This window comes from Girardinichthys multiradiatus, chromosome 20 (assembly GCF_021462225.1).
Source record: "Girardinichthys multiradiatus isolate DD_20200921_A chromosome 20, DD_fGirMul_XY1, whole genome shotgun sequence".
Classification (NCBI taxonomy): Eukaryota; Metazoa; Chordata; class Actinopteri; order Cyprinodontiformes; family Goodeidae; genus Girardinichthys; species Girardinichthys multiradiatus.
Window position 1 is genome coordinate 40,574,280 of NC_061812.1, and position 72,089 is coordinate 40,646,368.

Below are 72,089 nucleotides of genomic sequence, written 5' to 3' on the forward strand. Positions count from 1 at the left end.
ATGAACTGCTGGAGCCAATTAATGTTCTGACAGATGTGCAACACTGAGAGCTAAGCGTCACTGCAGGGTCAAGCAGTCGGAATCCAATCTCCTCAGTAAAATTACATTTCCGCCATCATGGCTTCATACCTGCTGACCTGCTCGCAGGTCAGAAAAAAGCTGAAGGCTTTAGCAAAGACACATGGCATGATTGCAGTGAAATTAATTCTACACGAGCTGAAAATAGAACTGTGTGAATTTTTGGAATATTGTCACTCCTTTAGACTAATGGCTTTGCAGCAGAGGCAAAACGTATGGTTGAACGCCTGCAGAGTTGCTGTAAAGGCAAGTGAGTTTACTTCATTTGACTCTAAGCGCGCAAATATTCTTCTTTGATGTGCTTTCTCACGTCTCCCTTCTCCACATTTTATTCTGATTACTGTTTATAGAGAATAGTGCGAGAGATACAAACACAGAAAAATGAAATACCTCAGGCAAAATGGGACTTTACACTTGAAAGTGGAAAACATTACTTATGCATTAAGTATGTCTTTGAAAACCTCAGAACATGCATATTTCCTTACTCCTGCTACTCTGAAATAATACAGATATAATCAATTATTCATTTGTAAATGTTTATTTCTTCTCAAAAACAAGCATGACACAGCCTTGATGTTGGAAAAACTGTTCCAGCTGCAACCCTCGCTCAAAACGCCCTAAATAGAGGTTTCCAGACTGATTCTTTAAGGTATAAAAGGCTATGAATATAATACATTATTTATTTTCATATTTTAACAGTCTTAGTGATGTTGAGGTCAAATTTGCTGTAGGAAAATGTAACGCCTGAGAAAAAACTTGCGAATTAAACAGCCAGGGAAGCCATCTCTAACTCATTTAGATTTAGGGCAGATTGTTTGTGAAAATTATGAACCTATTAACTCAAAAACATTTAATTAAGAACTCATGTGATAAACTGCCGTTGCAAAACTACTGCTGCATTTTGTTACTTAAAGCCAATTAAATTCCTAACCTTTTAATTGTTCATTTGCAAGGAAAAAAACTGTGTCATAAAATGAATTTCTGAAAATGATGGAAATGAAATCTGATTTATGCACTGACGGTGTTCAACTGCTGATGAGATCTTGATGTTTTGTACAAATAAGCTACAGATATCTGTGATGTAATACTGCTCTTGGTGCTGTTTTTTCAGTGGTCTCCACAGGTGAGATGAGAAGAACATTACAACTGTGCTAGATTCCCAACGTGTTTCATGTACCTCAGCTGAGGACTGCAGTTGGCTTCTTGTTCAGCACATACATTATTACTGCATGCAGTTTCAATTATGTTTTTGCAATTGAGAATACACTCTTACTTTTCAGTGCAACCAACTGATGTGACCTGATTAAAGGGACTAACTGTTATACTGTGAAAAGATTCAACGCCTAAGGTCAATTAACCTGACAACCTCTGCAGTCATGGTAAAAAGAAAAGACAAATAAAATTAAAAGTGCATTTATATAAATCTTGTACAAACACAGCCCAGATTCCTATGTGTCAGTGTTTATTCAACAAAGAACGATAAAATTAAAAAAAACTTACAGGAGTTGTACTTTCTCTTTCTGTCAGCTCTATGTTTTTGGATTCTAGAAGACATCTGAAGTGAAGAAATTCCAATCTGGAACAGCTTGCAATGCATATGAACTATTCATAAAAATCTCCTTTGTAGGTCGGTATCAAACCATGTGCTGAACCATATTGCAGAATGAAATCACAGTATTAATACCCCTTGTATTATTTTACATTTTGTCACATTAAAACCATAAAATGTAATTATATTTAATCAAGAGTTTATGTAACAGGCTGTATGTTTAGGCTTGTTGTCCTGCTGTATTGTAAAACACTACCCCAGCTTTTAACAGCTTCAGTATCGCTCTGTATTTAGCTCTATCCATCTTTCCACCATCTATCCATCTATCCACCAACTCTTACTGGCTCCCCCTATTAAAGAAAAAACATATCCACAGCAGGATGCTGTAGTGTCTCCATATGGGACTGGTGTGTTCAGGATATGGCAATTGTTAGCTTTCCAAAACACACATCCTTTTCCATGTCAGAATGGTGCATTGTTGTCTCATGTGACCTTCAGCATATTTGCTGTGTGCCCCTGCATGGGCTGTGAAAAACTGTAAACATGACTTTGTATAGCTTTATTCTTCCCAGTCTTTTACAGAGCCCAGAGTTGTGGAATGCACAACTAATAGTTATCCTGTGAATAGATTATTTCACCTGGGCTGTGGATCTCTACAGCTCCTTTGGAGTTACCTTGGTCTTCTTTGATTAACTGTCTCCTTACATGGCCTGTCGTGGCATGAGTCATCAAAGTGGCCGTTACACAGCGTGGAGGGGAGGCTTGTGAGCGACAGAGCGACGCTTGCCGAGCTGCGTGCAGTGTTCCTGTTAAGGCGAAATGAGAGCATCCACAGACTACAGTTAATCCGGAAAAGGAGACGGCGTCTCCGTGCAAGAACAATGGTATGTACAATGTTTTCAATTTCATATGTTCAGCATCCCCGAGTATAACAGAAACAAATAGTTATATAATGCATGTTTAGTGTGTTTTCACAAACATACAGGATGTTTATAAGGTATGTCTTTGCCGCAGTACTTGCTGCTTCTATTATGTGCGGCTTCAACCTGCCCACGGGTGACGTTACGGTTCACTCAAAAGAACCAAGTATTTTGCAGTGCCCTAGTTGAACCCGAGTTCGCGCTTTCAAACCTCATTTTGTGAGTGGAAACATGTGTCACCAGTTTGAAATCACGTTCGGGAACCGGAACAGGCGCCAAACTGAGTTGGTGGAAAAGGGGTATAAGAAAGGTTCAAAGTTTGGAAAAGGCCTTGTCTTCAAAAACTAAACCAGTAGGGACACCTGAAGAGAACTGTGGACAAGACATATTCTCACTATATGAGAGCTTTGGAGAACTTCTGCAAGTAGAATAAATACATTTACCAAATCAAGATGTCGAATGCTGACAGACTCCTCTAATTAAAACTGGTTCCTAAACAAAGGTACTACCATCAAAAGCATTTTGTATTCTGTAATTTAGATATTCCAGAAGGGCAAAACAAAGGGAAAGCTCTGCACTAATTGTGTTTATAAAGTAAGTGCAAACCTTAGGACCTAATTAGAAAGCCCCGCCTGTGTTTGCTCATCAGGACTAGGATTAATGTGAAGCTTCTCTCTACTGAAATGGTTGCATCATTACACTGTTTGGTTTCCAACACACCCAATCAGGAACTCCATTCTCTGTTATCTATTGCTATTAAATCCTAGCCACGGTGGAGGGAGGAGGAGCACTTAAATACCGGAGATTTAAGTTAGCAGATAAAGTGACACAGCAGGCCATGACAAGGCTATTTCAGTCAGTAAGATAGTTCATTTTCTCTGTGAATGTTTTATTTCCACAATTCATCTCTGACACATAAATTGTATTTGAGCTGGATCTTCCGAGGGCTAAAGTGAAGTCCCTCCTCTGCAATGTTAAATGACCTCTGGAACAATTCGATTATGATGTCTCTCTGACAGACAGATTTATCACAGCAGCGGAGCCGTGTAATGGATATGAGCACAGCTCTGGCGACAGGAGAGAGGACGGCAGGAGTGAGGAGGATGAGGTGAAGAGCAGAAAGAGGGCAGAGACCTCAGCTATGTAATCCACTTACATGTATATCCTAAGATAAATACATGAGAAATGGCTGGCCTTTCCATAGCTGTAGTAAATCGGAATTATGGTTTCAAAGTAGCAACGGCATGTTAAGTTCCCTCAGAGCAAATGGATCCTAGAGGAGCACTTTTACCACAAAACTATAATCACTGATTACATTTATGACCCCATTTAAATCAGGATCGCTACACATAGATCAGTCCAGGCGAGGGCCATACGCTTGTTATTAATCCAATTTCCCCAAGGTAAGTGTAATGAAGCTGGATGTATTTTAGTTAGCTTGTAAGCCTGACACATTGTTAGCAGCACTGATGTGTGCAGAAACAGCACCGGGTGTTTTTTTTTTTTTGGTTGTTATTTTTTAATGGTCGATGCGCCACAATTCAAGACAGCAGGCTAACAACAAAACAAGCACTTTCTAAATGTCACTGCTGAGGCTTAACTGCTCTATATTCAGAGCGACTTGCTGTCCCCACTGACTGTCAGCGCTGTTGACTGAACTCTGTAACAGAACCCATGGTGAAAGATACAAAGAAAAGTGACTAACCCCTTTGACATTTGTTTGGAGACCTGTGTGATGTCAGGAGTCTCTCCATGATAGATGGAGGATGCACGTTAACTATGCCACCAACAGAGACCTCAGCACGGCACCAAGTGCTAACATTGTTCTTCTGACTGGACCTTTTCATCAATCATGTTCCCAGAGAGACTAAGGTTGGAGGGCAGAGGTGAGTTGAGTAGGAGGAGTGTGTTAGGGCTTATCTGTCTGAAAGTACATCAGGACAGGAAAAAATAATTTAGCTGGGCCTGGCAGAGTCTCACCATGCTATTTTCTAACTTGGGCTGCTGTCAAGCTGACAGTGCATGTAGATTTCTTTCCTCCTATTGCTAGACCACAGAATATCGCTGACACACCAAGTGCACAAAAAAAAGAGAAGAAAAAAGTTAAAAGGTAACTTATTTCAACACAATGCTTTTGTGAACATCCTTATGAGCTCACTCTGTGTCCATCTTCACCATTGGTCTCATCAGGGATGTAGGTGCAGCAGGTCTCGTTCAGGAGAGCACAAACTCCCCCAACCGAGGCCGTCAGCAGGTCCAACACCATCCTGTTCTGCAACACCACGGTTCAAAGAGCCGTGACATCTGTGGACAGTCCTGTAAGAGCTTTTGTGGTTGCTTTAACGAACAGTCCCAGTCGATAATCTATAATTTCAAATCTAAGCATCTTTTTTCCTACTCCCAACCATGGGAATAAACTTAGTAAAAGCTTATTTCCTCTTGATCTATGCTTGAATTCCTCAGGAACATCTGATGCCCAAACACTGTCATATGGCTTCACATGGATGAGTTCCCTCTTACTCCTATTTAGGGAAGGTTGAACTGAAATGACATAAGTGTGATCAGTGACATAAACAGGTGCACAAACACCACTACAACTTGGAGGCAACTGCAAATAAATGGCAGTTCCATACATCCAGTGAAATCCATCTATTGCATAAGTGCCCTTTAGATCATGGACCTTTCCCCCTAGTTCAGCTTGGTTGAAAGAATAATAGTAAGTCGTGTTACACATGCGCATTGGAATAGTCCCCACTGGGATGGAACCGGTGCCTACGACACAATGAGAAAAATGGGAACCTGCAAGAAGCTCAATATAGTTGGACACAGGGGTTATAACATTAAACTGTTTAAACTCTGTAACATCACAGATGTAAAATGCTATATTACCCATTACCACGCAAAAACTGGTACTGACACCAGGAACGCTGTTTCTGATAAAACACTCATCTCTTGGCACTGGTACTGGTTTAGCTGTTAACCTGGGTTGGCTGGAGGAGATAGGAATTTCAGTGCATACATAACAACCAGAAATGTTCCTGGACTTGGTTACAATTTTCCCATATTGGTACCAGCTGTTAGTCTCACAGAAGTAATTTATATCTTGTATAAACATTCCATGGAAATCTTCATTCATCCAGCTCTTTAATTTCTGGAGATTATGAGATTGTGGAAATTTCTGGCATATTATTAACACAATTTGGGCACACATGATAAACAAAACTAAATGTTTCAACAACATCTTTCCTTTAGATTTACCTGTTAGTCTCTCTCTCACCCCTAAGGGCTAGGAAGGATCGTTGGTTTCTTCACTGACGTTGAGACAAAACCTCCACTATATGGCAACAACCCCTTTGTAGTCAGACTTTCACTTCCTAGCCTGTGGGTGGAAAGACTGACAGGCTCACCAGTGTGTTTTGGATTTTCACAGCAGTAGGAGTTGTCAATAATACTTGGGATGGACCCACCCAAGTAGACCACGTTTTCTTCTTAATGGTCTTAATCAGCACCCGATCACCTTCTTTCACGTCATCAGGAACCTGTACGGCTTCAGAAACATCATTTGGCAGATTATTAACATTTTGTATGTCTCTAGACTGTAATATCTTCTTCATGTAGTCTGCTAACGTCCCATCTTGTTGTGGATTTTTTAAGTCTTTTTGTAGATCAGGGATTTAATAAGATCTGCCATATATTAAAAGTTGTTAATCCACCCTGAGCTGCTGGGGTTATCCTCATATTAAGTTTTACTATATATAAACATTCAACCCAATTTATTTTTGTTTCTGCCATTGTCTTTCTAAGCTAACTTTTAACTGTCTTGTTCTCTCTGTCAACCCTGCACTCTGGGGGTGGTAGCTACGATGTGTTTTCAGGTCAATCTAAAAACATTTACCAAGTTCTTGTATGACTTTGTTGACAAAATGTGTTCCATTATTACTATGAATCCTTCTTGGAATTCCAAATGTACATAACCCCTTTTGCCACCGTTATAGCATCTGGTCCTTTGCAAGGAAAGATTTCCTTGAGAGTTATGTTTCAGACATATCAAACAAGATGCACAAATTTGTTTTTGTTTTTTTACTAAGTTTTTAGTAAATATTAAATCCATATGTGTTGAATTGTTTGTTCACTTGGCCAATCATCCCCCCTGTTGAGACATGGCTCTGCCCATGGCTCACATTTGCAACCCAGTGGAACATTGATTTAGGTAATATAGGCTTTCTTTCAGGGCATCTAGTAATCCCTTCACATTTACACTCAGCTTATTTAGCTGGTAACACCACAGCATATAATAATTTCAGCAATAACTCAATTAACACAATTATACCTGTCTTTTTTTTATTTCTTTCCATACATAATATGTGCCATCCAAGATGTTAATAAGACCTGTATAGTGTCATGATAGTTAGGGTTAAATAAAATTAAATTGGATCTTTCCTGCAAATGTTTCTGTTTGGCCATGATAAAGTTGCTCTCTTTTAATCATCTGGTTCCATACCAATTTTTTTTTTTGTATTCATCAGCAAGAATATAACAGCTCTAAATAATCTATTCTAATCTAGCTTTATTTAGATGCATCTATTCTAATCTAGCCTCTTTTTGTTTTCGCAGTAAGTCCTCATTATATTTAAGAATGAGGTCACTAATTTTATTAGTTGCTATTATTTTAATAATGCTTGGTTTACTTTAGCTTTCATTAGTTCTGGAAAAAAACTCACTCCTCTTCAGTTTAGAAAGCTTAATACAATTGATGAACACAAAAATGAAGAGCATGTTATGTCTTATAATCTTAGTTTGTCTTACCCTGTTTTATAAACACACTGTACAGTTTTAGTCAGCTATAGTTCTTCCCCTTTAATTACACTTTATATTTATTTCAAGTAACTAAAGTTTGTTTCAATTGACTCGAGATTTTTTCCATTTCAGTCCAGTCCAGTAATTCTGTTAAGTAGCATTTCATCTTGTGTTAAATTTGAGTCTGATTTGATCATTCTGAACCTGACTGGAAAAAGTCCAAACATCTGTTAAAATCTTTTTGTTTCACCATAAAGAACTGACCTAATATTATTATGGTACTGTTAAAGATCAGACTTGCTCTTTTAGTCTTTCGTGCACATATACCCTAATTTTTACATAACATGAAACAAACATTCATTTCACAAAAACAGACAGACAAAATGGACAGACATTGGCCACATAAAAGTTTGATTACCCTGTTTGTAAAAGAATTGTGAAAAATTGAGGACAGGTCTATGAGCTTTCTTATGTTTATCAGTATTTCAATACAGGTAGAACCGTTGCTCTCTTTATATGATTTTGGAAATATTCTGGAAACCTTATTGAGATAGACGTTTGGCAATAATCATCTGAACATCAGACCTTTGTTAGCGCTTTTAAGATCCCTCAAATATGCTCTATAATGAAATCAGTCATTCCCATTCACACACATTCACACACTGACAACTTTTCCCCCATGGCTGTCATGAATATCTGCTTGAGGGTTTTTAAGATTTTGTATTTTTATAATGTAAAGCAATTTGAATTGCCCTGCCTCTGAAATGTGCTATACAAATACATTTTACTTACTTACTTACTTCTCTGTCAGAGCAATTTCATTTGCAGAAATTCCAATATAATTTTCTTTTTATATTTTTAAAATGCACATTGTTTTCTTATAACCCTTTTTGTTTCCACTAAGTCTGTTTTGAATGCTTCAATTCTTTTTTTATCCACCAAGGATCAATAAGGTGGTGTTAGTGGGGTCCACCTTGAAGGTGTTGTCTTTTGGGTCCGTCCAGTCTGCAGAAGTGTCACGTTATCATTGTCAGGTCAGTGAGGTTCATAAGTCAGTCACAACCTTAGTCATTTGGTCTGTGCACATAATGTTTCATAGATCCAGCCTATGATTAGTCAACAAAACTTACACAGTGTGATGTTATTATTCCAGCTTCCACCTATCGGAGAAAAAGTTATTGTTAATAAATGAGCTGCATTTCCTAGGAACACTGTCTTCCTCCTGGATGAGCATCACCTGTTGAAAAACTTTCATCGTTGTATTAGTCAATTTGTTTCACATATTCACTCAGATCTTTTATGTTATATAGTAGGTGAAGTTGTTAGTATCTCATGTAGACTGACATATACTGTTGCACTTGGAGAGGATCTCAGCTTATCCATGTATGCTGCTGCAATGTCTATCATTTCTTCATCTAGTCATGGTTGACTGGGGTGCCCATTTGGACAGTTTCTAGCCCAATATCCACAGTGTCCACAGGACCAACATGTGTCATTATCACCTCCTTTTCCTCTGATTCTAGCTCTCCCCCTATTTACTGGTCCTGCATAAAATATGTCATCTTCAGCATAGAAGGTATCAGTAGGGGGTTGTTTTCTCTTTCCACTGACCACCTTTTCAGCATGCATTGCCCAGTTCTGCCAACTGCTAACCGAGCAGGTGGGTAAATCAATATTATGCCTTGTGACCCAGTTACAAATCTCAGGCAAAGCGTTTGCCTGGATGGTATTTTTTATTTGCTGTTGATAGGGACTGTCATCAACATTATCGTGTTGCAGTCCACTATTGCTTTTAAACACTTCTTCCTAGAGTAAGGATTTTTCTCTGGAGTCGGCTGCTTTTGAATCTCCTTAAGGGGATTTACGAGAACCGTTTAAACTCAAGACCCATATTTGCGAAACACTTCCTTCTTTTTTTCCCCTTGAAAAAGTGCAGTTATGTTAAACACCGAGCATACTGGCTCACATATTTATTTAGCGCTAACGCCAAGCTTACCGGCTTGCGTATTTCTTTTTATATACTTAGTTGGTTCTGTCTTACCTGTGCATTTGTTCACACTGTCTGTCGGAACGCATTGATCCACCCCATGGTGCCCCTCGGCCGATTCGGCAGTTACCAACGCAGAATTTATAGTGCAGGATTTTCGTTCTCCAGACGTTCTGAAGGCTGAGCAGACTGAAACCCCACACACACTGTAGGGCCCTGGGCAGCAGATTTCTAGCGATCCGGCTCGAAGGACCAAGGAAATGTTAAAGTTAGAAAGCTGATAAACACAGGTAAGTGTAAAATAAGACACACGGTGAACCAAGTAAGTTTGACTTGCAAGGGTGAGACAGTCCTCTGCCAGAACAGAGACTTCCTTCTCACAAGGGAAAATCCTTGTACCAGCCTTTTATTTACAACTCACATTCCTATAAACAAAAAGCGGGAATTGGATCAGCCAATTCTTACAGAGATTTCAACCTAAAAGTGTAGTCATTCCCATATATGGTATACGCTTGTCATGTCCAGGGAGTGATCCACTCCAGACTGCATTACTTGACCTTCCACAAACACTTTTCAAACTAAAAAAGCAATCATAGGAATTAGAAATCATCTTAACTATAGTAGAACTTCAGACATAAACATGATTTAAACTAAACAATGATAACTCATATACATTTTTCCAACAGTAATAATGTACATTGTTCAGGCATAACATCATGCAACATTCTAATTGTGGGCTAGCTCCCCCCTTTGCTGCCAAAACAGTCCTTATCTATGAAAACATGGACAGACCAGGCATAAAAGTGACCCATTAATGATGTTATGCCGACTTTGTAAATATTCAGATGAAGATTCAGTCACCTGGAATGCCAGAGACTTGAAGTGGACAACATGGGATTTTCTTATTAACTCAGGTATTAACTTTTCTGAACACTTAAGTGAGCACAAAGACTGCATAAAGGACATTGAACTTTTATAGATGGTCAGCTGATCATTTTAAAGAAAAAATAAACAAATAAGAAAGTCACACCACTGCAAAAAGTATCTTACTTTGCTTTGACCAAATTTTACACACTTATTCCCAATACAGTCAGTCAGTCAGTCATTTTCTACCGCTTATTCCATAGTGGGTCGCGGGGGAGCTGGTGCCTATCTCCAGCAGTCTATGGGCGAGAGGCGGGGTACACCCTGGACAGGTTGCCAGTCCATCACAAGGTAACACACAAACAACCATGCACACACTCATTCATACACCTAAGGGCAATTTAGAGTGACCAATTAACCTAACAGGCATGTCTTTGGACTGTGGGAGGAAGCCGGAGTACCCGGTGAGAACCCACGGGGTGGGTGGGTGGGTATTCCCAATACACTTGCAATATTTGTAACAGCACAGCATCATAAATGATACACATACGAAATTAATTCAATCTTTATCAAAATCCTAAAAAGAGCTAAAGAATTAGTAAGTAAAGCAAACTGAAAAAAACTGAAAGAAAAAAAAAAAGATTAACACTATTTTCAGATTTAAGGGGTTTTTTTACACTTCAAACTTCTGGCCTGGTTTCAGAGTGGGGGCGAGGCTTCAGATGACAGGGGTGTGGAATCATGACTGACAGCTCAACAGGGGGGTTGGACAAAACATTCCCAGCTATTGCATTCAGCAACCCTGGGAATTAGTAATGTGTTTGTTTTCTCTCTTTCTCTTTTATATTTATTACCTGGTCACTGGGACCCACAGGAGAATCAGAACAATAGGAGGCCATGTTTAATACAACTGCGTATCTGGAGACTTCCACTGCAGTCTAGCGGTTCTCCTGCTTTACTTTGAGAGCATGGAAAATCACAGAAACGTAGAATATCAATGATGTTTTAAATACATTTTCAGTTCCCACAGTTCCTGAATGCAACAACCGAGAATGTTTTTTTCCAGCCTCTTTATTGTGATCTCATTGATGATTCCACACCCCTGTCATCTGAGACCCCGCCTAAATGCCAAACCAGGCCAGAAGTCTAAAACTCAACAGAGTGGAACGTGTAAAAAAAAAAAAAACCTTGAATCTGAAAAACAGCTTTGAAATTTTTTTTACCTTGAATTTTGTTTGTGTAGTTTTTTTGTGTAGTTTGCAAGGAAGCCCCAAACATGGGATATTAAAAAATTGGGGAAAATTGATGTGAAAAAAATTATCTGGACAGTCCTGATGGTTTCCAACGTTAGTAACATGACAAAAACATCAGACTCATCTCCTCAGACTCCCTGGCTGGACTTAATATCTCTGAGGAAGATGTAAATAGGGTATTTCAGCACCAGAAGCCTCCACCTGTTGGTGAATTACCAGCTCCCTGACTGATCAGCAGTCGCAGGTGAAGCTTGGGAGCATCTTCTCCTGCACAAGAACCATCAACACCGACGCCCCGTAGTGTTGTGTTCTCTCACCACTCCTCTTCTATCTTTACACAAATGACTGCAGCTTAGCAGACCAGGCTGTGAAACTCCTGAATTAGCACATGACAACACTGTTAATGGTCTAAGTCAGGACAGTGATCTGTTTGCATACAGACAGGAGGTGAACTGGCTGGTCCACTGGTTCAATCAGAACCCTTCCTGGAGCTTAACATGCTCAAGACAGTGGGGATGATGGTGGACATCAGGAGGACACCCCACACACTGGCACCCCTCACCATTCCCAACAACACTGTGTGAAACTGTAGATCCCTTCTGGGTTCCTAGAAACCACACTTTCTCGGGACCTGAGATGATCCTCACACATAGGCACTGTTCGTAAGAAGGCCCAGCAGAGACTGTAGTTCCTGTAGTAATTCAAGAAGTAAAAACCTTCCATGGGAGCTGCTGGTCATCTTTCACGCTGCCATTATTCAGTCTTGCCTGTGCTCATCTATCACTGTGTGGTTTGGCTGATTCACAAAACAGGACTGATCCAGACTTCAATAACAATTAGGTCTGCAGAGAGGATCATCAGGACTGACTTTCATTCCATCCAAAATTTGTACAGGTCCATGGCCAGGAAATAGGCAGTTAACATCTAGACCCCACACATCCTGGACAAAAACTATTTAGACCTTTACCAGATCAGTGCTACAGAGTGCTATTTGCAAAAACCAGCTGCCACAGAGACAGTTTATTCCCCCAGGTTGTTTCTCTGATGAACAATTAACACTAAGAGTGCCCAGATTTAGATTATGCATATAGACACTAATTCAACCTTGTCTTCCTCTTTTGTAAAACACTGTACACTCTTAAAACAAATGAGATAAATAGCAACATAGTTGTTTTAAGAGTGTATGTAAACATTTATAGAAGAAAGAAAAAACAATTATTTTCCCTTCTTTATATTTTTACACTTTAGATGTCTTCATTGAGAGTAAGTAAAACTAAAGTCAAATTCCTTGTTTGAGTGTACAAACCTTGCAAATAAAGTTAATTCTGATTCACCAAATGTATTTTCTACAGAGCACAGCACAGGAGGCTCCATCATGAATCGTTTTCCTTAAAGGTATCCTTCAATGGGGCTTCAGGTTGCACACAGGGGTCAAACTACAGCTGGAGATGTAAAATTGTCGCAGCAGGAATCCCCATCGACAGAGAACTATTATTTGTGCCGGGATGACTGTGTCTTCAATAGGGCAAGACCAGTTCACAATCCTTGTCTGACAAAAGACAAAAATCCCTGTTCTGGACCATCCTGCATGTTGTCCTGTGATCAACAAGAACAGTGGGGTTGTTCACTAGTAAGCCCTTTTTGAACACTATTAGTTCCATTTCTGTTTTGTTTTTGGGTTATGGTGTTTCCATCAGCTGATGACAAAATATATTAAACTATATGTTTAAAGGTTGTTTTCAATAAATATCCAAGCATTTTTTTTTGTTTAACTTACAACCTGTTTAAGACCCAGCAGCGTAAAATATAAATTCTTGTAACATTTTCCCCAGTGTTCTTTGTCCTGAGGTTTTATATGTGTAGCAGTATACAGATCAGCCCCACAGATGTATATCATACAACCACCTCTAAAAAGAACAGTATCAATAAATAATTGCTATTTAATGTGACTGTTTAAATAAGTTAAATTCCCATTCAAATTCAGCTTTCATAATGGCAAATCCTTTCCGAAATACAAACCAAGTTAATAACAACAGTCTCTTCCATAAAGCCAATTAACAGCAGATTAGTTTTTATCATGGAGTTTGGAGGAATTATTTGTTTTTGTTGCTTTTTGTTATGTCATAAACAGCGTGAGGGTATTTACAAAGCAGTTGAAAGAGAAACATTAGAGCCCAGAAACACTATTTGTGACATCCATCGAGTTCTCTTTTTGAAAAAAAAAAATCTTTTTAACTTCCAAAAGTAACCTTGACCTGTTTGTGAAGGTTTAAAGCGAGTTCTTTATGCTATTATGAGTCGGATGTCTGTGGTCAAACGCAGCTCAAGGTAGTTGTCCTTATTTCACTTAGAGCCAGACTACTAACAGACTATATGCTGAAGTAAAATTAAATATCAGATTTTCAAACTATTTTAAAAAGTAAAGAAAAAGAATTTAGTTATTTGCAGTTATGTGGGTAAATGCATTTTGTTAGCTTCCACTGCTGATGAAAATGATTAAATGTCTCTCTCTTCTCTACTAATCCTGCTGACCTTGCTTGCTAATAGACAAAAACATATGAGAAAGTTGCCGGAGGTACAAACCACTGCTTTTCAGGGCAGCACTCTCCTTGGTAATTTTTTTTATCCCCACCTACATTTGACTCTTAACTTCTCCTCCACACCCTCACCTTTGAACTGTCAAGGGTATGATTTTATTGAATGTTATTACATTCAGAAACGGTTAGGTTTTAGATGGTGTCTGCTGAATGGATGTCTGTGTCCGTTATGTCATGATACCAATGAAATCGCCATGGTTCTCATTGAACTGGTTACCTGGGTAACAAGAACTGCAGCGGTTTGCTTCAAGTGAGTCATTCACATCAGAGCGTAATGTCTACGGACGAGGAGAACCTATAGACATAAAAACAGAAAATATTGGAAGGACACTTTTGCTTCACAGTGTCTCAGTCACAACATTTTCAAATAATTGGTAACAGAAGTTCCCAAGAAAACCCACTCCTGATACCTGTTGTTCATCTACTTTCTATTATGTTTGTACAGTAGCACCCTCAGTGTAATGTGCTAGGAATGCAGAAATCTTGCTAAACTAAAATTAGACTATGGTTTGTGCACATTACTTGCACATCACTTAAAACTGTGCACTTATATTTATATTATATTGTAGATATGTTTGTACTGTTTAATTTGTATTGTATTGCACCGACTACGCCAAAACAAATTCCTTGTATGTCCAAAAACGTACTTGGCAATAAAGCTTTTCTGATTCTGATTCTGATTCTGATTCTGATTAATTTATTCATTTAACAACTCTTAGTTTTCTACTTTCAAGCTAAGCCTTTTTGACTCTTTACAATGATATTAAAAATGAGAGAGGTTCCACTGTGCCTCAAATGTCCACACAAAGCTCCAGCTCAGTTAAAGGAGTAGTTGTTGATTTTCTTGCCTTGAAAGCAAAGCTTTAAGTTTGTAAAACAAAACACCTTTTTCTGTAGGACATGGCACCACATGATTTTCTAGAACCCCAATGAAATATGCTATGAGACAAATTATCCATAAGTCACATCAAAACAGACTAAACCTGTTAGCCTAGCACCTCAGCAACCTGAAAACAGCCGGACAGACATCAGTAGGAGCAGAGAGTGAGTTTATTTAAGACTGTTGCAGTATGTGATAAGTCAGATATATCTTTAGAGATAAATAATAAAACAATATGTGTTGTAGGTGAGGTGTTGTCAGAACATTATGTAACAGATGGTACCGGAGGGTGTTCCACTTTCCTTATGTCTTAGCTTCTGTAAAAGGGAAGCTGGCTGTTTTGCAGGGAAGTGCCAGTTTCCGGTGGGCACCCAGGTGCTTGCTGGGCCCACACGTCCATTGCTTGTGTAAATGTCTCCGTATTTGAGATAAATGGTGTTTTAATGTAATGATTGTTGAATGATGTGGTATATTGTAATGTGATAATATTTGCATAATAGGGCCACATGATTTTAGTGAAGATTAGTGACTGAAGTGGCATTGCCTGGGTGTGGGGAAATTCAGGTAGGCCTATTGATTTTTACACTGTTAATTAGTTTGTATTATGGGGTGTTGTTTATATTGTATTTTGTCAGGTAGGGCCACACTTTCCTTGATGACTCTGGATGGATTTGCCACAACAGATTTTTTTCTTTTATCTGATAAAGAACTAAAGGACTGTGGTTGATTGGGTTTAAAGGCAGAAAATAGATTACAAATTCCTTACCTTGGTTATATGGAGCTCGATGTTGCTGTGTTGGGGGTATTGCTTCCTTGCCAAGGTGTATTGGTAGTTGAGGACCCAAAAGACAGTTGTATAAAACAGAAGAAAGATTATGTACCTGGGAATGAATGTGTTCAACCCTCTTTACCTTGAGCTGCACAAGCAATAAGGCCCTGACCTCTGGGAAGCACCTGTACTCAAGTCAGCACCACAGGGGTGGAGGAGAATGCTGAGGTGCTGTCAAATGATAGAGGCGAAGGCCAACTCCCCAGACCGTAATCGGGTCGGTGTGCAGGGTAAGAAGTCTTTCTGTGTGCCAGCTGGCAGTCTCTGCTATGTGCCTGTTATATGCCCACAAATACACACATACACACACACACACCAGCCAATTGATTTGTTGGTTGAACCTCTTGGCCCTGAGGGGGATAGTCTCCTGGAGGGGTTGTTGGTTTCGCCTTCTTTGGGGAAGACAGAGAGCATTTGTTCTCATTACCAATGTGGGTAAAACTGGTGTGTGGTTGCACCTCGTAGAGTTGTGGCTACTGTTCAAGCTGCTGCTGTTGTGACAGAAGATTCTAAGATACACGTTTCTGTTGACTCACATGGTTGTACAGCGTTTATTTCTAGTCATGAAACTATTGAGGTGTTACTAAAGTAAAACAAAGTGTTTGCTAGGAGTGATCTAGATGTGGGTAGTACCAACTTAATAACACATGAAATCCCCATTAGAGGAAGCACGAGCGCGACAACCATACAGATGTATTCCCCCTTCCCAATACGACCTAGTCCGTAATCACATTCAACAGTTATTACAAAGTCACATAATCAGGGAAATCACCATATGCATCACCAATAGTTTTGGAATAAAGGAAGGATGGTACGTTACGCATGTGTGTGGATTACAGATGGCTAAATTCCAGGACGAGGAAGGATGAATTCCCCTTCCCTAGAATTTACAAATCTCTGGATGCTTTGGCGGGAGCACAGTGGTTTACGACATAGGATTTGGCTAGTGGTTACGGTCAGGTTGAGATGGCTAAGAAGGATAAGGAAAAAAACTGCTTTTTGTATATTATTTGGGTTATTTGAGTTTATTGCATGCCCTTTGGTTTGTGTAATGTGCCGATTACCGTTCAGCATTTCATGGAGCAGCTGTTTGGAGATTGTCGCTACCAGTCAGGGCTTTTGTATTTAGATTAAGTTATTATCTTCTCATCATTATGTTCTTGCGTATGGAGACTTCCAGACTTCCTTGACAAGGCCACAAGGGAGTTATTTCAGCAGTGGGGTCATCTTAGAGAACGAGAATCAGTTCTTTTTGTTGCCTTTACAGTTCTGATAGATAAACTGAGATTAAACAGTTGTGTTGCCACAGTGTTTGCAGGATGGTGTCCTCCGCTCACTTTATGATAATCATGGCTATCAAGGTGTGGAGCGGACTCTGCAGTTAATTGGCTTGCCGCACTATTGGCCCAATATGTATAAAGATGTAGTGTAAAAACTGTGAAAGGTGTGTTGTCAGAGGCTTTGCTGCAAAAAGTTAAAACCTATATGGGCACAATCAAAGCATCCAGACGTCATGAGATTTAGGCTATAGATTTTGCAGTTTAGAGCTATCTACAGATGGTAGAGAAAATGTTCTTGTAATGACTGATGTCTTCTCAAAGTTTACACAGACGATCCCCATGAACGATCAGCGTGCTAGTACTGTTGCAGAAGCACTAGTAAAGCATTGGTTTCAGCTTTTTATCTCCCCAAGCCAGATTCATTCTGATCAAGGACAACATTTTAAGAGTAATTTGGTCCATCAGCTCTGCAAGTTGTATAAAATCAAGAAAAGCCGCACTAACCCTTATCATCTTCAGGGGAATGGGCAGTGTTAGCGTTAGTGATGTTCAATACCACGGATTTTCTTTGCGATCCGGTACTTGGTAAAATTCAGGTATACCAATACTTTGTGCAAATACACCTAATGTGCCTGGTAAATCTAAGAAAAATGTTGCTGTTTTATAATATTGGGTGCCACAATTATTGCACAAGTTTGTCAATACCTACATTTTATAACACTGATTTAACATTTAAAGCAAATTAGACTGATAGTAACAATAAATATATTTTATAGATAAAATGTTTATTTGTTCGAGCATTAATTCATTTTGTTACGTATTTTATAACCATAGTTAATTTGAACAACAGCAACAGTGCTTAGTATGGAGGAGCAGGAGAGTCACTGAAAAAGAAATACAGCCATTTCAAATTTAACTTTTAAATGATACAATTAGAAATCCAATTTGAAAACAGTTTTGTAATTGCACATTTTAAATTGAATTAGTAAAGAGGAATTGTAAATTGCATTTATCAATCCATTATTAAATACTGCAATTTGAAAATGTATTTTCAAATCCTATTTCTAAATGGAGATTTAAAAAACACAATTCAAAAATTTATTCCTTTTTCCATTTCCATTTTTTTTTTTACTTGCATTTTCAAATCCTTTTTGCAATAGCATTTTTCCTTTACCCTCTCCATTTACCATTTCCATGACCCTTCTGGTCCCTGAGCACACTGAAAACCAAATCAAACCAATCACAGTTGCTTCTTGGATGTAACCGGCTCTCTCATTCCTTAGATATCCAACAGTGTTGTGATCCTAGTGTGGCTGTCTAACCATTGAGAGAGCCGGTTACATCCGAAGACCAACTGTGATTGGTTTAATTTGGTTTTCAGTGTGCTCAGGGACCAGAAGAAAATTGTACTCTATAGGTTCAGCCTGATATTACAAAAAAAAAATACAAAAAGACAAAAAACTACAGTTTTCCATTATTTGAAGCTCCCATTGTCATCATTTTACAGATAGTTCTGACACATGCAGTAAACGCTCAAAGGAAACCAGGAAGTATTTAACAAATTTATTGAAAGCACAGAAGTAAGTACGGTTTTGGCACAGTAAGCAAAGCAGTAACGAAGAAAGCATAGGTAAGGTAAGACGGTAACTAAGATGGGAAACTAATGGTGTTCTGTTTCTTACTAGTTGACAAACCGCAAGGAGGAGAGGGAGTTGGGCCGGAGGAAACAGCATGGGACTATGGAGGTGAGTTCTGCCAAGATACTTAGTCCCTTGGACGTAAACGGTGTTTGGAGGATTGTATGATGGGCACAAGTGGAGCGGTGGAGGGTGGACAGGTTCCGTGGAGGCAGGATCGGCGGTTAGCGAGACACCAGTTTGTAGATCCATCTGTGGGAAACTTGGAACGAGGTCTCATAAGCAAAATCCATTGGTGGCCAGCCTGGGTAACATCCAGGTAGTCACCAACATGGTATACTGAAAAGACAAAATAGGTTAACAAAGTTGAAGCAAGCAATACGAGAAGCGGCTCAAAGGTCACCTTGAATAGTACCACTGAAGGCTAACACTCGAGCGCTGACATGCTGAATGCCTCCTGCTTAAATACTCCAGGAGCCTCATTACCGGTGAATGGAGAACACCTGTCTCACTGCTCCTGCTCTCCAACGCCCTCTAGAAAACCAGACACAAACAATACAAAAAAAAACACAGAGATCTCCAACCCCGACACCCATAAAACATTCGATCTCTGGACAGGAGTTTGTGTATTGGTTAAAAGTATTATTCCTTAATAATATTTTGACAAATTAAATTTCAGAACATATTCTGACTTCATTTGAAGTGATATAGTTGATTTACCTAAAAGTTTATGTTCCCTGAGTGTTGGCATGTGTGGGTAATTGGCTGTGGTTCATGCTGCTTTCATAGAAATATGTTGCAGATCAGAATATCGACATGCAGCAACAAAGAATATACCACAGACATGTAACATGTAAAAATAACATGTTGCTACAAGTAAAATTCCCATTGGGTTGGTAACTAAGGTGACAAGAGTTGCTCCACTTCACTTCAGATGAGTCATTTATTAGGTGATGTAGAAAAGAGTGGGAGTCGCCATAGTTGTTTGTTTGTATTAGTAATTAAACATTTAGATGATATGCTTTTGCATTTGCAACAAATAAAAATTTTTATTAACTTGTTTGCTCATTTTAGATTTTTATGTGAAATGTTTGGTTTTTTTTTAACCATTATTTAACAAACTTATGCATTTCAACTGTTTTTTGTCACTCTGAGCACAGGAAGCATGTCTGCGAAATCACTGTGACAATTTCAGTACTACTGACTCTTTTTCTTGAAAATGAGGTCTTTTTCAAATAGCAATTTGTCATTTTGAAGATTTGAGTATCTCTTTAAATGGGTAGTAATCTGTTTTAAGGATACTAATGTATGTTTTTCTTTTCTATTCTTCTACAGCATCCTTTCTATTTCTTCCTCTACACTGATCCCATAACTACAGGTTCTGGATCAATGATTAGTTTTTTCTATCAGAGAAGGAGCTATCAGAAGACAGATTAGTTGTCCTGAAGGCTGCAACTAATGGCTAGCCTGAGAAGGACTAAGACCAAAGTGGACATCTTCCATCGTAAACTCTTGTAGACTTTTGTTGTGAATTCTTCCATCCAATGATTTGTGTGACATGCTTTTTGATTCTTGACATAGTTCTTAATTCCTCAGTTTGCTTCATGACCAGAAAAACTGTGAACACAATAATGGATTTCAATCCTGTAAAGACTCACAATAAAAACACAAAGATGCCGATTAGAGAAGTTAAATAGCAGATGTTTATTTCTTTGGCGCTCGGACCCCACATGAATGCTATGAATGACATGAGCTTTAATGAATGATTTAGGATTAGGATTAGAGATGTCTTCCCCCCGGGATCCGATACTGGTGATGGACTGGAGGCCCGATAATAAAGGAGTTGCAAGGAGCTAGGAAGTGTTGGAGTCATCAATTTTGGTCGCACAGTTTGACATGCACAGCTGAACAGACATCACAGCTGTGACGTCACTGGGATTATAAATCCACCGAAAATAATGATTTAATTGCCATTTCCAGCGGGTCTCACAGGACCACGCAATGAAAGCGCATATCTGGAGAGGCAAAAGCTCGCAGGTGAACTTTTGCTCCACAAGGCCATTCCCGGAAGAGCTTGAAAGCTGGAAATCTGTCTGATACAAGAAGGTCAGAAGATTCATATACCGATCAAAGACCATGCCAACACCAGGCGCAGGTGAAAAACCCACAGAGGTTTTATTTCCAAGGAGATGAGTTTCCTCCTTGTTGATTCAGTCGACTAAACGGTTCTTCATATTTTCCCCTCCTGGGAAGTTTACCATTTTTTTTCTTGAGGTGATCACGGACGAGTGATCCCCCCTCCCTTGTTTTTCTTCAGACCTGACCCATCCTCACCTGCTGGAGAGAATAAATCAACGTCAAAGTAATTTCGTTCTTTTCATAGTAAACCAGATAGCTACATTTAGAGGTCTGGGCAGGATGAGGCATAGTTAAGGTGATTTAGAATCACCAGTAGTTAATCCAAGGTATCAACTTGTTGCATGCAATACTGATTGAAGTGTTTTACAATGAGCTGTGTTTTGATTTGCTGCACAAGCACTAGTGAATCGTGCTGCACAAGCACTAGTGAATCGTGCGTGTTCATGTTTTTGTCTGGCTGATCCGAAATCAGCCAGGAGTTAGACTTTTGGACTTTTAAAAGTTTTCATTGAAAGCAACTGCGGTCTGGGCCTCGCCTGACCACTCCTTTGTTCCAGTTTTATTACTGGAATTTTTCCACTGAGTTCCCGCCTCAGAGTTTTATGACTCTTTGTTCGAGATTTGTGGCAATCAGCTCCTAGAGGCTAAAGGGGTTTGGCCCCACCGTTTTATCTGCTGATGGCTGCAATCGAGACATCAGCACACCAGGAGGATTTCTCTTGCCATTTAACCCAAATTTCACATTTTGTCCATAAAACTGCTAATTTGATCTTCATTGACAATAATGCATATATTTTTCTTTTATTATTATTGTTAAATAGTCATTTTTATCCCCTTTGTGTAGAATAGTGCTTGTTAGTTAGGTGATGGTTTTGGACCAGAATAATGGTATATAGAATTATTTAGCTTCAATAAATCTTCATATATATAATTAAGAGAAGCGTTTGTGTTTATTTCGTGCAAGAGTGATTTATCTGTCAAAACAAGGTCGAAGTTCCCCCACCTTTGGTGAAGCGGTTGAATAAACAGTGACATTTTGTGGTTTTGGTTAATAATTTATTAATTATTAATGATGAATAGCTAATTGTAATTATTAAAGAGCTTTGAGCCCATAATCACAACACCAGAGGACATCTCTGATTTCTGTTCGTAAGTCATGATTTTTGGTTAAGAAATTATATTTTTTCAAATTATGATTTTAAATTATAATTCTTGATAGATATTAATTAATCAATAATCATAATTCTAACAGAAGCCAGATGGTGGCGATGGGGTGGTGGAGAATCGAAGCTCAGCGGGAGAGCAGGGAGATCAATGGTTGGAGGTCCTTAAAAGCGAAGCCTTGAAGGGTGATTGGCTGAGGAGGAACGCAGACTTGACGCTTATTGGTTGGAGCAGAGACGCATAATGGAGTCATAGTACAGAGCCGGTGGTGGAGGTGAATCTGAGTCTTCCAGATTGAATTTTCGTCAAAACTCCATTTCAATCCTGTAAAGACTCACAATGAAAAACAAAGATGCCAATTAGAGAAGCTAAATAGCAGATGTTTATTTCTTTGGCGCTCCAACCCCAGAGGAAGACATGAATGCTATGAATGACATGAGCTTGAATGAATGATTTAGGATTAGGATTAGAGATGTCTTGGTGGACAGGGGATGAAGTTGAGCCGCGAAGGTACTGAGGAAAATGATACAGCAGAGGCATGAGAATGATAGGTCGAGCCATGAAGGCTTGAGGATGATGAATGGATGCTGGTGAGTGAGCCTGCGAATGCAAGAGAATGAAAGATTAATCTACAGAGGCAAGAGAATGATGACAGAGTCTGCGTAGGCGTGAAATGATAGATCATGCAGCAATGAAGAATGTACTGAGCCACGAAGGCATGAAAAGGATGAATGGATGCAGGTGAGTGAGCCTGCGTAGGCATGAGAATGGAGAATGAGCCATGCAGGCAATAATGCACCAGCGAGACTCTCGAGGCTGACGGAAAATTAAGAGTCAGTCTAACCCTAATAATTGTTTTTTGAATCTGGATCCCCTGCATGATGTTGTTTCGTATATAGGTTGCTTCTTTGTGCTGAGGTTTTTTTTTTGCAATCTCAAACTGTATCCTGCTAAGGATAAAGTGTGAAATATGATTTTTTTCCCTCTTCTTACCTAATGTGGTCTCTTTTCTCATCTACTTAAATGTGTGATTTCATTACTTTTCATAGATTTTCAGATTTCTCAGAAGGATTACCAGCGAAAGACAAATATTATTAGTATTAGAAAATTTGGACTAAAGTTGTTTTTACACCAATGACCAGAGAATTTTAGATTTCTTGAAAGGATTGTATTACAACTATATCATACCAGTGACAGGCAAACATTATTAGTATTTAAAGAAGAAACTTGGGCCATCAGAAACTGAATTTGAATTTTTCAGACTGAATCTGTATTTGTGTAATTTTAAATTAAATGCATTGATTTGAAACTGAATTTAATGGATTGACACTCAATATATTGGTTTGAAACAGAATTTATTGGTTTGAAAACTGGATTTAATGGTTTGAAACTGAATTAATTTGCATTGTATTTCGTTGTTTTGAAAATTCAGTTTGCCTACTTTCACTTTCAGTTCTAAAATTCAGTTCTTTGTGTCACACATCTGGGTCCTTGAGGATAGCCTCAGATTAATCAAACACAGATTCATCGATTTACGTTTCACATCAGGTTAAACTTCCTTTACGGCATTTTGAGCTGGAGCAGTGCAGCATACATGAGCTTAGCGGATGTCCATCACCAAATCAAATGACCATCTATAAGAAATCATGTAAACAAATGATGGTCAAACAGCAACACTTATGCTACCTGTAGCTATTAGCTAAACATGCCAGATCAGCATGGTGCGGCCGATGTTATGTCGGTCTGCGTTTCCCCTGCCTTTACCTCAGCATAACTTATGTTGGCTAGCAACAGTGATAGCATGAAGCACAGAGCTGTGAAGCCGAACAAATGGAGCCCTAATGGCTTATTTTCTTGTTTTATAATCTTGTTCATTATTCAGCCATTTAAATTGTTAAAGTTTTGTGTTCAAAGATTAAAAAAAATATAAAAATCTATTTGTAAATCTATTTGTAAAAATTTAACAATTTAAACACTAACATATTAAATTTAGGAACAACGTTTAAATCAGTTTATTTGTAGAGCATAAAAATAAAAGAACCAAACATCAACATTAGATATCATCTGACTGAATTATATCTGTCTTTAACTTCCATTGTGGAAGCATTTTGTGTGGTTAAAAATGTTTGTGTGTCTCAGGCAGACTATTTCTGGACCTTGATTCCTGTATGGCCAAAAACGGAAATAGCAAGGGTCCAGTTGAGCTCAGGAATGAGGAATGATAAGAGCTTGTTATTGTGTTCAGCTGGGAAAGTTGTGATACCTCTAAATGCTGCCAGGTCATCTCAACATTATTGTCCATTAAACAGATAACTGATGAGAATGTTATTGTAAACTGTCACGTACGCCAACTTGATGTTTTCCAGATGTCTGGTGTTGAAGTACCCCTTTAAAGGGGCCTTCTGCACGTTCGTTTATACATCGTAACCTGGAAGAATTCACAACACATTAGAATAAATCACACGGAGACAGCTGTACAGGTCCTTCTCAAAATATTAGCATATTGTCATAAAGTTCATTATTTTCCATAATGTCATGATGAAAATTTAACATTCATATATTTTAGATTCATTGCACACTAACTGAAATATTTCAGGTCTTTTATTGTCTTAATACGGATGATTGTGGCATACAGCTCATGAAAACCCAAAATTCCTATCTCACAAAATTAGCATATTTCATCCGACCAATAAAAGAAAAGTGTTTTTAATACAAAAAACGTCAACCTTCAAATAATCATGTACAGTTATGCACTCAATACTTGGTCGGGAATTCTTTTGCAGAAATGACTGCTTCAATGCGGCGTGGCATGGAGGCAATCAGCCTGTGGCACTGCTAAGATCTTATGGAGGCCCAGGATGCTTCGATAGCGGCCTTTAGCTCATCCAGAGTGTTGGGTCTTGAGTCTCTCAATGTTCTCTTCACAATATCCCACAGATTTTCTATGGGGTTCAGGTCAGGAGAGTTGGCAGGCCAATTGAGCACAGTGATACCATGGTCAGTAAACCATTTACCAGTGGTTTTGGCACTGTGAACAGGTGCCAGGTCTTGCTGAAAAATGAAATCTTCATCTTCATAAAGCTTTTCAGCAGATGGAAGCATGAAGTGCTCCAAAATCTCCTGATAGCTAGCTGCATTGACCCTGCCCTTGATAAAACACAGTGGACCAACACCAGCAGCTGACACGGCACCCTAGACCATCACTGATTGTGGGTACTTGACACTGGACTTCTGGCATTTTGGCATTTTCTTCTCCCCAGTCTTCCTCCAGACTCTGGCACTTTGATTTCCGAATGACATGCAGAATTTGCTTTCATCCGAAAAAAGTACTTTGGACCACTGAGCAACAGTCTAGTGCTGCTTCTCTGTAGCCCAGGTCAGGCGCTTCTGCTGCTGTTTCTGGTTCAAAAGTGGCTTGACCTGGGGAATGCGGCACCTGTAGCCCATTTCCTGCACACACCTGTGCACGGTGGCTCTGGATGTTTCTACTCCAGACTCAGTCCACTGCTTCCGCAGGTCCCCTAAGGTCTGGAATCGGCCCTTCTCCACAATCTTCCTCAGGGTCCGGTCACCTCTTCTCGTTGTGCAGCGTTTTCTGCCACACTTTTTCCTTCCCACAGACTTCCCACTGAGGTGCCTTGATACAGCACTCTGGGAACTGCCTATTCGTTCAGAAATTTCTTTCTGTGTCTTACCCTCTTGCTTGAGGGTGTCAATAGTGGCCTTCTGGACAGCAGTCAGGTCGGCAGTCTTACCCATGATTGGGGTTTTGAGTGATGAACCAGGCTGGGAGTTTTAAAGGCCTCAGGAATCTTTTGCAGGTGTTTAGAGTTAACTCGTTGATTCAGATGATTAGGTTCATAGCTCGTTTAGAGACCCTTTTAATGATATGCTAATTTTGTGAGATAGGAATTTTGGGTTTTCATGTGCTGTATGCCAAAATCATCCGTATTAAGACAATAAAAGACCTGAAATATTTCAGTTAGTGTGCAATGATTCTAAAATATATGAATGTTAAATTTTCATCATGACATTATGGAAAATAATGAACTTTATCACAATATGCTAATATTTTGAGAAGGACCTGTACCTGGGCCCAGGGGAAGAGCTCATGTAGGTAGGATACACCGAGACTTTTTCTGCTTCTCTCACTGGGCTCATGTCTTTTATTAAAACACACACGAAAATGGGCAGCGCCCTTGTTTACAATATTTTCTACACATAGTCACGTACACATTTTTCCGGCTGACCATATTTAGACAGGTATTGTATCTTATCCCGTATCTTTTGATATAAGCAGGGAGTACTTCAGTCAGTTGTACTATCTCTCATTTTCACACACTCCTGCAGTTCTCAGTAATTTTCCACTTCACCTCTCCTGTGAGAAATACTTCTGCAGGCCACACAATACACAATGTCTTATACTAACACATGTTACACATTTTATTTCCCACACTGGTTATGAACATAGTAATAATAATGATGCACACACATAATATTTATCCACACTGGCTGGAGTGTATTCCCGGAAAAGTAGAGACAAGCAATGTTTACGTAAATGAGTATGATGATTTCAATTGGTCAAGAAGACCTAAATACACACCAATCTGTATAAAACCGCCCTGTAAAGACTGAAGGGGTGGGAGTGGGAGACTTCTGGAATTTTTTATGAAGATGATTCTGTGCACTTTTTTGAAGAATAAAAGTTCCCCCCCCCCATGGGGACTGCTTGAGAGAGATATTTCTGAGTTCTGTTTTAATTATTTTAGCTCAGTGATAAGACCACCTGCTCCTACATATTGGTGACCCCGACGTGATTCAATCTACCGAGAGGTTTGCGGTCACCCCTTGTGGAGATATATTATGTGTGTACATTATTTTTATGTTCATAACCAGTGTGGGAAATAAAATGTGTAACATGTGTTAGTATAAGACATTGTGTGGCCTGCAGAAGTATTTCTCACAGGAGAGGAAAGTGGAAAATTACTGAGAACTACATGTGTGTGAAAATTGGTGATAAGTGTTACTCCCTGCTATCAGAAGATACGGGATGCAGCTGGTGGAAAATACCTGTCTAAATATGGTCAGCCGGAAAAGTGTGTACGTGACTATGCGTAAGAAAATATTGTAAACAAGGGCGCTGCCCATTTTCGTGTGTGTTTTAATAAAAGAAATGAGTCCAGTGAGGGGGAGCCAGAAAGAAGTCTCGGTGTATCCTACCTACATGAGCTCTTTTTCCCTGGGCCCAGGTAATTGAATGACATACAGCTGTCTCCATGTGATTTATTCTAATGTGTTGTGAATTCCTCTAGGTTACGGTGAATAAACAAACATGCAGAAGGCCCCGTTAAAGGGAACTTCAACAATTTGGTGACCCCCGACGCGGACAAAAACAGGGTGTGACAGACGGAACCTTCTAACACCAGGGCGCCCATAAATCTTCAAAAATGTGAGGCAGAGCCTATTTTATTAAACTCTCCGATTTAATTTATATATAGGCTAAATTAACCAAGTGTCAGTTGGTTCTTAATGTCATTTTACTCTGCAAAACTGTAAAAGAGTGTGCGTTAACTGGACGTGTTCAAATGGAGTCAGATAAGAATTAAGCTTGAAGGTTAGAGGCCTCATTTAAAGCTGAAAAAAGGTGATATTGCTGGGAGTGGCGTCTCAACTTATTGATTGACGGATCAATAAGATATAGCTGGGTTTAAGGCCCGTGACGTAGCAAACCACAAATGATTAAAAAGGATTAGAGATGCAGATTTAAAAAAAAAAAAAAAAGGGTTAAGAGGCCCATTCAGAAATGTTACGCAGGGTTAGAAGCTCATCTAGTGGACACACAGAGGAATTACACGTTAAATAATTGAACAATCATTCTGAATTAAAAATGCGGTTGGATTTTTGATTATTTGAGGGAAAATAAAAAAGCATTTATTGAATATAGGCATCTGCAGTGCGGATTGTGAATGTTAAGTGTTTGCTGATATTAAACGGGAGTGACTGTGACAAGCGCTGTCTGACTGAATGTTGTCTGACTGGGTGAGGCCCGCACAGAGCTGGCACACCATTGCTGTTGAGTAAATGCACTGTATTGTCTGGTGAACCAGGCAGTTAACAAGGACAATACAGTGATAAGCGGATTTTATATGCATATTGTGAAGCGTTAATTGAACATTAATTTCACAGGATTTTAAACAACATGGAAGGGAAATTTCCGGAAACACCAGGATGGTTAGATATAAACACACAATTGAATAACACGCAAGCACTGGTTCTCCAAATGAGAGGTAAGGAGGAAAGTCAAAAACTGAAAAAGAAAATCAAAAAACAGGTAAGAAAACCACTGAAGGCGGATGGAATTAATTTGACGGACAAGTGGAATTTAGGTGATTGGTTTAGAAAGAAAATGAACACAGCTAAGAAACACAGACAGGAAGCACAAAGTAAGTTGAATAAAGCTACTGTATGGTCTAAAAGTAAGTACAACACAAACATAGATAAATATGAAAAAGAGGAACACTTCTGGGGAGACATGATTCTAATACATCAAGGAGGAAAACACACAATGATGCAGAAGGAACCCAGAGGAGAAGACAAGAAGAAGAGGTCAAAATCAGCTCAGGGGACGAGCCCAGACACACCCCTCCCGTATAGACCCTCCTCCAAGTACAGCTCACTCACTAGTGCACCCACACTGCCCCCTGGTGGATTGTACCCCATATTGGAAGTAGAGAATGGAACACTTGTATTGCATGGCTTGGACATTCCAGAAGGGGGGACTGGATCTGTCAGTGGAACTTCCGGATTATCTATGTCAGCGTCTGCTGGCTCATTTCAGTATGCAGAAAAAGCAGCATTTCAGGACAGAGAGGTAAGAGAAAGACAAGAACAACATCAAAGAAGCTTGAGCAAAACAAATCCCTTTCGCTCACCCCCACAACAATCCTCCCAACCATCTTCTCTAATTTCAGAGGCTGGGGCACGGGGGCCACCCGGGACACCCGGCCCAAGCTCTGGCTTACAAGGAGCAGGGACTGATCCGGTGGGATCAGTGGCTTTACTGATAAGTGGATCCTGGAGGCCAGATAGGGTTTTGTGTCCCAATCCTTTTCTCACACCCACACCTTGTTACACCTCTACCCCAGCTGTAGAGCTGCAGGAAAACAGGCACAGCATACCGCAGGATGATGGAGAAGACAGAGCAGATCCGCAGCAAAACCATCCTGAGGACGGACACCCAATACACAGTCAGACGTTGTACAGTCCAGAATCCATTTAGACTGCAAAGCAGCAGCTAAACCAGAAGGCTTTAGTTATGCCCCAAAAGCCAATTATCCCCTTTTACAGCAACAAGGCTCTGGAGCCCCCCCGCCCCTTGGTATAAACCTTTCTCTCTGGGCGACATTACGGCTCTCTGTGACAAACTGCCCCCCATAACTGAAGGAGCAGCAGTGTGGCTCCAGACTTTAGACACCCTGACGGCAGGCACCACACTAGGATTGGGAGATTATAGAGCAGTGGCAGCACGTTGCATGCCACACCACACATGTAGAGAGATTGAGACTGCTGCTTACACCTCAGGAGCCCCGGATTCTGACCTCTTCACCCAGCATGTCCACTGGCTAGGTGATGCATTGAGAACAGCATACCCTGTAACCAGGGGACACACCATCCCTAAGTTTGAATGGGACCCTAAAATTAACCCCAGGGAATACCAGGACCAGTGTAAATCCATGTGGCAAACTCAGACAGGGACTAATCCGGCAAATGAGGGGGCACAACGAGACTGGTTCAGAGATACTGTCCTTAAAGGACTACCCCAACAGGTGAAGGCCAGTATGGACGACAATCCTGACATGGCTGGAGCGGACACTGGAACTTGGGATCGCCATCTGATCCATCACCTGTCCAAAATAAGAGAGGACCATAAAAAAGATGAGGAGGAACTTAAGACCCTGCAAACACAATTGCTAAAAATGCAGTTAGCCGAAGCAAAGCAGAAAGCAGGAGAAAAGAAGAAAGACAACAAAACTCCAAAAATAATGTATGAAGGTGTGGTTTTTCAGGGCCCCCAGACTCCTCCCTTTCCTGGCCATCAGGACACGATTGCACCGAGGTCTGCAACATCTGGTCCTTATCATGCCCGACCAGGCCGGTTCAGGGCCAGGGGCGGGCCAAGGGGCCGTGGATTCCGTGGAGGACCACCAAGGCGATGGGGGGGTGCTGACGTTTGCTACTACTGTGAGGAGCAGGGTCATTGGAGCTGAGGTTGTCCGTACAACCTTGAGGCATATGGGCGTGGGTATGGACCCAGAGGAGGCCCAGGGCGACGCCCGTATTGAGGACGGGGTGGTCCACCACGTGGAGGTCAACAGCAGCAACCTTCACTTCAGCTGCCAGCCTGGGATGAACCCAGCTTTAGGCCAGACCACTACTGAGGGCCCCCACAGAACCCCCCGGACAGAGGGACTGAGGACCCCTTACTGTCCATGACAGTGTATGGACAAACTCTTCCTTTTTTGGTGGACACTGGGGCCACATGCTCAACTATTCAACGAGCCCCTCCTACCACCCTCTCCACAAGGACTACCACTGTCATGGGGTTTTCTGGGGCTAAACAGATCCTACCTTACACCAAACTCCTAAAAACCGAGATAGGGGGACAGACTTGGAACCGCAGCTATTTGGTGTCAGCGGACACCCCTGTCAACTTATTGGGCAGAGACATGTTGATTAAAATGGGAGCCACCATTTTATGTGGACCTGATGGACTGTCTGTGCATCTGTCCAATGGAACTCAACTAGCCTGTGGCAACAATTCCCGCCTCTCTCATGGACAGTATCTCATACAACCCCTGGCTGACCCTATGGCTGACATATATTGGGTCCTCCTGCATCCAGAAACCACAGCGGGCGGAGGCATCCTCTCGTCCTTCCTTCGGTGGAAATCCTGGATCTCGACCCTTGCACCCTACGTCCCTCTCCCTGACCCGCCACATGTCACCCTCTTCTATGACAGGAATAACTGTGAGTGTTATCAGGAAAGCATTGCTGAGGAGCTGGAGGGGACTTCCTGGGAGATCGCCACCGCAGACATTTATGCAGCCCCTGAAGGTGTCGTATCTTCCGTGCAGCTGTCTACAGAACAGGAGAACTGGTTTAAAATGTGGTCTGTTGGTGTACCCCATGTTTCACTGGCGCTCCACCCTGCTCACGAAGCCCGCGAGCTGGGAGGAGTGTTAAAATGCTCCCTAGCTCTCACTGACTAGCATTCTTTATCCACACCCAATCTATCTTATTCCCCCTCATGTAACACCTCCGCATTACTAACATGTCCACAGACGTTGGCACCTTGGAACATGTGCAACTTGAAAGACATCATGGGAGAGAAAAAACAGATCATCCAATGGCTGCAGCTGTAGTTCAGAGCATGCCATCTTCACTTTGGGCTGAGGGCCCCACGGACGTGGGACTCATTCAGTGCTCTCCCATCACTTTCCAGCTTAACACTGACCGACCCATTTGGAAATCCCAGTACCCTCACAAACCAGCAGCTGAAAGTGGAATTTCTGACACCATAGAAGGGCTGTGGAACGCTGGGGTGCTGGAACCAGCTGACGGCTCTTCTTGGAACACACCCATCTTACCGGTAGAAAAGAAGGGCACCGGGAAATGGAGAATGGCCCACGACTTGAGAGCTGTAAATGCAGCACTTTCCAGTTCTACAGTTCCAGTGCCCAATCCTTGAGTTGCTCTTACCAATCTAAACATGCATGGTTCACCTGCATCGACCTTGCCAATGCCTTCTTCTGCCTGCCTCTAGCGGAAGAATGCAGAGACATCTTTGCCTTCACATACAAATCCTACAGATACCGGTACACACGTTTGCTGCAGGGTTTTGCTCTGTCACCCGGGATATTTAATCAGGTCTTTAAGGATTCCCTCCAAGATTGTCCCCTACCACTAAACACCACATTGATCCAATACGTGGATGACATTCTTTTGGTGACACCTACTGTTTCTGAATGCTTGGAGGCCACGGCTGTGGTGCTCTCACACCTAGCAAAAGCTGGGTACAAGGTCAGCAAAGCCAAACTACAAATTTGCCGGAAACTGGTGGATTTCTTGGGCAGGGTAATCTCTCAGCCCGGGACAGGAATGTCCCCTTCACATCAATCTACTGTCCTTTCTCATCCAAAACCGGTGCGGGTGAAGGACATGCTTTCCTTCTTGGGACTCACCGGATACAGCAGGTCATTTATTCCAGGATACACTGACCTAACTGCCCCACTCCGCGACTTAATGAAGAAACAGGGCATGCGCCATTTAACAGCGCCTTTAGAATGGACAACAGAAGCAGAGGAAGTCTTTATGGCTCTTAAAACCAGCCTTTCCCAAGCTGCTCACTTGGCACATCCAGACTACACATTGCCCTTTCACTTGGATGTTTCTGTAACAGCACACACCTCAAACAGAGTGCTGTTCCAGAAAAAAGGGGGAGTAAGAACAGTGCTAATGTATATTAGCGTGGTGCTTGACAACATGGAACAAAGACACCATGAATGTACCAGACATGCAGCAGGGTTGGCAAAAATAATCCAAAAAACAGCCCACGTAGTGATGGGACATCCACTACATATTCTAACATCACATGGGGTAGTGGCATTTGTCAATTCCAAAACTTTCACACTCTCACCATTGAGACAACAGAGATTGAGTAAGGTGCTGGAGGCGCCAAATATCATCTACAGCCATGAAGGGATCAACATGGCAGACAGAATGACAGAAGGAGAGCTCCACGTATGCACCAAAAAAATTGAGGTAAGTGAGAAAATCAGACCAGACCTACAAGGAGAACCACTGACAGAAGCAAGAAACCTGTACACAGATGACTGTTGTTTTAGACATGACACAGAGGGTCTGAAAGCAGCCTATGCAGTGGTGGAAGACACAGGAACGAACTTTGTGACTCTTAAGGCAGAAGGGCTGACAGACACCCAATCAGCACAGAGAGCAGAGGTGCTAGCAGTAATAGCAGCCCTAGAACTAGGGGAAGGACAAAAAGACTCAGCTTATGTCATGAGAGCAGCGCACGTGGAACTAAAGCAATGGATGAGAACAGGACAAAAACCCATTAAACATGAGCAAGAAATGAGAAGATTAGCTGAGGCCCTACTACCTCCCCAAGAAGTAGTGGTCATAAAATGCAAAGGACATGATAACAGCTACACTAGGGTGGCTCAAGGAAATCAAGCTGCAGACCAAGCAGCCAAAACCAAAGCTGGATATCTGCCCATACACATCTTGATGAACTCTGAAGTTGAATGGACACCAGAACCGACTCTGGAGGAGGTGAGTAGACTGCAAAAGGGGGCTTCACCAGAAGAGAAATCAGTCTGGAAGTCAAGAGGGGGAAGAAAAGACCAGGATGAACTATGGAGAAGTCCAGACGGACATCCCATCCTACCCCCAGGGTTGACCACAGCAGCGCTGGAAGAAGCACATGGAACGGGACATGCAGGAACTGCACAAATGATGAAGAGTCTTGAGCACTGGTGGCGTCCATACCTGAAGCAGACGGTAGGTCATTGGATAAGCTCGTGTAGCACCTGCCAACAATTCAATGTGAGACCCACTCTGAAGCCTGCACCAGGTAAGTTCCCTGTGGACCCGGTAGCAGGTAAGGAAATCATCATAGACTACACAGACATGACTGAAAGAGTGAATGGGTTCAGATATCTTTTGGTGTGTGTGGATGCGTTCACCAGTTGGCCAGAGGCCTGGCCAGCAAAAAAGGAAGACAGCAAAACAGTGGTGAAGTGTCTGATTAATCACTACATCCCCAGGTACGGTTTTCCTGGGAAAATCAGGTCAGATAACAGCACACACTTCAAAAATGAAGAACTTAGAGAGGTTGAAAAGTTCTTGGGACTGAAACATTCCTTTGGAACAGTGTACCACCCCCAATCCCAAGGGAAGGTGGAAAGGATGAACCAGACAATTAAAACCAAATTGGCTAAGATCTGTGCACAGACCAAAATGAATTGGGTCACAGCATTACCTTTAGCTTTGATGTCAGTAAGAAGCTCATTGAGCCAGAGACATGGGTTGACGCCCCATGAACTGCAGACTGGAAGACCTTTTCCGGGCCCAAAAACCAGGTTACCTTTTCTGACTGAATGTGAACAATCTATGTCTCACCGTGATTACTATAGATCTCTCCACAGCTTGGTTGCAGCATTCTCAAAACAAGTGGCCGCCCAACCATCCGAGGCTCGAGCCACCACCTCAGACGCGGAGTGGATCCTTCTGAAAGTCATCAAACGGAAGTGGTCAGAGCCGAGGTGAACGGGTCCATTCCAGGTCACAGAGAGAACCTCACATGCGGTGAGGGTCAAGGGCAAAGGAGACACGTGGTATCATTGGAGCCAGTGTGCAGCAGCAGAGGCACCACAGAGATCGCTGCCAGAGGTCCAGCAGAACCTGAGGGACAACACCAGCACACCAGAAGACCTTTCTCACCCAATTCAAGGAGCAGAATAATCCCCTAGGGTGAGAAAGCGTTCATTTACACCTAAAGGTTAGTCTACACCTTAGGTGCACCGTCAGATCAGTGGTCCCACCAATAGGGGCAGAATAATCTCCTGGTGAGACCACTTAGCTCCAGGTCAGTCTACACCTGTGAGTGAAGACCAGGACATCACACAGAAGAGGCGGATGTGATTGAGCTTTCCTCTCTTTCACTGGTGGTCGTAGCTGCACTCCCACCGAAGAACTGAACTGAACACTCTGAACTTTAAAAAAAAAAGAGGTATTTTGTGTTTCACCATATTGTTAATCCTTATCTTCCTTTGCAGGTACCTTTGAAAACAATGGGAGGTAAAAATCTAGGACACAGGCCCTTTAAGGGTTGGGTCACGGGAGAGGTATAGGTGTTTTATCATTTTTCATTGTCACATTGATTCTAGGTTTGTATTGTGAACTGCCTTTCCAAACATGTACCAGTCATCATCAAAATAAAATATCCAGGCGGAGCGTGTCCCCTTCTCCCACAGACAAGTGCCTTGGAGATTTTGGCGGAATTGAGTTAAATTACACCCTAGGATCGACTGCCACCTTCCAAATTGACCTCTGCAACGTCATAAATTGTGGCGACGAGTTCACTCATTTCACAAAAGTAGACTTTTACTTATGCGCCAATGAACAAACCTCAGTTTATTGCGCGGATAACACCACCAATAGGGTAACAAAGTCTGGTAATCCTCCTCTATGCGGAGGGACGTGGAGAGCGGTTATAACATGGAGCGGACGCACCTGGATCCCCACCAAATCTTCCTTGAACACACAACAAAAAGCTCACTCTGAAAATTTCTTTCTGACCCGTGGAGTGCTCCCAGGGAAAGGTGAAGGGGTTAAGATCCCCTTATTACTGACCATAAAGGGTCTACAACGGAGTTTGTTGGAAGAATCCCATCAATGGAACAAAGTAGAATATCTGGCTCTAGGTATTCACTTCAACACAGGATGGTAAATGGGGTATGACCCCCAGGGACTGATTAAAGTTAATTTCAATAAAAACACCACCACTGACCACGGTAAAACCATCAAAATAGATTATTCCACCCTACAACCTTTAGACATTATTCAGATGGCTACGGGATATTCAGATGATAACTTATGGCTTAAATGGGTCGCTCAAACAGCAAAAGAACAAAGCAAAGCTGACTGTGTGGCCTGTGCCTCGGCCCGACCACATCTTACCACACTGGGGTTACAATTGTATGATACAACTAACTAAGGAGGCCACACCAGCTAACTGCACCACACTAGCCAGCATTTTTCCTCCCATCCCCAATAACACTAAAACAGGACCATTTACCCCTCAACGAAGAAATGGCACATACACTTGCTTTAACTTCACTTCCACAACACCACAGGCAAATGTAGGACAAATTCCTCGCGATTGGTGTAACATCACGGTGCCAGGCTCAGTGATAGCTCCTTGGGCAAGGTCAGGACTCTACTATTATTGCGGAGACCATAGACTGCTCACTAATATCCCACCAAAGACGGTAGGATTGTGTGCCATGGTTAGGCTACAGGCACCACTGGTCCTGATAGGATCTAATATAACATCTGCCACGACCACTTATGATAAGACCAGGGCGTTAACACGCAGAAGAAGAAGGCACGTCATGAAAAGGAGCACAGGAACCTTTGACCTGAGTCAAGGCTCCCCCACTTACATTGATGCCATAGGAGTACCACGGGGAGTGCCAAATGAATATAAAATCGCGGATCAAATCTCAGCAGGTTTTGAAAATATCCCAATAATTGCAGCCTTTTTTCCGGTGACCCCAAATAAGGATGTTGACCGCATCAACTACATCCATTACAATGTTTTACGTCTAGCTAACTTAACAAGGGATGCAGTAGAAGGCCTGTCTGAACAATTGGCCTCCCTCATGGCTGTGCAAAACCGAATGGCATTAGATATGTTGTTAGCAGAAAAAGGGGGCGTCTGTTCGATGTTTGGGGATATGTGTTGCACTTTTATTCCCAACAACACTGCACCTGATGGTTCCTTCTCAAAAGCTTTAGAAGGGTTAAAAACACTTTCAGCGACCATGCATGAGCACTCAGGAATAGACAATCCGTTAGAAGACTGGATGACGGGCATGTTTGGACACTGGAAAGGGTTGATTATGTCATTGTTTATATCCATTGCTGTTTTTGTAGCTATTATGGTTACCTGTGGATGTTGCTGTGTGCCATGTATAAGATCTTTGATTGTTCGCTTTATTACTACAACCATTGAAGGGAAAACCGCACCTCCTCCTTCCCATATGATGCCTTTGCTTGATGCTAATGAGGAGGAGGACGAAGATTAACCCATAAGACTAATTGACAGGGCGTCTAATACGTATTACTGTCTAGGGAGCAGAAGGATGGTAGAATATTACATTGGCATATTTGGAACAGACTATGGAATAAAGCACGGATAGACACCCTCCAGTTAGAGGGGTCAATACTCCCTGTCAAGACTTAGAAGGTTGTAAGCATCCTTGGGACTACAAAGGCCGGACAGGCAATAGTCCTTGGGCACATGGCATGGCATTGGAGGCAGGGTCAAAAAGCATGATGACAAACATTTCCTTCTGCTCCACAGGTTGTAATCACTGTTCAAATCTTTTATGAAGCATCTTCAAGTAGTGGTGAAGTCTTAGGAGACTTCAAAAAGGGGACATTGTGGAGATATATTATGTGTGTACATTATTTTTATGTTCATAACCAGTGTGGGAAATAAAATGTGTAACGTGTGTTAGTATAAGACATTGTGTGGCCTGCAGAAGTATTTCTCACAGGAGAGGAAAGTGGAAAATTACTGAGAACTGTGTGTGAAAATTAGTGATAAGTGTTACTCTCTGCTTATATCAGTAGATACGGGATGCAGCTGATGGACAATACCTGTCTAAATATGGTCAGCCGGAAAAGTGTGTACGTGACTATGTGTAAGAAAATATTGTAAACAAGGGCGCTGCCCATTTTCGTGTGTGTTTTAATAAAAGAAATGAGCCCAGTGAGGGGGTGCCAGAAAGAAGTCTCGGTGTATCCTACCTACATGAGCTCTTTTTCCCTGGGCCCAGGTAATTGAACGACATACAGCTGTCTCCGTGTGATTTATTCTAATGTATTGTGAATTCCTCTAGGTTACGGTGAATAAACGAACGTGCAGAAGGCCCCGTTAAAGGGAACTTCAACACCCTCCAGAGAGAAGCCTGGGCAGGCTGTGGTTCGGGCCCACTACAGGAGAGGGTGAGTTCTTGTCTCTTCTATTCTTGTTGAAAGAATTTCAACTGCCCGGGCCCTCGACTGGAGGGGAGTAGATAGAGACTTTGCTCTCTCTCTTTTTCTCTCTTCTCACAGTCTCCACGGTTTCCTGCATGCAAGAAGACTGCCAAAAAACATAAAGCTGGAATTGGCTGAAGGCAATCTTAAAAAGAGTAGTGCGCATCCCTGTCTGGGTCGTGTTGCCAAGGCAAAGCATAAGCTTTTTTTTCATATAGTACTTGGCGAAATACTGGATCTCTCCGAGAATTAAGCCTTCTTGAGTAGAGACAGCTAATTAATACATAAAAAAACTTGTTAGAAAAGGTATGTAAGAGATCTTGAGATAAAAATAGCCAGTGGACTGAGTAGAGGTAAGTTGAAACCTCTTTGAAATGCCCGAGAGGCAGAGATTTTAAGCGCTGAGTAATATTTGCCTGAAAGGCAAAGAGGAACTGCAATTAAGTGCACGTGCCCAAGTTTTTTCTTTCTTTCATGGGGGCATTCAAAGATGACGCCTTGGGGAGCCAAAGCTTGAAGCTGAGAAAGCTGTTTGTGATCTCTGTGGTGATTTGTGTTCTGCAGAGATGTTAAATTAATCCTGTTAAAGGGATTAGAGTAAATAATCTAATAATTAGAAATGTGTGCACACATAAAACATTTGAAACTGACTCGGCTGACCATCAACAAACTATTAATCAGGTCAGTGGACCCCCGGGGGCATGGAAGGGTGTGAAAAAAGGATGAAAACTGTGGATGAGATGTATGAATGAAAAGGCTTGGATCCGCAGCGTTTGGCAGATAGATGAATGGATGAATCTCTGAATGATGCATGAACAATGGTGTTTTGCACTTATGTGAGCTGTATGCGATGTCAGACTGAAATCTGTATGAGTGTGGCCACTGAAACGAGTTGCATGTGATGAGAGACTGAAACTGCATGTCTTGATTTTGATTACCTTAAATGCTTTCTAAGTTTTATTTGCTGTGTTAAAACAACAAATGAGCTTTTGTGGTGCGCACCAGAAATCTTGCTTTGATTTGTTTAATGGTTCCTATGGGTTAAGTGTTGAGTTAAGTCAAATGTAGATATAGCTGTGAGTTATGCCCAAGTCAAATGTAGATATAGCTGTGTTACTGGTTAAAATTACTGCTTGAATATTTTTGTTCACTTTGATTAGAATGAACGCATACGTTAAATAGGGAAGGAGTTTCTGGTAGAAATTGACTGAAAGCTAGAAAAAAGGAAAAAGGCTCTCTGCAGGCTTGAGAGATGGAATTTCCGGTTGCAGGTTGTGTGTGTGTGTGTGTGTGTGTGTGTGTGTGTGTGTGTGTGTGTGTGTGTGTGTGTGTGTGTGTGTGTGTGTGTGTGTGTGTGTGTGTGCGCGCCTGCACACACGCCGTGTCTTGCTTTCCACCAGCGTATGACAAAAAGAGTGTTCTTGTGTGACACACTGTGCTTGTGTGAGTGGTCTGCACTTACCTTGGAGTCTAAATTAACTTCACAAATGTGCAAGAAAATTGATAGAATGTCTATAATTGAAGTAAGAATCCAGGTTTTATCAAATTTTTTCTTTTCTAGTCGAAGCTCAAATGTTAACTGCCTGATGCAGGAAGACTCTTGTGTAAATACAAAGTAAAGTGTTTATATTTTCTTAACCATCAAAGGACAACTGGTATGTTTAAGTCTTTATGGGGTTTAACTGAATGACATAGAAAGCATCAACTTTAAAAATATTCTAATGGGTGGAACAAATTTTTGTATCAGGTTCAAACTATTTCATTAACCTAAATGGTGGAATAATACAATATGACAGTCTATGCTTTATCCTTGCTTAGTTAGTATGCAAATGTGTTTTTAGTGTAAATGAATTATTTTTGGTTATTTTATTATGTCGAACAATGTAAAGTCAGAAAGTCAGAGGTGCAACAAACCAAGAGGAAGAAATGAAAAACAGAGAATACAGCTTGATTTAATGTTCAATATCAGATGGACAGGTGAAGAGAATAAATAAATAAACAAACAAATGAACTCATCTTGCAGAAACAATAATGCAGCCATTAAACAATGGAAATGTTTGGTTATGGCAGAAGGGTTGAAAATATTGTGTCTGTTGTATTGAGGCAAAGTCTCATGAAGGAATCTGCCTTGTATTCTTTCCAACTGATTACTCAGTGAATTACAGCCTGTTAACGTGGAGAACCAAACTGAACATCCACAGCAAAGCCTGTGTGGACAACAGAGCACTGGCGAAAGGCCTGCCCAGACCTCAGACGACAGAGAAGAACGCTGGAGCCGACAAAATAAAAGGCCGAGCCAAGATATTGGTCTCCACACACGTTAACAAGGCTTTAGACAGAGCAGCACAAAGCCTCACTGAACAGCCCAGCCAGATCAGACCAGAGGCTGTAAAGATAAATGCAAGATGTGCTAAAAAGATTCACTTAGATCAATTAAATTCATTTTTCTGTTTACAAAATATAGAAATAACCAAGTATCTCTCAATCTTTCAAAAAATAAATAAATAAAAATAAAACAATTTGACCAACTTTTTTTATTAATCACTTGGGGACTAATAACATATTTCTGAAATTGAATTATAATAAGTTACAACAATAAACAGCTACTGAACAAAACATTGATGGCCATCATGAGTTCTTTCCTTAGCAAAATAATTCATTGCCTTTTGAGCTCCAACTACAGGGGTTGGACAATGAAACTGAAACACCTGGTTTTAGACCACAATAATTTATTAGTATGGTGTAGGGCCTCCTTTTGCGGCCAATACAGCGTCAATTCGTCTTGGGAATGACATATACAAGTCCTGCACAGTGGTCAGAGGGATTTTAAGCCATTCTTCTTGCAGGATAGTGGCCAGGTCACTACGTGATACTGGTGGAGGAAAACGTTTCCTGACTCGCTCCTCCAAAACACCCCAAAGTGGCTCAATAATATTTAGATCTGGTGACTGTGCAGGCCATGGGAGATGTTCAACTTCACTTTCATGTTCATCAAACCAATCTTTCACCAGTCTTGCTGTGTGTATTGGTGCATTGTCATCCTGATACACGGCACCGCCTTCATGATACAATGTTTGAACCATTGGATGCACATGGTCCTCAAGAATGGTTCGGTAGTCCTTGGCAGTGACGCGCCCATCTAGCACAAGTATTGGGCCAAGGGAATGCCATGATATGGCAGCCCAAACTATCACTGATCCACCCCCATGCTTCACTCTGGGCATGCAAAAGTCTGGGTGGTACGCTTCTTTCGGGCTTCTCCACACCGTAACTTGGGATCTAGGGTTGAGGTGCACATTTAATTCTGCCGTGATTTGGGCAGCCGTGGTTTTATGTTTTTTGGATACAATCCGGGTTAGCACCCGAACATCCCTTTCAGACAGCTTCCTCTTGCATCCACAGTTAATCCTGTTGGATGTGGTTCGTCCTTCTTGGTGGTATGCTGACATTACCCTGGATACCGTAGCTCTTGATACATCACAAAGACTTGCTGTCTTGGTCACAGATGCGCCAGCAAGACGTGCACCAACAATTTGTCCTCTTTTGAACTCTGGTATGTCACCCATAATGTTGTGTGCATTTCAATATTTTGAGCAAAACTGTGCTCTTACCCTGCTAATTGAACCTTCCCACTCTGCTCTTACTGGTGCAATGTGCAATCAATGAAGACTGGCTACCAGGCTGGTCCAATTTAGCCATGAAACCTCCCACACTAAAATGACAGGTGTTTCCGTTTCATTGTCCAACCCCTGTAGATGATAAATACAATTTCACTTCATAAAGGTATATGAGATATCCAAGACGTTAAAATTGTACAAATTAAAAAGCTCAGAGTAACCAGACATTTTAAACAAATTTATACTGCATTTGAGCAAATACTGTAATGGGAATTAGGAGTCTAACAAAGTCAAAAGATGCAAAGTCGCTCACACTCCACTCACTAAGACATGTTCAAAGGGGGGCGGAGGAGAGCCTGAGAAGCTGTATATATAATGTTAATAGACAGGTTAGGTTACTACTACAAAACACACTTGGTATTTAACAGAAATGTTTCACTGTTGATGCTTTGACCTTAAAAAGCTGAAGAACTGATATCAGAACAGTCTCTATGAGTTCAGAAACAGATTAGCTGTTGGTTGGAAATTTAATATATATCTTTGCATTTAATTTTAAGCTATTATTTTAATTTTAATTTTAATCCTTTATTGTTTGTTTAATTTATTTTTTTCTGTGAATCTTCTTTTAATATAAAAAGAAATGTGAATTTCTGCAAAGCTTCGTTGTTAATATATTTCTTTACTTTGTTCTTTCTACATAAGAAATAGGTACAAGTCCGACATTACCATGATCTTTGAAACTATCAACTATGAACTATGTGAAGCGACACAGATGAACATTATGGGACCAGAGATATTTCATAGTGGAACAGATTCAGCCTCACTATTAAGTAACACAAACAGGCCCACGGTTTGATTGCATTTATAATCTGACTAACAAATAACTAACTGTATTGCTTTAAGTTTTCTCTTTTCTTTTTTGTTTCAGAAGCTGCTAATCTTTCGCATTCTACCCACCTTGTTCAAATGGAAGACATACAAATGTTATCAAATGCTCTGTTACATAGGGAAAGGTAAGATCCAGAAACAACCGTAATGTTGCCACATGATTTATGTAATTGAAACTGGAGGTGGCCATAGGGATACCGGTGAATCATTCCTACAATACAATCCATGTGTGGACTACCTTTGAAAAGTAAAGCATTCACATACTTAGGACAACAAGTAAATGAAGGGACAATTAAAATCAATTTTCAGTTGCTAAGCTGACTAAATAGTAAACTAGACATGGATCACTTGAAATATTGGACTTATTGTGAGCAGTTTACTAAGTTGCTTCAAAGAATTATACTTTTGAATATTCTTCTTTTTCTACCTTTTTAGTATTTGTGCTGAATGTAAGCTTGCTGAAAAACATCAGTGTTAGCAAACATTAGTTTTCCTAAGGATTAGAGGCATCAAAAAATATGTTGAGAAAGAGAATTGTGGAACATTGAGAAACATTTCACATCTTCAGATAGTTGTTTATGATGTTAGACTGGAAGTGACTTGCGTAAAAGTACGCTTTTAGTGGATAAAATTCAACAGATATTTTTTTTCAAACGACAGAACTGGCAGTTCTGAGTCTTTGGTCAAAGTAGTATTTATTTATTTGGTTTTTTGAGGATTTCCTTACAAACCACCACCACCACCTGGAACTAACTGCAAAATCAATATGATTAACATGCATCTTATTTTGAGAAATGAATGAACTGGGAAAAAGCTGAATGAACGAAAGGCACAAAATCAAACATACGGTTGGTGATTATAAGATTTCTTCAAGGATAATGATCATAGAAAGGTGTTAGGTTAAAACAGAGATCCTATCATGGTTCTGAGATTATTATGCAGATTGATCCCTGTTATACCAACTACAGAGAGAGACAGTTTGAACTCTGAGGAACCCTGAACATTCTTGTGATAAAAGTCATCCAACAACAACTGGAAGCAGACAGCATTTGGCTCAATTTCATGTGCTGTATGACAGGAAGCATGAAATATGTCAAGGAATTAGAACTATTTAATACTGTTGCATAGGAAACAACCTTATTTTCTTCATAATGACAACAGAACAATATTTCTAGAAATATGAAAGTAGAACCATGAGCCACAATTATAACAAAACGACTGATAAGGGACAATAACTTGATCCTAATCCTCTTGCATGAATACATTTTAAATTAGTTAATAAAATTAAGGAGATTAGATTTTATACACTACATGTTAAGGACTAACAGATGACAAAATAAAATAATTTAGGGATAGGAAAACAAATGCGCAACTAAGTTCAAATGAAATTAATATAACAATAGTAATGGCAAATTAGGACAGTTTTAATGATTGAATGTGATACCCTAGATCCCAAGAAAACTCTGTGGGAAGTTTAACCTCTAACACATTAGCTGAGAATGTAAGTCCAGGAAACATTCTTCAGAAGGCGAGTAGGGTCAGGAAATGGTTTTTGGATTAGATCCCAGAACAGAGACAGAGATAAAAGCACATAAAGAACAAGGTTTTGACTTAGAAAAGTTGCTAAGAAATAAAGCATCACCAGGAGAACATAAAACTATATTCAGAGGTGAGACTCCTACGAAATAAACATTAATAGTGGACTTAATTGCATTGAATATACTTTAAATGTCAAAAACTCGAATCAGCAGAAAATTAGAACAGGAAAGGACGGAAGTGCTTAGAGAATTTAAAACAGGAACTTGAATAAATTTACAATCCTGCACCACTGAAAGGTTTTTACAGTATAGGATACTGGATTTTAAGTCTTCGCTAGTAAGTCTTTCACAGATAAATTATTGTTTGGGATGCACTATGGCAGTCTATGTGTACATTAAATTGGTTAAATTGGTTTCTTGTTCCCTTTGAACAATGAATTTTAATAAATGTAGTCACTGAAGGGAAGATCTTAGGACAAAGCAATGTTCCCTTTAAAGTAAAATATAGCTTTGACATCTTTCGCTATTATAGAAAGTACAATGTAATCTGGATGTCTCTTAACAGCTATATGGTGAACTTTTTGACTGTGGGAACAGACAATTATAAATTAACGTAATCTTTGTTAGTGAAAAACACAGCGGTGTTTGATGTGGCTATAAAACAAAGTCTCCGACTGTCAGCAAACTATGACGTTTATATCATAGGAGGGAGGAATGAACTGCCTCCCTTTGGAATTGGTTATCTTCTGTTTTGAGAACTTCCAGGTCTTTCCAATGCCAAACCTTGGACAAAGCACAAAATTGCAGACTGCATTAAACATCCACACCCCAAATACAGAAGAATAAGGGCTATCAACTTGGCATAGAAGTTCAAACTTATCTTTTAAATAAGAGAATGTGTGGAGGAACAAACCCTAACGGAGCTGTGATCTCTGGTACTGGCTGCCAGCTTTTAACTGACAGAAAACACTGGCAGGAGAGAAGAAGTATCATAGAATTTGAATATTAATAGAGAAGCAGTGGTTACGTTAAGTTTGTATCATGAAGATACAAGATTATTCAAACACCCAATGACACAGGATGTAAATAAACAAGAAAACTTTGAGTGTTGAAAGCTGAGTTCTCCATCTGACAACTTGCAGAAACGAGCTGAAGTTTACTATAGAGTATCAGCTGAAATCTGATAACTTAACAAAATAGCAGAAACTGGGATGCATCATCTCAAACATGCATCTCTTATTTACAAAAACAGCATCTAATATCAAAAAAGAAATGTTATTTAACTGTGAGTAAGAGGACCATTTGAAGTGCATAAGTGACAAGGCTCATGTATTAAGTCAAATAAGAGGGGAAACCTGAGCTTATCTGTGAAGCCTGAACAACACATCTAAATGTTCTTATGTATCTTTCTGATCAAAGGAGGGTTAAGTCAGACGTTTGTGAGATCGATTTAAGAATAGAATAACACAAGAGGTGAGGTCACACACGGTTTTATAAAATGACTAATTTCTGAATGATAATAAAATGCGCACCGGAAATACTATTTTCAGGCACTGGATCAAATTGAAAACTATTCAACTTATTTTGACTTACTGTACAAAAACACAGAAGTTAGCAATGTCAGTCTATCTCTTTTCTGGATAATGTCTGAGCAATACATAGTTTAGAACAATATCTGTGCTGATAGGGTGAGGTAGAATGACACTAAGCATGCTTCCAGGGGAAAAGGTGATTGCTTAAACTTTCCATGCTAACTTCTGTTTCTTTCTTTTGCATGAAAACCCTGAGTGAATATAATTGATTATCACTGCTAAAAGGAGCAGTTGATATCTCTCTATCACTAGCCTTTTACAGGTGATGAGAGGGAACCAAATTGACCTACAGCACGTTACCCTTCGTTGATGTGGAGGCTGGACCTGGTTTCTCTTTAAGAGAGCTTTTAGAAGACTGTTCTTTCTGAATTGAAAATGGTTTAACCATTTATTCTATTTCTGAAGAACCTTATGTATTGTATATTTGTTGCAGCACAATTATAATCTAGATGATTTACATTGTTAAATTTGGTTTTAAATTTTCATTTCTGCTCATAATTATTTTGTTTTCTGAGATTCCTATGTACTCGGGGCTGGAGTTTGAGCACTGCTGTGAAAGTCATCACACCCCTGTTTCATATCATCATCGCATTGGACTATGATAAAGGGGACGTTGAGGAAATACAGGAAAAAGGACACTAAGGAAATACACAAAAGGTGATGCTAACGATGGAACGACAACCAATTTCCATATTACACTTCTGTTTCGACTATGATCTGAACAAGGCCCCTGATGTCTAATGCTTGGATAACATGTATGATGTAGTAACTAAGAGATTAGTAAGGGTTTAACTGCCATTTTTGTTGAACAACATTTTCTCCTGTTTCTGTTCATTTAGGAAGGCTGTTTCTCTGTTGAACATTCAATAGAGTACAAAATAACAGCATACAGATGTTGCAAATGCACCTTTTTATTTATATATGTGTATTTTGTACATTGTAAATATGTATATTCTGTAATGCAAAAACAAAACCAAAGAGCAAAGTGTACCGGAGTCAAATTCCTTGTTTGTATGTACGAACTTGGCAATGAAGCTGATTCTGATTTATTTTTTATTTTTTTTAAAGAGGGGAAGTGTAATAGATCTCTGGGAGTCAGGCTGTTGAATGCAATGATTTGAGATGCCTTTGAGAAGAAGTTTAATGGCGTGAAGGGTGAAAAGCTCGGTGTGGGCTCAGAAAGATGATCTTATGATAAAAATCAATGCCTGCTAATAGGCTGCAGATGTAGAGGAGCTTGAAACGACGGTGTTCAAAACAATGAGTAATGAAAGCTAGGACTGTTTGAATGCGACCAGGTACGATGGTGCGTTATTGCAGGGCAAAATTTACAAAGGTTTGCCAAGCAAAGGAATGGGGTTTGAAAGTGGAAGGAGCTAGATCTGAGATTCAGCAATGTTTGGTTGATTGCGACGGAGGAAGAAGAGAGAGTAATAATCGGAGAAGGGTGAAAGTAGGCTGCAGAAGACAGGGCATCAGTGACTGAATTAGAAGAACCTAGAACATGACAGGCCTGCCAGGATTCGATGGAGGTAAGAGCTACATCCGTGAAATATTATCTGTTCATAAATTGTTTCATAAGAGTTTGTTATCCTGCTGCAGCAGTAATGCAGTAATGCTTATATTGTGAAAACACTTAGTCCGGGAAGGTGCTGTAAATCGATTGTCGCAAGCTGAACAGAGCAGTAGCGACCTGGTCTGCCGAGAGAAAGTGTGCACCACTATTATAACGGGAAAAGATAGTTAAGATGTATCGAAACAGTAAATAATCCTTAGCGCCTTGATGACAAGGGAACAAGGTTGGTATAAATGTTTGAATGCGTAAATGAATATTTAGATATTCTATGGAGCAAACAGGTTGCTGTTATATTTGAACTAGTTTCAGTATTATAAGCTAAGTAAAGTCACAGACAGTTGAAATATTATATGTTGCATTATTTTGTTTAATGCTACAGAGAAAATAAAGAAGTCAATATTTACAAGTTTAATAAATATACGTGGTAAAACAGGGTAAAAGCACTCAAGGGAAAAATTGTCAACGATGAAAGGGGGTTGGAATAAATTAAGGCAAATAATTAATTTATGGTAAATGACAAGGCAAAAAGGTTAAAAGCAGCATATTGGTAGAGTTATTAAGGTATTATGTTCTGTATATTCTTAGCTCTAATGATGTGTTCACATGCAAGCTTTGTCAACAAAGGATTGTGAACCATCCGTTCGAGAGGCCATCTTTTGGACCGGGACTAGAGACCGTAAAAACTGAAACGAGTCAGCCGAGAGAAGGACGTCACCATAAAAGAAAGAGATACCATTACAGTTCGTAAGGAGACTGGGGCGGGAAGCCAGCAGCTTGAGTTTGCTGGGCAGGAGTGCTGGAAGAAAGGAAGACAAGAACAAAGAGCGCTCTGATGGCTAACTGAGCCGCAGGAATCAGAGGTGCCCTGCGTCATCATAAAATTTCAGTGGCAAGAATAAACCAGTCTAACAGACCCCTGATTGAGTGAGGGTGGATGCAGCTTTGGCAGAGAAGGATTTGTAATATGATAGAAAAATTTGGAAGCCATGTTTAAAATGAAAGTCGATGATGAGGGATGGATGGGATCAAGCTTATTCTATGGGGTTTAAGAGCAGAAGACTTTTTTTGAGCAGAGCCTTAGTGAGATGTCAGAATGCATGGGAGTATATGATCTACCTGAATGTAAAAGAGGAGTGGAAACACAGCGTGCTGAAGGGCATATGAATGAGGAAACAGTTGAGAAAAGAGAATGAAGTGATACATCTCACCCTTAGAGACAAGCCAGGATGAGCGTTACAATGGTGAATGACAGTGGGAGGAGCCAAGGAGCAGGTTGAGCGTCGCCAGAGCGGAGACGAGGAATTGCTGATATGGCAGAGTTGGAAGCAAACTCCTGAAGAAGCTGAGTAATGGATGATATTGAGCGCTGGAGAGAATCCGTGAACGGAATGAACGAAGGAGGGAGGATTGAGGGACAACCGGAGTAGAAGAAGACGTGGAAGCCTGGGGTGCGAGATGATCGCTAGGAAGAGAAGATGCTGCGGGAGACAGCCGGGTGATGTGGCGGTGGGAGCCGGGTTACAGACAGGACTATCTCGTTGATGCTTAGAAGGAGAATCAAAGCTCGGCGGGAGAGCAGGAAGATCCATGGTTGGAGGTCCTTAAAAGCGAAGCCTTGAAGGTTGATTGGTTAAGGAGGAATGCAGACTTGACGCTGATTGGTTGGAGCTGAGACGTATGATGGAGTCATAGTGGAGGTGAGTCTTCCAGACTGAATTTTCATCAAAACTCCATTATACATAACAATTCTGGTATAAATAAATGGCTGTGTGTGTAGAACCACACCTTTCAAACCAAGCTGTGTTAGACAAAGAGCTAACATGTAATACTATTTTCCAGAGTGTTTCACCCCCTTTTTTTTACGGCAGATTGAGACCGGAGGGTCAACATTTTAGATAGAGCAACAGGACAGCAGAAGCAGGAATAGAGCAGAGCAGAGCAAAAACTGAACAGAAACAGAACCAGAGAAGAACAGTGGAGAAAGACTGAGAGCAAGTTGGGAATACCAGACAAATTCTTGCCAGATGAAGAGTCATAAAGAAGAAGAAATCATCGTAGCCTAAGATTTAAGGTTTTTTTCTTTATTGTTGTTGTTATCAGCAGAAACATCCACTTGGAGGTATTATTTAACGTAATTATACATCAGCTCTGTGGTGTTATTTTTACCATGTTTTCATTATTGTATACCATGTTTAAAAACTTTGATTTGCTTAATTACATTTGCTTTTCATTATCATAATTTGATAAGCCTTTTGGAAATCTGTTTCATAACATATTCAAGCACAGCTGTATTTACAATTATCCTGTACCAATGCAGGTGGAGAAAGGTTCCCTCAGCTGGGAAGAACAATTTATTCTAGGAGAAAAATAAAAACATACAGTCTGGAAATGCACAAAGTTATAAATACCTTTTTTAAGACAAGCCCCATTAAAGTAAAATTAAAGTGTTTAGCCATCATGACCACCAATGCATTTGGAAGAAAAAGGAGGAAGTTTGCAAATTTGGGAACATCAATCCTATTGTGCAGTCCTGGCAGCATCATCTGTGGCTGTTGCTGCTGGAGGGACAGGTGCACTTCCCAAAATAGATCATATCAAATATGTAAATATCTTGTTTTAGATGTAATATTTTCTAAATATCCCTGTTACAATTTCTATATTCACAATCATATATTTTAGGTATAGGTTTGGTGTGGCTTTCACCTTGTCTTTTTCACTTGCTTCAGAGTTCAGCAGTGCTCTCAGTAAATAATTGGCATCCCGCTCCATGACTCGTGTGTTTTACAATATGTCAATACATACAACTACTTAGACTTTTTCTGTTTGTCCTCTTTTGTAAACTATAAATTCAAGTTTGCTTCAAGGTAACTGTCCAATAAATAAGAAATAATTGCTTTGTCTGTGAGATAAAGGACAGGACAAAACAGTGAGTGTAAAAGGTGGGAAACTGTATTCAGAGGTCAGATTTTCTAAGTTTCCAGTCAGAAATACAACGGTAACACCCACTGATGCTGAAATTCAAACAGGGTCAGAGGATTTCAAGAAGTCAGAGCAACCCTGAGTTTACTATCCAAAATGGTTATGAAAGGTGCCATCAAGATGGCCGATGTAAATTATTTATCAGCATTTCTATTTTTTTTGTATTTCTTAAAACCAGTGACTACTGTCTGTCTGTCTGTCTGTCTCTCTGTCTGTCTGTGTGTCTGTCTGTCTGTCTGTCTATCCAATTACCAAGTTCAGTCTAATAGAGCCAAACAGGTCAAAACCTTTTATTCAGTGGTGACTGGACTTTGGCTGCGTGTCAAGGGCAGGACAAGAAACACTTGGGCAATTTTGTGTAGTCTTACCTTTACCCTATTTACCAGGAGTAGGAGAGTCAGCCCTACTCTGCATTACTAATACACTCTAAACCGGTTGTTGCAAGTGCAGTGTGATCTGTTGGTTTTGTATTAACAACCAACTAGAGGATGAACCAATCCTCTTAAGCATATTCATACAAAGATTTACAAAGAATGCCCATTGGACAGTGGTTTGATGCTCTCAATTGTATATTGATAAAGTAATCTTACAGATGTGCCTCTCTTAGATGATGGCACTGGAGAGGATGTCTGAATTCACTCATTTAAGGAGTCTCCTGATTCCATCTCATTCTGCTCTTCCTCCTCTTCCTCCTCCATTGCTGGTAGCTGGGGCAGGGTGTCACGAGGTACCACGTAGTCAGCCATGTTGGGTATTCCAGATATCACACAGCAGCTCAAAGCACTGCGGAAGATCCCAATGCCACAAACCATGAACCACTCATTTGTTGTGGCGTCGTAACACTCAACAGCATAGCTGGTGGTGAAGCCGTTGAAGCCCCCAACAACGAAGAGCCGATCTTCAACCACTTCAATGCCAAAGTTACTGCGGGTGGTGATCATGGAGGCCACATTTGTCCAGAGATTAGTGTCAGGGTTGTAGGCCTCAGCAGAGCTCAGACGGCTGTTGCCATCGAAGCCACCAACCTGTTGTGGATAGAAGAAAGTGTGCTGGGTCAGGTGTTAAAATAAGTCAATTCCTAATTTAACCTGTAATAAAAATCAACTGATCACAGTTAGAACCAATGCAGTTGACAACATTGAGAACATAAGACTAAAATTCAATTCAATTCAATTCAAGAATACTTTATTAATCCCAAAGGGAAATTAAATGTTGTAGCTCATTATGAAGGTTTCTTCAAAGAGCTGTTGTAGATGCTGATGGCTGTGGGCAGGAAGGATCTCCTGTAGCGCTCCGTCTTACAGCACATCTGAAGAAGCCTCTGACTGAAGACACTCTGTTGTTGTAGGACAGAGGATGCTTAAGGTTCTCCATAATGTTCTTCATTTTATGAAGAATCCGTCTTTCCACAATGATCTCCAGAGGTTCCAGAGGAGTCCCCAGAACAGAGCCAGCCTTCTTTATCAGCTTGTTGAGCTTTTTTAAGTCCCTGGCTCTGATGCTGCTTCCCCAGCAGATGATGGCAAAAGAGATCACACTTTCCACAACAGACTTATAGAAGATATGCAGCATCTTGCTGCAAACACCAAAGGACCTAAGCTTCCTCAAGAAGTACAGTCTGCTCTGTCCCTTCTTGTAGATGGCTTCACAGTTGCATCTCCACTCTAGTCTGTTGTCCAGGTGAACACCGAGGTCTTTATACTCCTCCACCACCTCCACTTCTTCTCCCATGATAGAAATAGTTTTCGACTTATTCCTGTTTCTCTTAAAATCTACAATCATCTCCTTTGTTTTAGTCACGTTCAAGATGAGATGATTGTTTCCACACCATGCCACAAAGCGGTCCACCACCTTCCTGTACTCAGCTTCTTGTCCATCTCTGATCTACCCCAAAACTGCAGAATCATCCGAGTATTTCTGCAGATGACAGGAGTCTGTCTTGTACTGGAAGTCTGAGGTGTACAAAGTGAAAAGGAATGGTGAGAGTACAGTCCCTTGTGGTGCTCCTGTGCTGCTGACTACCTGGTTAGACACACAACTCTTCAGTCTCACAAACTGGGGTCTGTTTGTCAGGTGGTCTTTGATCCAGGAGATTGTTGATGTCTCCACCTGAGTCTTGGAGTTTCTGACAAAGCAAATCAGGTTGAATTGTGTTAAATGCACTGGGGAATTTAAAGAACATGATGCTGCTGGCTGTATCCAGATGACAGTGGATTTGTTGAAGCAGGTGTATGATGGCATCTTCAACTCCAACTCCACAGCGATAAGCAAACTGAAAGGGGTCCTGATGGTTTACTGTTTGCTTACTCAGGTGGGCCAACAGGAGTCTCTCTAGGACCTTCACGATGTGGGATGTCAGGGCAACAGGTCTATAGTCATTGAGGACTGATGGGTGAGTTTTCTTTGGTACTGGAACAAGACAGGTTGTGTTCCACAACACTGGAACCTTCTTCTGGGCCAGGCTAAGGTTGAAGAGGTGCTGCAGAATCCCACAGAGCTGCTCTGCACAGGCCTTCAGGACTCTAGGGCTGACATGATCTGGACCTGCAGCCTTATTCTGATTCAGTCTCTCTATTTGCATCTTCACTTAACTTCTTGAGACACATAGGTGGAAGGGGGAAGCAAAGGAAGCATCAGCATCTTCTGATATGGTTGAAGGCAAACATGTAAAAGCAGAAGGGTCTAGGGCTGAGGTGGAAGATAAAAAATTTGAGGTGTTACTGGACAGCTGTGGGTCCTGTGGGTTAAAGAAGGGTGGAATGTCTGTTTGGCTGTGAGCAGGAGAGGAGGATGCGAAGCTTGTTTCTGAACTGAACCTATTGAAGAATGTGTTCAGTTCATTGGCTCTGTCCAGACCTTCATCGGTCTGATCATCCTTCTGCCTGAAGCCCGTGATCTTCTTCATCCCTGTCCACACGTCTCTGATATTGTTTTGCTGAAGCTTGCTCTCCAGCTTCTTCTTATACACCTCCTTGCTGTCTCTTATCTTGACTTTAAGTTGCTTCTGTATAATCCTCATTAATTATCTGTCTCCCTCTCTGAAGGCTCTTTTTTTCTTGTTAAGCAGGTCCTTCAGGTCACTGGTGATCCAAGGTTTGTTATTGGGGAAGCATCTCACGGTTCTGGTGGGGATGATGTTATCCACACAGAAGTTTATATAGTCGGTTACACACTCAGTCATGGCATTGATGTCCTCTCCATGTGGCTGGCACAGTGCGTCCCAGTCAGTAGCCTCAAAGAAACCTTGCAGAGCTTCTTCAGCTTCCTGTGACCATTTTCTCACAGTCCTCTTTATTACAGGTTGCCTCTGAACAAGGGGCTTATATTTTAAGCAGAGAAAAACAAGATTGTGATCAGATTTGCCTAGAGGAGGTCTTGTTGTAGAGATGTAAGAGTCCTTGACATTTGCATAAAACAAATCCAATGTTTTGTTTTCTCTGGTAGAGCAGCTGACAAACTGTTGAAACGTTGGAAATGTAGCAGAGAGTGAAGCATGGTTAAAATCACCAGAAATTGCCACAAAAGCATTGGGGTTTTGTGTCTGTAGCTTAGCAACAACTGAGCTGATAGCATGCAGTGTCGGCAACAGCGGAAGGTGGAACGTAAACTGTTGCCAAAATAACACTGGTGAACTCTCTGGGTAAATAATATGGACAAAAACTTACTGCCAACAGTTCAATATCTGGACTGCAGAGATGACACTTCACAGTAACATGTCCTGGATGACACCATCTGTTGTTCACAAGTACTGCCAGTCCACCTCCTTTACATTTGCCGCTCCTCTTTAAATCTCTGTCTGCTCGAATGGTTAAAAAGCAGAGAGACGCTGAAGTCAGGGATATGATCCTGCAGCCATGTCTCAGTAAAACACATAATACTGCATGCCCGGTACTCTGGCTGGGTCCTTTGTAGGGCTTGGAGTTCATCCAACTTGTTTCCCAACGATCTCACATTGCCCATCATAATCGACGGAAGAGATGGTTTGAACTTCCTCCTTCTCTCTTTTCTCTTAGCTCCTGCTCTGCATCCACGGCGTCTCCTTTTCAACTGATCGGGGATTTGGGGTTGTAGTTGAAGTATTATTTGAGCTTTTGAGATATTAATCAGCTGCTCCCGGTTGTAAGAAACAACCCCGTTGCCATGGTAATGCATCATAACAAATGTCCAAAAATAGAAAGTATTAGGAAAAATCCTCCAAGCTGCACAGCATCTGACACTGGAGAGGACAGTCGTCCAAAAGAAGTCAACTGTATCCACCACAAGAGGAATAGTTCCCAAAAAAAAAAAAATCAGAATCAAAAGTAACAGAGCTACTCCAACCTGCTGCCACCTTGAGCGGCGCAATTCTAGAAAGCTGTTCTATTGGCAAAAGAGGGCTGAACAAAATGGTAACAGATGAGATGTCAACACTTCTGGCACCAGGGCTTTTGTAAATTACAATTATCTCTCAAATTGAGATTTTATCCTCTGAGTTAATGAACTAAAGTTATAGGTTAGATTTTCAAGAATTTTGCAGTGTGAGATTATGCTACTGTAAAAATAGATGCATTTATTTTTAAGCTTTTTACACATCTTTACCAGGGGTGTCAAAAAACGTGGAGGTAGCTGTTCTCAACTGTGGGCAGAAAAACAGCTGAAGATGGCTAAGGTCTTGCCAATGTACCACAGAAGTAAACACCTATTGTGATGTCTATTAATTTCTTATGTTAAAGACTATTTATTTTCACATTCATTTATCCAAAACATTGAAATATGTTTTTATATAAAAGATACTTTTTTATTCATTCAGATGTGAAGATCCAGAAATCACAGTTAAAATTTTGCTCCTTAAGCCTTTGCACACGGCATGACATGATGATAAAGCAACAGAATGGGAGAAATCCATTACCCCTCTGTTGCTGAGTTCAGATTGTCCCTGACATATTTGCAGTGTTACATAAGATTCTGTTTGTTCACTTACTGGGACATTTTCATCCAAAGAGATAGCTCCTTATGCATTCACTAACTCCAAAGTTACCAGTGCCACTACTGTTTGCAGCTCTGAGTTGGAAGGCCTACTGAACAAATAAGAATGCATATAATTTGTTTTCTTCAACCTGAAAGTCTTTTGCTAAGCTAAATGCAGCCACAGTAGTACTAATATATTAAATGACTAGTTATATCTGACCAGGACAAAGATTTAAGTATGAGTTTAAGTACATGTTAATTGTATGGCAATTTGTACTTCTTCTGTACTTTTGATCAGGTTAAAAACACCCAATGATTGAAGCTCTCACACAATATTCATGTGATTTAAACATGTATAAGTATGTTAACTGTGTTTCTTGCACTTACTGCATAAACATGACCCGCGTAGGCCATGACTCCTATTCCACTGCGCCGGCTGTTCATGGGGGTGATCATTGTCCACTGGTTGGTCTCTGGGCTGTAATACTCAGCTGTCTGCAGACAATCATGTCCATTGAATCCCCCACAAATGTAAATCTAAAAAGAAAAAGGTTAAAGGATTTTCTTTTCACTGTTACTAACATGATTCAACTGGGACATTTTAAACAGTAAAAGTATAAGGTAGGCTTTTATTCAAACGGCATGTAGGGATTTAGCTTTTTACTTGTTTACTAACTTCATTTAGAAACAATAATTGATTTTAAAAATGACAGGAAAAGAGTAACTGATTATATTTTTTGTTAACTTGTTATTTTTGCATTAATATCAATGTCAGCAGTTCTGTCTTCATCTAATACAACTAACAATATCACAAATTGTTACCAAGCCACCATTGGTTCTTCATTATGGGTTCTGACTGCAGCCATTCGGTTGCATTTAACCTCTATGAGCCTCATAGAGGTTAAAATGCCTCACAGAGATGTAGAGGATGGGATAAGACATTAAACGTGGTTTTGAAACATCTTGAAGAAGCTGTCCCTAGTCAGAGTTATTTTTATTGACTTTTCTTCACCTTTTAAATGCTTTCAACACCAAATTATAGCAAACAAACAAAATAACTCCTTTAACATTGACCTACAAGGACCTCTTCAATAACAATCAATAATCAAACTGTTTAGCTAGTGCCACATTATAAATACCTGAAAGTGGTTATTACTGACAAAATGAGTTTTGAGCCACAGGCGGAGTCAGTGGCCAAAATGTCATACAAGTATATGCACTTTTACCGAAAGCTTAAAAATTTTAATGTCAGTTCTGTTTTTATGAGGATGTTTTATTTTTGTTTTATTAAGCCTGTTCCTACCTTTTTTTTTTCTGGTGGCGCCAGTCACATTCAGTTAAAAACAAGAATTGTCTGCAGGGTTTTGTAAATGCAGTATGCAGTAAAATGGCCAGCATACCCAAATGAACTTTGTGACTTCTACAACACCAGATCCTTAAAGAATGTTAAAATCATCTTAAAATTAGGTACTGGTTGCAACGCTGTAGAATGAAGAGACAGAAAAAACTTTTATTTCTGCTTGTGTCAGCTTGGTTAACCTGACAATGTGAGAATGAACTCCTTCTCCTTTTCTTTCAATGTTGTCGTTGTGTGCTTGTTTTTAAGGGACAGCTGTCTGCACAGGTAATTTCCCATCAGGGATAATAAAGTTTACCTGGACCTTGAATTTGTTTAGATTTTACGGCAATAGAATGATGTAAAAACGCGCTATGAATAAGTTATTCAGCCCCTTTTTCCCAGACAACCTAACTTTTACTATCATTGGTGCCTGCCATGCATTGCATGGGAGGCAGTGCATTGCTTCGCAATGCACTGCTCTCCTATGCAATGCTATGGCAGGCACCTATTACTATTCACCTCTAAACTGGTCTCTTTATTATATCTTTATTTTTCTTCCGTCTCCGTTAATGCGGCCCGAACCGCTGCGTGCACCCCCACAATATATACATCAAAACGACCGGCTCGGTCCCGTGAGGTGTGCTATTACTTTTATTGGCGTTTCGAGTTACTATGGCGACGTAATTAGCGAAAAACCACCCCCCAAAATCACCATAGGAATGAATGGAGTCAGGGGCGAAGAAATCCTCAAAATTCACTGTTTTTGAGGCTCTACTGTATCGCCATACTTTCACCTAGAAAAACAGTTTGACTTTCAGTTTGTAGGAAAATCCGTCGGCTCTTCAGAAGTGAAAACGGTTTGTTGATAACTGCTACGGTTTCTCTAAAATTAGACTCCAAGCGACACAAAGTTTCAGAGAAAATCACACTCTTAACAGTGGAGATGGCAGTTACTAGAGTGTAAAAAGAGGGGATTTTTTTCAGGAAAAATGAGTTTCAACTGGCACTCACGGCCACAAATTTAGCTCTACAGCCACAATTTTCGCTCAGATTGTAGGGCCGGGCCTCTGCTTTCACACAATAATTTCAAAATTGTTCTAAGTCTCATAGATTTCTGTCAAACACCCCTCGATCGCCAAGAGTCAGTAGATTTCTGTAGGCCTTCTCCCATGTATTTTCAATGAGAGCTTGACCTGTAATCCACGAGTGACACCATTTCTTTCCATAATCATATTTTATACTGTGAATGACATAGAGCTATGAAAATATCCATGATTGGGGACGAGGGATAGCTGTCGCCCACAGTTTAAAAAATTTTCAAATACCATGTACGGATTCCCAGATATTAGACTTTGTTCGGGAGCATGTTCAGGCATTTTGGCCTTTTTCTCCATTTTCTCTTACTTTTCACCCAGTGTTGTGTCTTTATTATTATATTTTCACTAATAAAGGATGAATATTAATGTTCCCCTGTCCGTTCTGATAAAAACGGTCCAAGAATGACATCGATCGCCCCTACGGTTTCAGAGTTATGGCCAGTTGTTCGGGAGCATGCGCCTCCATGTTATAAAGCCTAGACCAGGGGAGACAGAGTGAGAGGTGCTGCGTGAGTGAGAAACAGCAGGTGTCAAGTTACACTGACGCTCTTTGCTGATTGGCTGATTCATTCCTCACTGTTCTATTTATAGCTCTGTGTATCTCCTACTGTATATGTCTGGATGGGATTCTGTCTTTCTTTCTGCCTCTCTGTGTCTCACACTGGGACACACACCCACACACACACATACACCCACACACAGACACACACACCCACACACAGACACACACCCACACACACATGCATGGATTACTATCTTTCTGAGCACTTTGCATTGACTTGCATTGATTTTCATTCATTTCTATGGCTTAAACCTGACCTGACACCTAACCCTTTGACCAGCTTCATAGGAGGCAACTACATGGCGGCCATGTTGTGTGGGGAACTTAAACAGCATGTACTGCTGTTCCAACACCCACACAACAGTGATTGACCCTAAAGGTCAATTTCTTTCATCAACCCTCCATGCTTACTAATGATTATTTAAAGCTTATAATAACATACACAATGGTTTTAGAAGAGCAAGCAGGTTCTATGTAACTAATGGAAGTGAACCAGACCTGAAAGGACACCCATACTAGGTTTTCACAATAAGACAAAACATGCTCTACAAAATAAAAGCCTTTACACTTTAAACAATAGATCATTGCAGAACTGGGCATTACACTACTGTTGGAGTTCACCCGGTGTTGGAAATGGGACTATGCTTGAAATATGGGTTACTGAAACTTTCAAAATAAAAGCCTCAACCCCCCATAGTTACTATGGATTTTGTGAGCTCACAAGAGCATAGAAAATGATTTTTAAATAGCAATCGGGTTCTATTTAATCAATGCAACTAACCCAGACCTGAAGGGACAACCATGCTGGACTTTCAAAATAAGACAAAACATGCTCTACAAAATAAAAGCCTTTGCATTTTAAACAATAGATCTTTTCAGGACTGGGCTTCACACTATGTTGGAGCTCACCCAGTGTTGGCCTTTTAAAATAAAGCCTACTGAAAATTTCAAAATAAAAGCCTCAGTCTTCCAGAGTTACTAGTCATATTTTAAGCTGATAATAGCATAGACAATGAAATTAAAAAAAAATAGCAAGCTTTGGTCGGAGCAAAACGCACCAAGAGGCAGGCCCCGTCTAAATTTCTTCCGAAATTTTCTAGTTATGATTGTTATTTAGTTAACAGGTCAAAGGGCAAAACAAAAAAAATAACATATGCCAAATCCCATCTGCGCTGACTTGATGGTAATAAGAGGGTTTAAATTGACAGTTATTACACATGTAGTCTACATGAACCAAATTCCAAGCAAAATGTCCAACTTCTTGTTTTTCTGATGACAAAAGCCTCAAAATATGTGGATGAGAGCAAATGAGCTTTAGGAATTCCATTGTAAGATACAGTTTATGTGAGAGACAACAAGAACGAATAAACCGGGTGCTAGCTACTGGCATAATCCATACACTAATTTGTGAATGATGTCATAACCTATACATATACTTTCAAACTTTATTTGTGACAACCAGAGCTAAATAAGTACCTGAATTTATTTTAAATGTGAACTTAATTCATATTACTTAGGTGGTTAATTATGAACATTTTAATCTAGCTGAACTGAATTTAGAATTCGTTCTTGTTAAGAGCAACTAGTTTGACATCGGCAACACCCATTTTTTAAAGACATGACAGGACTTGATCTTCGACAAAGTCCACTGAATCAGAATCTGTTTAACCAGCTTTTTTTAATATGTTAAAAAAAAATAGTTATGCAGATCTAATCAAGGGGGCATAGGAAAGAGTATGGGAGCAGCTTAATAAAGGCAGGAATCATTTGGAATCAGTTTGCAGAAAAGACCAATCTGACAATAAAAGAGCTGCCTTTCCCCAAATTCCCCATATTTACTTTTCTTGTAAATTACTCACACAATAATAAACATTTTATTTTAGTTTTCAATGATATCCGACTGTGCTCTCCTCCCACAGGAGGTCAACAGTAGCACTTAACAGAATCTAAGACAGAGGAAATCATCAGTTTTATTGTGGTTTTTATTTCACTCACCTTATTGTTGAGGCTGGTGCAGCTTGCATCACTTCTTTGCTCATGCATCGGAGCAATCAAACTCCATTGGTTTATCTCTGGCCTATAGTACTCTGCTGTGCTTAGTCGCATGTGTCCATCATAGCCTCCCATGGCATAGATGCACCCATTCAGCACCGTTACGCTCACGTAGCATCGTTGGTAGTACATGGGAGCCACCTCGTGCCAGTTGCCAGTGATGGGGTCAAATCTGCGCACATTGCTGAAATGCTCCAATCTGTCAAAGCCACCGATGCAGTAGACATAGCCGTTGAGGAAGGCAGTGCCGTGGTAGGCCCGAGGACGCTCAGTGTTGTTAGTTATATTGATCCAGCAGTCAGCACGGACATCATATGCCTCAATACCATTGATTGGATTGCCACCACTCCAGCCACCGATGGCTAGCAGGATGCCGGTAGGCAGGCGAGGGCGACCAACAGTATTTCTTTTGCCAGCCAAATGGGGCTTGTTTGTGACCATCTCAGTTATAGTTCTGGCAACATCACAAAAGACAGAGTAGCTCTGGCCTTCCACCAGCACATTAGGTAAAAAATGATCTCTGAAGTAATCTGCATCCAACAGACGCAGTCGGACCTACAGAGAGATGACAAGACGAAATCTATAAACAGAATTTAATTGTTTGCACTTGTTATTATCAATAATCCGAGTTAAATTATATCTTAGTCACCTTTTTAAAACCAATTCAGGCTTCTATTGTACTGGCCCCAAATAAACTACAGAAATAAATCTTTGTAATTTTACTGCCTGTCTCGATGTGAAAACATTTTATTAAGGATCCAGATCACTAGTGCCCCAATCCCATGGCTTTAAAGCTGTGGTACAAGTAGCACTGCTGGCACTTGGGCTGCTGTTAGTGGTTATATGAATCAGAATCAGAATCAGCTTTATTGCCAAGTTCGTACATACAAACAAGGAATTTGACTCCGGAACACTTTGCTCTTTGGTTTTGTTTTTGCATTACAGAATATACATATTTACAATGTACAATATACACATATATAACAAAAAGGTGCATTTGCAACATCTGTATGCTGTTGTTTTGTACTCTATTGAATGTTCAACAGAGAAACTGCCTGGGGGTAGAAACTGTCTCTGTGGTGGTTGGTTTTAGCGAACAGTGCTCTGTAGCGGCGGCCTGAAGGTAAAGCTCTGAACAGTTTATGTGCAGGGTGTGTGGGGTCTGCATAGATTTTAGCAGCTCTTTTCCTGACCCTAGACCTGTATAAGTCCTGGATGGAGGGAAAGTTAGCCCTGATTATTCTCTCTGCATTCCTGATTATTCGTTGCAATCTGAACCTGTCCTGTTTTGTGGACGAGCCAAACCACACTGAGGTGGATGAAGACAGGACAGATTGAATGATGGCAGTGTAGAAGATGACCAGCAGCTCCTGTGGAAGGTTGAACTTCTTGAGTTGCCTCAGGAAGTACAGTCTCTGCTGGGCCTTCTTTCGAACAGTGTCTATGTGTGAAGACCATCTCAGGTCCTCAGAGATGGTGGTTCCTAAGAACCTGAAGTGGTCCACGGCCGATACAGTGTTGTTGAGGATGGTGAGGGGGGTGTATGGGGGTGGTGTTCTCCGAAGGTCCACCACCATTTCCACAGTCTTGAGTGGGTTCAGTTCAAGGTAGTTCTGACTGCACCAGTGTACCAGCCGATCCACCTGCTGTTTGTATGTAGACTCATCACCGTCCTGGATCAATGACAGTGGTGTCGTCTGCAAACTTAAGGAGTTTCATGGACGAGTCCGATGAGGTGCAGTCATTTGTGTACTGGGAGAAGAGGAGTGGGGATAGAACAAACCCCTGGGGGGCACCAGTACTTATTGATCTGGTTCGGGAGAAGATGCTCCCCAGTCTCACCTGCTGCTGTCGGTCCGTCAGGAAGCTGTTGATCCACTGACAGGTGGAGGCTGGGACGTTGAGCTGGGTGAGTTTCTGGTGGAAGATGTCTGGTATGATGGTGTTGAAGGCCGAGCTGAAGTCTACAAACAGGATCCTGGCGTACGTCCCTGGGTGGTTGAGGTGTTGCAGGATGAAGTGTAGACCTAAGTTAACAGCATCGTCTGCCGACCTGTTTGCTCGGTAAGCAAATTGCAGGGGGTCCAGCAGGGGGCCTGTGATGTCTTTCAATGCTTCAACACCAGCCGCTCAAAGGATTTCATGACCACAGACGTCAGGGCTACAGGCCTGTAGTCATTTAATCCTAGGATGGTGGGTTTCTTGGGCACCGAGATGAAGGTGGATCGTTTGAGGCAGGAGGGGACCTCACATTTCTCCAGTGACTTGTTGAAGATCCTTGTGAAGATCGGCGCGAGTTGATTTGCACAGGCTTTCAGGCATGATGGGGAGACGTTATCAGGTCCTCCAGCTTTCCTTGTTTTCATGCGCTGAAAGAGCCTATTTACATCTTCCTTGGAGATCTTTAGTGCAGGCAGAGGATCTGAAGGTAGGGGGTTGGTTGTTTTACGGGTCAAATTTGTTCCTGATTGGGATGTGGAGGGGATAATTTGAGGTGTGAATGGCTTCTTGTCATGTCTGCAGTAGAAGCCATTCAGACGGTTGGCCAGGAGACGACTCTGTTCAGGATGGGTGGGGGGGCTCCTATAGGCAGTCAGGTTTCTCAGACCAGTCCATACAGCCAAAGTACCACCAGTAGAAAGGCTGTTCTTAAGCTTCTCACTGTAGCTTCTCTTGGCTGCTTTGATTTCCTTTGTTAGTTTGTTCCTGGCCTGCCTGTACCGCGCCCAATCTCCACTGCTGTGAACTTCTTCCTTTTCCCTGCACAGATTCCTGAGGTGTGGAGTAAACCATGGCATGTTATTCCCAAAGGTGCAGAAGGTCTTGGTCTGCACACACATGTCCTCACAGAAACTGATGTATGATGTCACCACATCAGTTAGTTGGTTTAGGTCAGTGGCTGAGGTTTCGAAAACAGTCCAGTCTGTGCATTCAAAGCAGGCCTGCAGCATCTGCTTTAATTCCTCAGTCCACTTCTTAACAGTGTGAACCTTGGGTTTGGAAGCTCTTAGTCTCTGTCTGTAGGTTGGGATGAGGTGGATTAGATAATGATCCGAAAAACCCAGAGCAGCCCTGGTAACAGCATGATATGAGTCCTTTAAAGCTGTGTAACAATGGTCCAGTGTGTTTTTGTCTCTGGTGGGACACTTAATATGCTGTCTGTATTTGGGGAGTTCATGGGAGAGGTTTGCTCTGTTAAAATCTCCCAGTATTATGATGAAAGAGTGTGTGTGTTTTTTCTCCACGTCTATAATCAGCTCAGCAAGATGTTTTTCTGCGGCAGAAGTGCAGCCATGCGGTGGAAAATATGAGCCAATTTTAATAAACGAGGAAAACTCTCTTGGTGAATAAAACGGTTTATAGATTATGGAAAATGACTCCAGATCAGGACTACATGTTTTCCCCAGCACTTTTACGTCTCTGCACCAACCTTCATTTATATAAAAGCAGATTCCGCCTCCTCGCCTCTTCCCCGATAGCTCCGCGCTGCGATCCGCTCTGAACAGCTGGAAGTCCGGCATCAGCAGTGCGCGGTCCGGTATGTTTTCACTCAGCCATGTCTCGGTAAAGCAGAGAACCGTTGATCCGCGGAGGGCCGTGTTTTTACCGGTGAGAAGAAGCAGCTTGTCCATCTTGTTGTTTAGAGAGCGGACATTTGCCAGGTGGATTGAAGGCAGTGGTGTGCAAAGTCCTCTTTTGCAGAGCTTTACCAGCGCGCCGGCACGGTTTCCCCTCCGACGCTTTCGGCGCAGTATCCCGTATAGTGCCGCAGCTCCGCTTGCCAGGAGCTCAGTGAACCTCGGATCAATGAAAGATGGTGAAGAAATCCCAAGAGAGGACTCTCTGATGTTGAGACGTTCCTCTCTACTGAATGAGACCACAGGGTTGTGGCCTGACACCACAGTACTGTGGCTCGAAAAACATAAAAACACACAAAATACAAAAACAAAGAGAGAGCGAAGCTCCAAGGCTGCCATCGTCGGCGCCATCTTGGTTTTGAAAAAAAAAAAAATATGAGGACATTTTGGTGACATTTTCAAGGTAAATATGAACAAATTTGCTGTAATGTTACTCAAGCAGATGACCAGCAAGCCCATACCCACACATAACCAAACATTCTCCCATTCCCCCCATGAAGGGAGGTTGGATTCCAAATTCAAAGAACCTTTCTGTTAAGTTTTCCAACTTGAAACTTAGAAAATTTAATTTCTTAGTAAAAATGAAATGCTCGGTTAAATTGCAACCTTCAAATCAATTATGTAATACAAATTATTAAAAAATAAAAAAACGGGATACTGAAGTAAGCATCTGACAACCTTTGCTGCATGTCTTCATCCTGCTCTGCAGCCCTTTCCTGTCTGCGTACTGTCGAACAAATTGAGGAAAATAATGGCCACTAGTGCCACATAAAATAAAACCAAAACCACTCAACAAGTTTTATTGATATATTTTAAGCCACAGTATAAAATGGCGACTTTGAATGAATAAATGAGCAATGGAAATTATATCCTAACTTGTTGCAAAATGTTGTAGATGAACTATGGTTGATTTCAGATCAGAGAAGGGTAAATGGTAAGGTGGAGAGTGTGATCTATTCTGCATTTATCTGCTGGGGTAGCAGCATCAGAGCCAGAGGACTTAAAAAAGCTCAACAAGGAAATAAAGAAGGCTGGGTCTGTTCTGGATACACCTCTGGAACCTCTGGACATTATTGTGTAAAATGAAGAACATTATGGAGAACCCTGAGCGTCCTCTTCATCAGACTGTCGTACAACAACAGTGTGTCTTCAGTCAGAGGCTTCTTCAGATCTGCTGTAAGACAGACCGCTAAAGGAGATCCTTCCTGCCCACAGCCATCAGCATCTACAGCAGCTCTTTGAAGAAACTTGCATAATATGAGCTACAACAACATCTAATTTCCCTTTGATGAATAAAGTATTTTTGAATTGAATTGAATTAAATCTGTGAAAAGTAAACCAGAAATAATTCTCCACACTTCAAAGTGGGTAGAATGGCTGGTGTTCATGGCAATCATCAGTTTGGGAAAATTCTACTCTAGGCGCTTTTCCAGTGAACCTCAGTCGGACCTTGGATCGTTGTCCAATGGTGGCCAGAAAAGTTCACTTTTCATGTGAGCAGCTGACTTTCTAAGAATTCTGTTAACCTCCAGCGGTCATTGGATGAGATACAAGGTTCTCCTGGACAGGACAGGTCACCAATCACAAGGCAACACAGAGACATACGGGGCAAAAAAAAAAACATGCAAACACACCTAACAGAAATTAAAGGTGACCAATTAACCCAACAGGGATGTGTTTTGACTTTGGGAGGTGCCCATGAGAGCCCTCGCGTGCAGAGAGAAATCATTTCAACTCCATGCAGAAAGATCATAGGCTGGGATTTGAACCCAGCATCTTCTTGCTGCAAGGCTTCCAGCTATGCCACTGTACACCCCAGAGTAGAAGATGCAACATGCTTTTTAAAACTCAGAAAAGGTATATACACTGCTCAAAAAAATAAACGGAACACCTAAACAACCCAATATAACTCAAAATAAATCAAACTTCTGTGAAATCAAACTGTCCCCTTAGGAAGCAACACTGATTGACAATCAATTTCACATGCTGTTGTGCAAATGGAATAGACAACAGGGGGAAATCTTTGGCAATTAGCAAGACACACTCAATAAAGGTTCTGCAGGTGGGGACCACAGACCACTCTCAGTACCTATGCTTTCTGGCTGATGTTTTGGTCGCTTTTGAATGTTAGTGGTGCTTTCACACTCTTGGTTGCATGAGACGGACTCTACAACCCACACAAGTGGCTCAGGTAGTGCAACTCATCCAGGATGGCACATCAATGTGAGCTGTGGCAAGAAGGTTTGCTGTGTCTGTCAGCGTAGTGTCCAGAACCTGGAGGCGCAACCAGAAGAAAGGCCAGTACATCAGGAAATGTGGAGGAGGGCAACAAGCCAGCAGCAGGACCGCTACCTCCTCCTTTGTGCAAGGAGGAACAGGAGGAGCACTACCAGAGCCCTGCAAAATGACCTCTAGCAGGCCACAAATGTGCATGTGCTTGCACAAACGGTTAGAAACCGACTCCATGAGGATGGTATGAGGGGCCGACGTCCACAAATGGGGGTTGTGGTCACAGCCCAACACCGTGCAAGACGCTTGGCATTTGCCAGAGAACACCGGGATTGGCAAATTTGCCACTGGAGCCCTGTGCTCTTCACAGATGAACGCAGGTTCACACTGAGTACATGTGACAGACGTGACAGAGTCTGGAGACACCGTGGAGAGAGATCTGCTGCCTGCAACATCCTTCAGCATGACCGGTTTGGCAGTGGGTCAGTAATGGTGTGGGGTGGCATTTCTTTGGAGGGTCGCACGGCCGTCCATGTGCTCGCCAGACTTAGCCTGACAGCGATTAGGTACCGAGATGAGATCCTCAAACCCCTTGTGAGACCATATGCTGGTGCGGTTGGCCCTGAGTTTCTCCTAATGCAGGACAATGCTAGACCTCATGTGGCTGGAGTGTGTCAGCAGTTCCTGCAAGATGAAGAGATTGAAGCTATGGACTGGCCTGCCCGTTCTCCAGACCTGAATCCGATTGAGCACATCTGGGACATCATGTCTCGCTCCATCCACCAATGTCACGTTCCACCACAGACTATCCAGGAGTTGGCGGATGCTTTAGTCCATGTCTGGGAGGAGATCCCTCAGGAGACTATCCACCGTATCATCAGGAGCATGCCCAGGCATTGTAGGGAGGTCATATAGGCACATATGGAGGCCACACACAGAATACCGAGCCTCATTTTGACTTGTTTTAAGGACATTACGTCAAAGTTGGATCAGCCTGTAGTGTGTTTTTCCACTTTAATTTTGTGTGTGACTCTAAATCCAGGCCTCTATTGGTTAATAAATTTGATTTCCATTGATGAATTTTGTATGATTTTGTTATCAGCACATTCAACTTTGTACAGAACAAAGTATTCAATGAGAATATTTCATTCATTCATATCTAGGATGTGTTATTTGAGTGTTCCCTTTATTTTTTTGAGGAGTGCACATAGATTTGTCAAAGTAGAGTGAGATTAATTAATGACAGCTTTGTTAGAGTTCTTAATAAATAAATAATGTCACGTTCTGAGTTTGGATCGGACCAATACGCATACAAGAGCTTGGGAGCCGCATGATTAAATGAGTTAAGAGGTTTATTAAGTGATTTCCAGGTGAAGCAAAAAGTCACTTCAGGTACCACAAGAGTACCACAGAAACAAAAAGAGTTCAGGCGGGCGACCAGGAGGTCGTCCCCAGCAGGCACAGAGTTCAGTTCATAAAATGAAGAACATTATGGAGAACCCTGAGCATTCTCTTCATGAGACTGTCCTACAACAACAGAGTGTCTTCAGTCAGAGGCTTCTTCAGATCTGCTGTAAGACGGAGCGCTAAAGGAGATCCTTCCTGCCCACAGCCATCAGCATCTACAACGGCTCTTTGAAGAAACCTTCATAATGAGCTACAACAACATTTAATTTCCCTTTGGGATTAATAAAGTGTTTTTGAATTTGAATTGAATTTGAATCTTCGATGAACAATTTTCTTGGTTGCCTATCTCCTCCACCCCCTTGTATTTTATGTATGCTCTGTTGCATTTCTCCTCCTTGTTCAAGACGTTTCTCTTCTTTTCTGTGTTAAAATCATATCTACATACAGTTCTATGCTGGTCTGCTTATGCGACCAGTAATACAGAGAGGTTAGATTCAAACCAATCCAGGACCTCCTTGTGTGTCAAAGTGCTAACTTTTATCATAAAAAAAAAAAATAAAACAAAATTTACTGTCCTGACTTCTGAAAGGTCAGTTTCCATCAACAGGAAATGTTACAAATCATGCATAAAGTTAATGCTGATGGCCGTAAAATAACTATTTTACTACAGGATGGTTTTTGAACAAGCAGTAAAACCTTTATGCTATGAAGAATCAGAGAAACGGGTAATTAATATAAAACAGGAATAACTCGAAATGGGAAGTTTAACATGTAATTTCATAACTTCTAAAAAACCTTAAAAATGTAAATGCTGAATCAAATTCTGAAATGCCAGCAAGCTGATTGGATGGCAGCACAATTATTTTATAAGGTCATTCCTGTAAGACAGCCTTTGTTCATTTATAAGGAATAATCACTTTTATTAACACTGCAAAAATGGAATCATTGTATTTATGTCACATGATCTATGAAAAAAAAAATTTTGAGGCTTTAAAATAAAGACCATAACTCTTAACTTGGCATTGTTGAGTGAAATGGTTAAACAGGGCAGCTCCAAACACATTTTTTAGTACAGCAAAAGGGTTTTTTGGGTGATGTCTGATAACCTCAGTCAGGTCCTGTGAAGGAAGGAATGGTGAATTTATTTGTGTGAATGAAGGTTGAGATAACCCTAAGAAGGAATCCTCAGGGTACGCTGATGAAACTTTGATTTCTCTGAGATTGACTAAAGTGTAACCAGCCAATGCATACACACTGGGGTGGGGAGTGAAGGGGGATGGAGGGATGTTTGCAGGGTTGACCCAGGCTCTGCATGTAGTGCAGAGATGTCCCAGTCAAGTCTCAAGTCTTTAATCTCAAGTCCAAGTCCAGTCTCAAGTATTTGAGTGACACGGAGGTCAAAATGCATTTCACTTTACAGATGTAATGGTCTGTCATGACACTTCTGCTGTATGGTTTACATAGAAAGTGGCCTTGTGATATATATGGTATGATCATTAGCTTAATCTGATCAATAAAAAATACAATTTAGAAAATACACACAAATGTTTTACAGATAAATTTGTTAGCTGTATTTTTCTACAAAAAAGTTATTTTCTTACAAAACTGACATGTTTGTGGATACAAAACTGTTTTGTTTAAGCAGGGAACATCTACTATCTTTTATTATTAAAAAGAAAATAAGGCTGTGAAAACAGAAAAGTCAAAAATCCTCCCTTTGTCTAGCAATGTATATTAAATAAAAACCAAATAAATAGGTAAAAAAATGAAAATTTAAAAAGAATTTAAATGAACAATGATGATTCTGACATAAAACGCCCTGCAGTAACAACTAAAAAATGAACTAATGTTTGCGCCGCTCTGGCGCTAAGCTTGGTGTGCTCACCAGCACCGCCATGATTTGCATTCGCCCGCATTTGGTCACATAGCTTTATGTCACCACTGTTTTTAAGGGAAATAACAACACACAGTATGCAGGCAATCAGACAGAGCAGATACGGTCACACAAAACACAAAAAAAAAAAAATAAATTGTTCACAAGTCTAAAATTGTGAGTCCGAGTCGAATCTGAAGTCTTTTGAGTGCAAGTCTAAGTCGGGTCTGAAGTCACTGCATTTGCGACTTAAGTGCGACTCGAGTACGAGTCTCAAACTCGAGTCCCCAATCTGTGATGTAGTGTTCTATGGACTGTGGCCACGCTCTTTTAAAATGCAAGTTGTTTTTTTTGTCTGTTCAGTAGTGTAATTTCATTAATATTTATATTTAATATCAATATTTACATTATTGATATTACATTTTTTGATTAACAAAATAAAGGTAACATGAGTCACTACAAAAATAAAGTAATCTATCTGTGGCTTTAAAGCATAGCCAGAATGACATCGTTAAAGAACTATTGATACTTAAATTCAATCTAACTACTGTACCTTAGACAAGAGAGTTGCCAAGTGTGTCTCTCGCTCTTCAGGAGCATGAGAGGTCCACCTCATAACGGCCTCAAACACCGTGCTCTCGTTTCTCACAATCAAGTTGTCTGCTTCAATGATATGAGCAAACTCCTCCGCAGAGAGCTGCAGGAACTCATCGGACAAAGCGACCTCCTCAAAGTGCTGTAAGATGTAGCAGTAGATCTTGAAGTGCAGCATAGGTAGAGGGCAGACAGTTGTCGTGTACCTCCAGATGGCGATGAAGTTGTTTGGGCTGATTAGACCTTCGAGGAAGATGCAGCAGGCATGCACAACTTCAGATGCATTCAGCTGATTGGCTGCTAGAAGAAGCTCCTGCGCATTACTCTCAGTGACAGTGAGAGAGTTGGTGTACACGTACTCGAGAATGAGCTGCATGATTTCAGCTGATATGCCTGGTATGTGAAAAACCTCTTGGTCTAAGCTGCACCACTGTGTGAAGAGATCACTGAGAAGAAGGCACAAGATATAGTCATATTTTTTCTCTCCTTCATTCATAGCTCTTTAAAAAAATGCTAATCAAATTTGTAATAAGTAGAAAAGAACAAATACTACTGAAAACTAATCATTTTTAGATTTCCTACTTCTCCCTTATAGTAATTCACTCAATTAACAAAAGATCTGGCACCAAAACTATAACTATTGAGCCGATTGAAAGTATTGTAACTCTACGTGTATTACAAAAGTGGCAGGAAAACGTTTTTAAAAACCAGGTTTTTGACACTGAATCAGTTTCAAAACTTTTATTTACACATAAAAATCCCACAAGTGTGGCATTCATTAGTATTCAGCCCCCTTTAATCAAATACCACTGACTAAAATCCAGCGTAATCAATTGCTTTCACACCAGTATAAATACAGATGTTCTATGGAGGCCTCCAGGGTTTGTTAGAGAGCATTAGTGAAGAAACTGTATCGTGAAGACCAAAGGAACACAGCAGAGATGTCAGAGAGAAAGTTGTGGAGGTGTTTAAGCCAAGATGCTGATGGCAGAGATGTTAAAAAGTAATTTTCTCCAAGTTAAGTCTAACGTTACTCACCAAAATTCAGTCAAGCTTCAAGGCTCTAACGATTGAAATAAACATTTGCTCATCAAATCCGCAACATCTAGCACAGATCTAACCCAGCATCATTGTAGGCTAGGATTTTTTTTATAAAAAAAATATATATAATTTAATATTTATCCTATCAGAAATATAAATAGTCACATGCTATAAGAAAAAAAACTCACAAAGATAGTAAAACCTGTTAATGTTGAATTTCTAAATAAATCAAAATGCCTTTTGTCTTTATAAAGTTAACACGTGTTTATCCCTGTCTTCTTATTGTCCACTACTTCACTACATATTGCACTAAATAGGGTTTGGAGGGTTGTCTTGTCCTCATTCTAAGTTGAAAATGTACTAATATTTGGCAACAATTTTTTTTAAGTCTACATTAAAAGCTAATTTGTTCTCAATTTTAAATAGGAAAGATTTTCAAATTCAAAAAGGTATAAATTAAAACACAAGGAATGAGGGAAAGTGTAGCAAGCTTAACAGCGAGAGAATGTTAGAGCTAACTTACATTTATTTTGTTTCCCAAATGATCCAAAGTCATTTACTACAGCAGTCATTTGCAGATGCAATCATGTGGTCATTACTGTGAAGCCAGAGCTAAAATGAACAAACTGTCATGAACCAATAACATCCCGTAATCCACCAACTGGCTAATAATCAAAAGCATTGTTTCACAGTAAAACATGCGGAGCAACAGCACTCTCTAGCTCACATACCAGCCTATTTTCACTCATTACATAAGATAATAGCTGATACTAAGACTCAAGTCTCAGACCAGGAGTCCAAGAGGTTTTTAGGGAACAAGTCTTAGTCCAGTCTGAAGTTTTTTTTTATTTGTGCAACTTAACAAGACTGACAAAAAAACATGACTGTAGGGCTAATTGGTCATCCTCAATTGCCATTAGGCATGTGGGTTTTTTGCTCAATGTATCTAGTCAGAGTCTGAAACTCAAGTCACCATTTCTGGTCTTGGAGACTCTACAGAACTACAGAAATCCATAGCTAAGGTAGGAGGAACTGTAAGACAACTATTAGACTTACACTCCATAAAACTGGTCACTTTTTGGCCAGAGCATGTGTTCCATGGGATCCCTAGTTTCACCTACTGTGGCCAACTTCTATATGGAGGAAGTGGAAAGCAGAGCACTGAACTCCTAGGTTGGAATAATATCTAGTCAGACATGTGGATGGTACCTAGGTCAGAATTCAAACCAAAGAAGAGGAAGTCTGTGCTGAACACATCAACTTAGTGGACAACAACATCAAGTTCAAAAGGATGGAT

The 72,089-nt window shown here is 40.8% G+C and overlaps 1 protein-coding gene, 1 long non-coding RNA gene and 1 pseudogene across 2 annotated transcripts in view; 2 read left to right on the forward strand and 1 right to left on the reverse strand.

Moving 5' to 3' along the window:
- The first annotated feature begins 2,353 nt into the window (after nt 1-2,353).
- Nucleotides 2,354-20,378, forward strand: LOC124856254. The gene is made up of 3 exons (XR_007035292.1): nt 2,354-2,511; nt 18,720-18,779; nt 20,007-20,378. It is a non-coding gene; the product is annotated as an uncharacterized LOC124856254 (long non-coding RNA).
- A 9,735-nt stretch (nt 20,379-30,113) lies between these two features.
- On the forward strand, nt 30,114-34,391 carry LOC124856547 (annotated as a pseudogene).
- A 16,173-nt stretch (nt 34,392-50,564) lies between these two features.
- LOC124857174 (kelch-like protein 10) overlaps nt 50,565-72,089 on the reverse strand; it is a 23,140-nt gene continuing 1,615 nt past the window's right edge. The window contains exons 2-5 of the mRNA XM_047348322.1: nt 69,711-70,197; nt 59,954-60,565; nt 55,348-55,497; nt 50,565-51,038 (exon numbers count right to left, since the gene is read on the reverse strand). Coding sequence (XP_047204278.1) covers nt 50,649-51,038; nt 55,348-55,497; nt 59,954-60,565; nt 69,711-70,197 — 1,639 coding nt within the window. The 3' untranslated portion in view covers nt 50,565-50,648. The remainder of the gene's footprint in view (nt 51,039-55,347; nt 55,498-59,953; nt 60,566-69,710; nt 70,198-72,089) is intronic.